The 72,089-nt window shown below is 38.6% G+C and overlaps 3 protein-coding genes across 10 annotated transcripts in view; 2 read left to right on the top strand and 1 right to left on the bottom strand.

The window, feature by feature from the left end:
• Positions 1 to 2,161: 2,161 nt before the first annotated feature.
• LOC109075294 (gastrula zinc finger protein XlCGF8.2DB-like) lies at positions 2,162 to 15,707 on the bottom strand. Of its 6 annotated transcripts, none has more exons than XM_042722933.1 (4): positions 14,974 to 15,033; positions 9,037 to 9,302; positions 8,429 to 8,504; positions 2,163 to 3,946 (listed from the first exon to the last, which is right to left on the bottom strand). In XM_042722933.1, exon 4 carries the CDS (start codon positions 3,939 to 3,941, stop codon positions 2,808 to 2,810), a length of 1,134 nt encoding a protein of 377 aa, XP_042578867.1. In that variant the 5' UTR covers positions 3,942 to 3,946; positions 8,429 to 8,504; positions 9,037 to 9,302; positions 14,974 to 15,033; the 3' UTR covers positions 2,163 to 2,807. The 6 variants fall into 6 exon arrangements, with proteins under 6 accessions (XP_042578864.1, XP_042578867.1, XP_042578866.1 ...); XM_042722932.1 differs by lacking the exon at positions 14,974 to 15,033 and adding an exon at positions 9,788 to 10,948 and having other exon boundaries at positions 9,037 to 9,630; XM_042722935.1 differs by lacking the exon at positions 14,974 to 15,033 and adding an exon at positions 9,788 to 10,952 and having other exon boundaries at positions 3,833 to 3,946; positions 9,037 to 9,630.
• Positions 15,708 to 34,815: 19,108 nt separating this feature from the next.
• Positions 34,816 to 57,428, top strand: LOC122134459 (gastrula zinc finger protein XlCGF8.2DB-like). The gene is made up of 2 exons (XM_042722947.1): positions 34,816 to 34,987; positions 54,992 to 57,428. The coding sequence occupies exons 1-2, from the start codon at positions 34,816 to 34,818 to the stop codon at positions 55,942 to 55,944; spliced, it is 1,125 nt and encodes a 374-aa protein (XP_042578881.1). The 3' UTR covers positions 55,945 to 57,428.
• Positions 57,429 to 66,018: 8,590 nt separating this feature from the next.
• The window catches only part of LOC122137194 (gastrula zinc finger protein XlCGF7.1-like), a 6,129-nt gene continuing 58 nt past the window's right edge, over positions 66,019 to 72,089 (top strand). Inside the window, exons 1-3 of one of the 3 annotated variants that reach the window (XM_042722963.1) lie at positions 66,019 to 66,033; positions 66,571 to 66,618; positions 70,680 to 72,089. The exon at positions 70,680 to 72,089 is cut by the window's right edge and continues 58 nt beyond it. In XM_042722963.1, coding sequence (XP_042578897.1) covers positions 70,685 to 71,455 — 771 coding nt within the window. In that variant the 5' untranslated portion in view covers positions 66,019 to 66,033; positions 66,571 to 66,618; positions 70,680 to 70,684 and the 3' untranslated portion in view covers positions 71,456 to 72,089. Of the gene's footprint in view, positions 66,034 to 66,570; positions 66,619 to 69,686; positions 69,958 to 70,679 lie in introns of those variants that run through there. The other 2 variants (XR_006154683.1, XM_042722964.1) reach the window with 2 other exon arrangements.

Raw genomic sequence — 72,089 nt, 5'->3', positions numbered from 1 at the left:
GGTGCAGCAGCTTCAGCTGTTTCTCCCACTCTGGAAGCTCTTCCTGTCCCTTTGCTTTTACTGGTGTCTGCACCTGTAGCTCTTCCACGTGATGCTTCCTGCCAGCTGCTCTAAGGAGGACTCCAGGTCTCATCAGCCTTTGACATGGAAAAGTCAAGTACAGAGCTATCTGTGTCTCCCTGTGCAACACAGTCAAATGTCATCAAAACAAATATAAACAATTGTATATACAGATATTACATTAAAGCTGACAATGCATAATTATATACAATTTAAAATATATCAAATGTTTTTAATAGTTTACATAACTATGTGAAGTGCATATTCTTAGGTCATAATGAAGTTGCAATTCATCATGCTTTATTTTATATATTAAAAATGTGTTTTCTTGAAGACTAAAGTTTATGTACGTAGGTGCAGTGTTATTGCATTTGGTTATTTACTGCTTTATTTACACTGCCTTATTTCACCTGACTAGTTAAACAATGTAAATAAATACAGTTAGTGTTATACAGAAATATGAATCAATCATTATTGCAAATGATATTGTTAAGTTCAAAATAATATATTTATTATTATTAATTTGAACACTTGAAACTGTGCTCTGTTATCACACCATCGATTTGGACAAATATTCTAACATCTATGACTAAAAAGTTAGTTGTAACCCTTCCATTACTCGGGTCTAATTCAATATAATAAAATTATGACATCAAACACAACATTTATAAAACTTTACCTCATCCGTTAAATCCATGATTTATCTTTCCGTCTGATTGATGCCCGTCAGTGGTTGGGTAGAAGACAACAAATCTCATCATTCCACGCTCCTTCTTAGCGTCATCAAACCACGCGATTGTTATTGTTTTGGTAGTGCGCCCTCTAGTGGCAGGTCCTAAAACCTGTACCTTTAAGGACAAAAAATGAACTAATGTCTTGAGGTGTGGTAACCATAGTACATGGGGAATAATTGACTCTGATCCATTGAATTATTAGAAAAGAATGCACCCCCAATGATAATGCACACTATGGTACTCCGCTTCACGTCAATGAGCCGTCTTCAATTATTCCTCACTTAAATCACTAGATGGCACATAAACCTGCCAGAGCACTTTCCAAACCATCAGATTTTCAAAGTGCACATTGATATTTGTCTCATCTTTGACATAATTGCACTAAGCAATACAAAGTTTATTTTATGTAATTTTTTTTTTTTTGAGACATGAACATTTAAAAATAACATTATTTTGTGTATTTGGTGTAATGCATTGTGTTTATGTGGTTTAAGGTTAAAAAAAACGCATTATTTTCCGCATACTGTACATTATTATTTCTCCTCTATGCCCCGCCTTCTGAGATGCGTCGATTTTTACAAAGCTCATTGTTCTGGAAAGCGAGGTGTGCTCTGATTGGCCTGCAATCCAGTGCGTTGTGATTGGCCGAATACCTCAAGCATGTGACGGAAATGTTACGCCCCTTAACATACTGTGATGCTGTGTGTCCCGACACGACAAGACCAAACCAATAAAACCCATTACAAACAAGGCATTTGTTGCAGCCAGTAATATAATTATGGATTATAATGACTTATACAGTGTTTTTTACACGTTGCATTGCGTATCGTGCTGCGTAAACATAAAACCATTGCTGCATTTGTGATCCGAGAAACGACAAACAAGCGCTACTCTACACTGCTTTAAACTTGCATTTGAATCATCAGTGACAAAACCTTTAAATATGAAAACATACTTACAGACTGTGAGTCAGAAGAGCCGGCATTGTAGTCTTCTTTCCAGGATGAGGAAACAGTCCTCCATAAAATGTGCTGCACACATCTGAATATTTGGGTTGATCTGTTCTGGAACAGTGTTGAAATACACCTTAACCACTGATTTCTAGTCGTGTCCTCTTTTGGAAGACCAAACAAAGTAGTTTTGCTTTCACAACGAAACACACAGCATCTCCACAACATGGCGCCGCCGGCAACAACAATACTACAATGAGAATAAAGGTTATGCCTTCTTTCTTTTCGCAAACATCTGGGCGGTGTATGCAAATCTTCCCACATAGTGATGTAGACATGTGGGGGCGTGTTAGAAAGAGGCGTTTTAGGAGGGCATGGTTGACTCTTAACTTTTATTAAGAATATCTCTTTGGTTTTGAGACTTTAGTCTTTGCAACTTTAGGGATCTAATCTATTCACAAACAGCTTGTAACACTCCAAAGAGAAAGGAAAACTTGAAATCGCATTATATGACCCCTTTAACTCCCAACCAACCATAGAATGTTCCAGGTTCCCACGTTTTCAGTGATACATGCTAGGGGGCGCTTTTTTACACATCTCCTGAAGCAAAAACACAGGTGAAGTCACAGAAATGAGCAATGTAAGCAGATGCTTTTGAAAAATAATGCAACCTCAGGCCTTGAGGTTGTGGTGGGATGCTGACATCGACCCACTAGACAAACTCCACCCAACATAGTTGAAATTGGAGTGAATCTTCCCTAACTGCTCAGTATTTGAAACTACAGCAAAGACGACAATCAGGTTTGGCCACAGGAGTACATGTGCATGAAATAAAATAAAAAACCTTATGATGAAGCATAAAGAGGTGAAGGATACAAGTAAAAGAAGTATACAAGGTGTCAAGCAGATAATTTTTAATCACACTCTATAACAAAGAATACAAACTTCTCACGTTAAGTGTGAATGCAAAAAATGTTTTTCTTCCACTGACTACAATTGAATTGTCTTTCAGAATGAATGTAGATCATTGTAGAAATCGCTCCTCCTTTTTCTAAACCTCTAGTCACTCTGAGGAAAATGGCAATTTCTTCCCAGAATGAGTTTGCAAATGACGATTCATTCTGCTTTTACATGTGAACCGCTTCTCAAACTGAAGACAGTTGTAAGGTTTCTCTCCAGTGTGAACTCTCATGTGAGTCTTAAGGTTTCCTATAATCGTGAAACTCCTTCCACACTGCTTGCAGGTGAAAGGTTTCTCTCCAGTGTGAACTCTTATGTGATTCTCAAGGTTTGTATTGCTTGTGAAACTCTTTTCACAGCGATGGCACCTGAAAGGCTTTTCTCTGTGGTGAATTTTAACATGATCCTGAAGGTGCTTCGTGTCTGCAAAACGCCTTTTGCACTGATGACATTTAAAACGGTTCTCTCTTGAATGAATCCTCATGTGCTTTTTAAGGCCATCTTTACATGTGACACTCTTTCCACACTGATCACACGTGAACAGATTCTCTCCAGTGTGAATCCTCATGTGAGCTTTAAAATTTTCTTTTCGTGTGAAGCCCTTCCCACACTGTTCGCAGCTGTAAGGTTTCTCTCCAGTGTGAACTCTCATGTGGGCATCAAGGAGTGCTTTCTGTGTAAAACACTTTCCACAATGATCACATACAAATGGCTTCTCTCCAGTGTGAGCTGTCATGTGAGCCTTAAGACCGTTATTTAATGAGAAACTTTTCCCACACTGTTTGCAGGTGTAAGGTTTCTCTCCAGTGTGAATCCTAATGTGAGCTTTTAAGTTTCCTTTAACCCTGAAACTCTTTCCACACTGAGGACAGGTGTAAGGTCTCTCTCCAGTGTGGATGATCATGTGGGTATTAAGGTGATTTCTCCTCTTAAAACTCTTTCCACACTGGGAGCATATTAATGGGTCCTTTTCAGTGTGAATTTTCATGTGGAGATTAAGGTGTCTTTTTTCACTAAAAACTTGTCCACACTGTTGGCAGGTGAAAGGTCCAGTATGAACTCTCAAGTGGGGATTAAGGTCTGTAGTTTGTGTTTTTTGAGCTTTTATTGGTGAGGAAGTCTGTTCAGTTTGTGAGCAACTAATCAAATTTTCTTCAGTTCTGAAATCATGATGTTTTTCATTTTGATCTTTATCTTCGGTTTCGTTCAGTTCTTGACTCTCCTCTTTCAGCGCCATCAGGTCTGTGGTGAAAAGAGACAAATACAAGTTAACCCCAGTTTAATGGCATGAAACAACAAACATCAAAACATGACATGAAAAGCATCAAATCCAAACACATGCATGCTAGATCCTATACCTACTAAACTTCTGAAAGATGTGTAAACTGTAATCTCAATCTCTTGTCAATATTTTTAACTCCTTGCTTTCTTTAGGACACTTCCCAAAATACAGCTACAATCAAAATTATTCAACCCCCTTGACCTGTGAGTCATTCTACTGCCAGGAACAAAATTTAATGAAAACAATTCTGCAAAGGCATCAGTATACTATTAGATAAAGGGCCAGATTTACTAAACGGGGAATTAGCGTTAGAGCGCATTGTCATAAAAGCACCAATGGGAGAGGAAAATTCTGCGAGTGATTTTCTGACAATGCACACATTAAAGAACACAACATCTTATTTCTGTAATGACCAGCGCAATCTACCAAGAGCAGCGCAAAGTCCTGCCTGCCTTAAGAAATGCTTTTTTTGAGCGTTAAATAATGGCGTAAATACCAGTAATTTGACAAGCGCAAACGTTAGTAAATTGTGTTGTTTGATTTATTTGAATACTCTCCTCCCATAAAATTTGCGTCCAAAATGGAAACCCCTACAAATGCATATTCAATAACGCAGGCGCAAAAATTACTGTCCACACCTTTTCAGCCGCGCATCAACTGCGCATCTTTAGTAAATCTTGACAGTACTATTTTAAAACCAAAAGAAGGTTTGCACTGGCAGAAGCTGTTATTAAATAAGTTTATTAATACACATTTGAGTTATTCTGAAAATGTTAAGTTGATGAATAATGAAAAAAATTGGCTCCAAACAATCCCTAACAAAATTATTTAACCCACAGTCAAATTTAGTGCAGTGTATTTTATTCTTTATAACTTCCAATAAATGCTGCTTGTAAGTACTTAAAAGCTTGTCAGCTCTCTACTGCAATCTTGACTATAAGGTTTCCAAATCACTGAAAATTTTTGGTTTTCGTAGCGCCACTGCCTTCTTCAGTCTAAATACTGACTGTATGCCAACCCCTCAGAGGACCTCAGATGATGCCAACCCTGAAACAACAGGGACTACCAAACTTTGCTATAGTTTGATTGCATCATATAATAATTGCTGTTAATGGTGCTCGTCGTCTGTTTGATTGTCTTTAATTGATTTTTCCATACATTTCTGCCATATGTACATTAAATGACAGTCACCACTGATAAGCTACTACTAAATATTGTAGAAACTTAATTTTCTGTAAAGTTGCAACAATTTGTATCATGAAAAGCACTATAGAGTTCCGGAGGATGACGTAGTTACGTGACAGGAAGCATTCGGCAGATTGGCAGACTGTTGTGGTGAAGGCGGCTAAACATGGTCGATAACTGTTGTGCACCAGGTTGCACAAATAAACGAGGGAAAAAGAAAGGTACGTTGTTTTACCGCATTCCTAAAGATGCGGAGAGGCGAGCTAAGTGGATCAGCGCCATTAAAAGAGCCAGAAGCAAGCAAAACAAGACTGAAAGATGGGACCCCCCAGCCGTTGGATTACGCTTGTGCACTGATCACTTCATATCAGGTAAGTTACCGAACATAAGTATCTTCATTATTTAATAGGCTATAATTGTGGTTTCTGAGCAATTTAATACTAGCTAAGTTGAATTATAGCATGCAATTCGTGGGGCTAACAATGTCATGTAAGCTAGCAAGTGCTAACGTAGTAAACAAAACCCAGTTCGATACTGAAATGTTTCTATTTATTTTGTAGGGAGAAAGAGTGATAATCCCTTGAGTCCGGACTTTGTTCCATCTATTTTCAACTACGTTCCATCTCCAGAGAAGAGGAAAAGAAAAATGAGACTGGAGGTTTTCAACAGACGACAGAAGATAGAGCAGACAAAGGTATCTGCGAAAGCCATCCCTCCCAGGTGAATATATCAAAGTTTCTTAACCTGTTCAACCCCACTTCTATGGACTTTAAAATTATAAACCAAAAAGTTTTCGCACAATTCATTGTAGGTTTAATAACACCCAATGAGCTAAAAACCATAACATCTGTGACTGGTTTGAAATCATCACACACCTCTACCGACTTGCATTTGGCAGCAACTGACTATGCATGTGATTGTCACTGTCATTGTCAATATTTATCTAGTAGGCTATCGATAATATATATTATTTTGTAAATGTGCTATACAAATAAAATTTACTTACTAATGAAAGCTAGTATATACTGCAGAAAACAGAGTGATTGTGTATACATATACTCTTAATCTACTACTTTTGTGTTTTCACCAGAGCATCAACCAATTGTCCCCAAGACAACAACAAGGAACCTCCTGCAGACCAAACTCCCACCACAGAGCCTTTGAAGGAATCTACCCATGAAGAACCTGGAAATGATGTCCAGCCTGTTCTCCATGAGGATGATCCAGCAACTCCACCATGCAGCACTGAAACCTGTGGAAAACACGTCCAATCTCTTGAGCAAGAATGCCAAGCTCTGAGGACTGAAAATATGTTGTTGAAGGAAAAAATGAATAGGACTACACTGAATGAAATGAGCTTGCATAACGATGATAAAAGGGTTAATACTCTCACTGGTTTATCAACATATTCATTTCTCATGACAATTTTTCATATTGTGGCTCCTTTTCTCAAACTTAAATCTTGTTTAACATGTTTTTAGCAGTACATGTTAACTTTAATGAAGTTTAGAATGAACTTGTCCTTTGAATTTTCGGCTTTTTATTTTGGCATTGACTCAACCACTGTTTCAAAGCTCTTCAAACACTGTATTAGTGTGATGCATTATAGACTGGTGTCAAGTCTAGTGTTGTGGCCTGACAGAGAATACTTAAGAAAATCTCTTCCATATGCATTTCGAAACAGTAGCTTTGAAAAGACAGTTTGCATTATAGATTGTTTTGAAATATTTCTAGAGAAACCCAGTAGATTGCTAGCCAGTGCTCAGTGTTTCTCATCATACAAATCACACCACACAATGAAATATTTAATTGCAATTTGCCCTCAAGGTTCCATTTGTTTCATTTCCACTGGATGGGGAGGTCGCACAAGTTATAAGTTCATCACAGAACACAGTAACTTTTTATCTCATTTGCTCCCAGGGGACGTAGTTTTAGCGGACAGAGGTTTCCTGGTTAAAGAGTCCATTCAGAGATGCCAAGCTGAATTAAAGATTCCAGCATTTACTCGTGGAAAGAAGCAGTTAGATCCTGTTGACTTGGAGAACACCAGATGTCTAGCCTCTCTTAGGATACATATAGAAAGAGTAATAGGAGTTCTCTGTCAAAAGTACACAGTCTTGCAAACACTGTCCCCATAAGTTTCACAGACATAGACAGAGAAAATGATGTTACCTACCTTGACAAGATTGTGAGCATATGTTGCGCACTTACAAATGTGTCCGAATCTGTGGTGCCCTTCCAGTGATGGGATGTATAGTAAATTGAACTGATGTGACTGGCTACAGATGTGCTCAACCAGGAAATAAACCTTTTTGACTCTCACTTCTTGCTTCCTTGTTGTGACATTACTTTTGATCATTTTGATCACTCGCTAGTCTGATGCGATCACATTCTGTTTACAGATCAAGCTGCACATCCACCCATTCTAACTGAGTTCCACTCAAGCAGATATTTGTTCTGGTGTGTTTGATATGAATGACCTACCCATGTTTCATATCCTTGATTGCTACAGATACTTAATACTAATGATGGGGAAGAGAACAACATTGGTTTAACAACTGTTTATTCATAAATAAGAGAGTACAGTATCAGCTACTACTATTAACTCATTCACAGTCTCCTCACTAAGGTTTTTTTCTTTTTTGGGCATTGATTACTTTTCGGCAGCTGGGACATACCCACTGTTTTGGGACCCTTTTCATGTGAAGGCAGGTTTGGTGAAACTTTTTAACTGAACAAAAACCTGATGCACATACCAACATGTTCCCTGCTTCTGGCTCACGGCAGTAGCACCACTGTTGTTGACTATGATCAGCAAATGCTGCTGGTTTTGGTGCAGAAAAATACTTGGCTAGCAGCTCTGGGATGATACATTTTTTAAAGAAGTCACAAGCACATTCCAATTCTTTGGCAAAGAATGCCACATCAGGAGTGACACGTTCAACAAAAGGTTAAGTACTTTCTCTTTCAGTCCACAGAATGAAATCACAATATTGTTTGTCAGTAACAAATAGCTGCATCTGCACTTGATAATAGTATGCATGGTCCCGCTTCAGTCTAATTTTTCCTTGCGCATCTTTTTCAAGGCAAAAGTGTGCAACAGAATTTGCTGCCTCATTAACAGAAAGGTTCTTTACAGAAAATGGGCACTTAATTTCTATGACACCTGAACCGCAGCAGCTGCAGGAAACAAAGCCATCAGGTGAGGCCCCGATAAATGGGTGCAGGGGTGAAATCCTGAATCCAGCTGTTCCTACCATGACATCCGTGTGTGAGAGGCGATGCTGCATTTCATAGTATTTTCTTGCCAATTCCTCGTGCTGACATCCCCATCTGAAGAAACAACAATAACATTAGTTTTGGAGCTTGATGGTGTTTTAAGTCCCCAATGGCTCCTTAGAGGCAGCTAACCCTACCCTCAACCTTAAACCTACCCATCCCCTCGCTGCCTGTATAAAATAATACTACCATTAAAAACACATTTGTTTTTCTTTTTTAATCAATGTAGAATGTGTAACTTAAAAATAAACAGATTAGTGCTGTTTTATTACAAGAAATGAAAACCAGTGCAATATGATGAATGTCCAAAAGATGAGATAATATTTGCTTTTGAACAGTGTATGTGTGTGTGTGTCTGTGTCTGTGATTTTGGTTGGTTGACAGTGGTAACAGTTTGACAAAAGCACAGTATTGTGTTTTACACAAATATAAGTAGGCTAAACACTTTGCAGTTTGAATAATGTCCTGTATGAACAAAATCACAGAGTATGTTTTTATGTTTCCACTGTTTGATCGTGCCCATGCCTCTCTCTCTCTGACACAGACACACACACATTCCAGCAATGATAGATAAAATTTCCTGTACCTGTTCTTTGGTCACAGTTATGTCTTCAAATAGTGCTTCTGCTCGATCTTGTAACTCTGCCAGGTTGAGGTCTCTTATCTGCTTGTTATACAGGTTGGTGAGGGGTTCTGGTACATCCAGCATGACAGCCTTTGGCACATAGGATGCTGCATACTCTTTGACAACAGACAGGACTACTGGTTTGATGATCTGTTCCTCTTGTGTGCGGCATTGGGAGAGGTTGTTGTAGAGTTGGGCTTGCTCAGCAGCGGTCAGAGGTGGGAAAGCTGGGGGGGCAGAATGACCTTTTGAAGATTTTCCTTTTTTATATTGTTGAGTGTTGTTAAAAATTATGTCCTTGCCCTGCTGATACTCCACTTTCTTTAAAGAGTCCTCACTTAGGGTGGCCCACTTGCACTTCTTAGATGTTACAGCTATCTCTTCTTTTCTTCCATTGTTATGCTGCCATATGCTGAACAACACAGCTGACACATGGGAGCAGCTCTCACCAAGTCCAGCTGTGCAATTGCAGTGGGCTCCCAAGACAACCCCATCATTCCTCACCACCATCCATGGCTTTAACTGAGGGTCATTAAGCCTTTGGGAATGATTAACCTATACATGAAATTAAAAATGTCAGCTAACTTGGTTGAGTACATTAAAGATACAAACTAGCTACAGATAGCCAGATGCGGTAGCTAGCCAAGCTAACATAAACAAACAACTAGCCATGCTAACGTTACACTACTACCTATTAAACTTGGACACTTACCCTTCCAGTGATGATGCAGCATTTTTTTGCTTGAAGATTCCACATCTGGATGTTCGTTACAAAGCCAGACTGGGTCCATTTGTAACCCTCCAGGCTTTTGTAGGCTTTTAGAGAGTCACCCGAGTAGGAAGATGGGAAGTTTATCAGGTAATTATATATATCCGGATACTGCAGATCTGGGACATCTTCTTCAGCGGAGATACTTGTGAAAAGCACCCCGGGGGCGTTGTATGGGTCGGTAATATTTAACTTATTTAATTTTTTTTATATAAAGCACAATGTCATGCGAATTAAAGTGAGATGAGTACTCCGATGGCTTGAAAGCTTCGGCGCTGGCGCTGGTCATTTTACTGCCAAAATGGTGGCCTGAACACTGGTGGTCACGTGGGGTCTGGAGCTCTATACAAATAAACTTGAATTGAATTCAGTCTCTGCACCGAAGGCATCACAATTCACAAGAATTTATCAACACATTTTAAGCTTTGGAATAAGGCTGCCAACTGTGTCTTTGGGAACTTTTAGTGTCTTGGAAATCATGTTGTCATAAGCCCTATTCGGACGGGACTAGTTTTCCAGGGGATCGTTAGAGAGATTTACAACCGCTGTAATAATCCTGAGTAAATTACTTAATGTTTTTCGAAAAACTCGGTGATCCTGAGAAAATCTAATTCCGTCCAAATGCAAATGTCTGTGATTGTAGACAATAATTTTTATTAACAACGAGTTTCCATGTGTTTTGGCCAACGTCAACTACCGTAGACACTCTTAAGCCGCGGTCACACTACACTTTGAGCTTGCGAAATTCGTTCGGATGCTGCAACGGTGGTGATATGACGTCATGCTCTGCAGCAACTTTTTCACACCTTAAATCCAACACATAAACAATAATAATACACCTAAAATGTAAAAACATACAATATACTCCACGTTCCTGCAGCGCTGCAGTTTTAAATTGATGTTCTTTTAATTCAGACAGCAGGTCACACGGTGTCACGTGAGCCGAATTCACAGGCCAGAGTTCACCAAACTTGAACTTTGGAATGCCGTGAAATGCGAAAACTTTTCACACGGGCTTGTGTTCCCGGTCTGACACATTCGCATGCGTATGAATGGAAGGCAATGGAATGAAAAGTCTAGTGTGACCGCGGGTTTAGTACTGCATGCATTTTCTGCTTGGTGCGTCTGTCATGATGGATGTTGATGAGCTTGCCTCCGGGCAAAGAAGCAACGCAACTGAAATGTTCCCAGAACATGCACAAAAAACATTCTCATAGCATGTTAATCCACTGATGTCACATGGACTTTTTACTGATGTCCTTACTATGCTTCTGGTTTCTGCCATTTTTTCTATTCGAGGCTTAGTGTATCCCATCATGCATCATGTTCAGGAAATAAATCACAAGACTTTTTGCCAAGATCACGATAGGTCACAGAAACTTTTCCAATGTAAGTTAAATATTAATAATAATTAGATATTACATATAATTTGGTAGTAAAACAAAGTGCTACATGTTTTATTGTTGCAAGGGTGAGTAGCCTATATTCATTTTGTGCATCATTTGCAACTGCTTTTTATCACTTAATTAGAAGCACCAGAAATTAAGTTGTGTTATCTGTTATAGGGACTACTGAACAGACATTTAGAAGTTTACTTTAAAATGCAAAGTATTGAAAATAAATATTTAAACTCTGTAAACACTTGCGTTTTTACAACACTATACAGGTGCTGGTCATATAATTAGAATATGATCAAAGAGTTAATTTATTTCACTAATTCCATTCAAAAAGTGAAACTTGTATATTATGTTCATTCATTACACACAGACAGATAAATTTCATATGTTTATTTCTTTTAATTTTGATGATTATAACTGACAACTAAGGAAAATCCCAAATTCAGTATTGTGAAAAGGTTCAATATTAAAGACACCTGGTGCCACACTCTGTAAGGGAAACAGGTCAATTTAGCTCAAAGGGAATCATTTAAGATTTTAAAGGGAATTTGAACAGAATTACTGTTTCACGGCTGATCACTGAAACGGCCAGCGATTCACTGAACGAGCCGTTTAACATCAAATCTGCACTGGATATTAATATCCAAAGTATAGTGAAAGCACTATTAATTAGCACAGTAACAAGATCGGCAGTTTAAGACATTAACTTGTGAGCACAAAACACAAGATACTTCTCTTTTCAATATAAATAAGGCTTTATTGGATAAATCTAAGACATATAAACTAATCTAACACATAAGCACACGCACTCACACATTCACACAAGTTGCAGTAGGATAGAACGTTAGGAAAGAGTGAGTTTAAGAGAATGAAAATGTGAAATCCCAAGTTTACAGCAATACGTGAAATTGCATAGACATGAACAACCATTTAATCACTTAATTAACCCTCGCACTGAGTTCCTCAATGAGGTTAAAATTATATTAGATAACACCAGTACAGATGTGAGTCTGGAGGTTACTTGCGTTGCCTGTTTAACGGGGTTCCCTTTTGTTGTAGCTGAAAAAGGGGGTTTCCCGAAGTTGCTGATTGGCTGGAAGTTCAGTAGTCGTTGAAGTGACGTCTTGGGAAGCCCGTGGTTGGGCGTTGGCTGAAGATGCGGAGTTGTGGGCTGGTTGAAGTTGAACGGGCACTCGAGGTCAGACTCGGAGACACGGCGTTACAAAACTTAACTCAGAACACGAAACTCTCAAACGGAAAAGAAAAGAAACTAAAGTAAAAGAACAGAAGTAAAGTTTGACGAGACTAGGTGGTGGTTTCTTCTCATCGTGGCTAAGTAGCAGCAGGCGTGCAGGCCGAAGCACGCTGGAACGGCGCTCGAAGAACGCTAGAAGTGATGACAAAGCATGACTAAAAGCTAAACTACAAGCAAAGCTAAAAGCCGGCATGACTGATAGCAAAAGCTTGACAAAAGCTAAAAGCTAAAAGCATAATTTGATGGTGTCCTGAGTATTTAAACTGGCCTTTTGGCCACACCTCAAATGTTGTCTTGACCAATTAGATATTGTCTTTTCTCGGTGTGTTGCAATGTTTGTCCCACCCATTCATAAATCATATGTTATCTTATCAAGCTCGTGGTCCGAATTTTCCCGCTCTTGCAGGGTATAATTTGGACATGATTCCAATAACAAGAATATGATACATTTGACAAATAACTGATGGTCAGAAACGTTTCAAGCAAGAATATTCGAACACACACATACTAAACATGAATATGATCCCTTAAGCTATTCAAGAGTTATTTAAAAAGACATACACAATAAGTGATTAGAAACATTATAATCAAATGTGTGGGTTACATGTATGTACATGTACATGTATGTACATATATATGGAGTTAAGCAATGGACTGATATCCATTTAGAAGTCTTTTTTTTTTAGTTCATTTTGGTGCATATATGCATTGGAAGGCATTCTCTGTGCCATTCTGGGGAGTAAGGATATGTCCTGTGAAGACCAGAGGGGTTAACAGGTCTCCATAGGAATTTCAGTCTAGTTCTGCTAGGTGGGGGGAAGTCAATCCAAAGATCTTGTTTACTCTCACGGCTTTACATGTGAGGGTCAGACTGTCCATCTCTTCGATTACTTGCCCCAAATTAGACAATCTCTTCTTCGAATTGAAATTGTCAATAATTGTTCTAATGGTGTTAATGTTGAAAGCTGTTCTGTGAAAGAGTTGGTTAGTTATCTTGCTTCAGACTGTGGTGCTAGGAGTTGATTTACAACATCCTGCCTTTCTGTGGAATTCGGCTCATGTTTCAACCAGGCTCCCGATCGAATCTTTAATTTGTCTGGTTCACGCTACAACTCTAATCAGCTAATTAACTCAAAACACCTGCAAAGGCCTTTAAATGGTCTCTCAGTCTAGTTCTGTAGGCTACACAATCATGGGGAAGAATGCTGACTTGACAGTTGTCCAAAAGACGACCATTGCCTCCTTGCACAAGGAGGGCAAGACACAAAAAGGTCACTGCAAAAGAGGCTGGCTGTTCACAGAGCTCTGTGTCCAAGCACATTAATAGAGAGGCGAAGGGAAGGAAAAGATGTGGTAGAAAAAAAGTGTACAAGCAATAGGGATAACCGCACCCTGGAGAGGATTGTGAAACAAAACCCATTCAAAAATGTGGGGGAGATTCACAAAGAGTGGACTGCAGCTGGAGTCAGTGCTTCAAGAACCACTATGCACAGACATATGCAAGACGTGGGTTTTAGCTGTCGGTGCCATGTCATCTGCTGGTGTTGGTCCACTGTGTTTTCTGAGGTCGAAGGTCAACGCAGCCGTATACCAGGAAGTTGTAGAGCACTTCATGATTCCTGCTGCTGACCAACTTTATGGAGATGCAGATTTCATTTTCCAACAGGACTTGGCACCTGCACACAGTGCCAAAGCTACCAGTACCTGGTTTAAGGACCATGGTATCCCTGTTCTTAATTGGCCTGCAAACTCGCCTGACCTTAACCCCATAGAAAATCTATGGGGTATTGTTAAGAGGAAGATGCGATATGCCAGACCCAACAATGCAGAAGAGCTGAAGGCCACTATCAGAGCATGGAATTAGTGAGATAAATCAACTTTTTGATGATATTCTAATTATATGACCAGCACCTGTAAGTGTGTCCCATCAGGTAATGAAAAGTTGTACACACACTTGTGGTCTTCATCCTCACTTGAACACTTGGACAAAATACAGGAAATACGTCACAGAAGTAGTCAAGTGATCAAGTGCAAAGACTGCAAGTGTGGATATTTGGACAAGGCTAAAGTACCATGATGTAAAGTACTTTGATGTCATACACCGGTCGGTATGCTCAGTGCTGCTTCAAGTCGAACACTAACATGTACATGTATTTGCATCGCTTTGACCGTTCTCTGTAGATCCCACCTTCTCGCGCACCACGATTGGTCGATTACGTACAATGTCTGCATGTTATTGGTCAAAATATCATTACCTTCATTATTATGTATGAAAACAGGAAACCAAAGCCAAAACCTTTAGGCAATATAGAAATCCTGGTCAGGACGTGTCCTGGGAAAATGGCACGTTTGGTCACCCTCAATTAGAAGTAGGCTGGTATTTCTGACACGTGACTATTTATTGCTTGTCATAATGAACATTTACTACTATCAGCAGGATTAAATGAGTGAGTTCAGCTTTGAGAATAAAAACCAACCTGTTTGTTCCTCAGTATCTTCATGTTTGACTCTGAATGTTTCTTCAGTCTTCATGTCTTCACTCTCCTCTTTAATAAACTCCATCTTTGTTTGTTTCTCAGTATCTTCATGTTTGACTCTGAATGTTTCTTCAATCTCTTCTTTAATAAACGCCATCTGTGCTATGTGGATCTCAGTCGCTTCAGCTTTTTTGTCTGTCCTGTTTAAGATTAGAATAATTAGCTGAAATAAAAATAATTGCAAACTAAATCTCTGGATGTGTTTCAATCAGATCCCTAATTTAGTAGTCAGTGCACTATTAAGGGAGTCAGAGTGATAGTTAATGGCCTTTATGAGACAAAAAAAACAACCAAAACTAGCATTGAATCAAATAGATAGACACAAAATACACAAAGGTTTACATTTGTATTAAGATTTAATTATATATAATGTATAAATCATTAGATTCCACTTTCATGAAAACATTTGCACGCGGTCTGTAAAAATTGTCATTACACAAGTTTGTGTTTGTTGTTCTCGTTGCATTTACACTGTTTCGAGCAGGGTCATTCTACAGAAACATCCATTTTTCTGTCCCTAGCCTTTACAGAAATATTACAATTAAAAAACACATTAGGGTAAAAAAAAAATTATATTTTAAAATAAAACTGTGTTATTTGAACAATTAGACGTTCTTGCGCCATAAATGTGGCGATATTTGTTTTTAATTAATTATAAAGAATTCCAAGTCCCCACAGCCATGTACACAGGGAAAGTGCTTTATTTTGCAGTCAAAATCATGGTTTTCTACCGTTTAAATTACAAAAATGTATTCATAACTATAAAATGTGTTTTTTAATTGGTATTAAAATTAAAGTGATTTGTGTTTTTTATAAAATGTGTTTTTCAATTCATTGTTAACTTGAGGTTGTCACTGGTGTTACCGTTTGACAAAAATCTGTCATTTTGTAATAAAAAGACACTTACCGTTACCTTACGGTTTTTTTTTTTTTTTTTTTTTTTTTTCAAATTAAATAAAACATAATCTCCTTATTTCTTGCATTTTCATTATTTTTATGTAACTCTGACTACATGTGCTTAAAAAAATATTTCATAATATCTTTTAATAATGATAAAGAAGGTAACACCAGTGACAAAAAATGGTTCATGTGGTCTTGAAATAATTGCACAAAAAAGCTAAAGAGAAAAATAAATAAGCTGTCATTTATGTATTCATAAAGTCAAAAGGTAATCTAATAATGTGGTCTAAATTTAAATGTTAGAAAAATAAATACATTTTAAGACATTTTGCCATACCAAAAGTGGACGTTTCTGTAGAATGAACCTAAAGCAGAAGTCGTCAGTTTGCGCTGATTCGAGCGATTCAAAACAGTGAATCATTTAACGATGCATTTGATTCAGTTGACTCGGAGTCTCACAAAGCTCCGTTTCTCATCACTACGCGCCAGCGACCGAAGGGAGCGAAATGAGACGCACTTTTTTGCATTAAAGTGTTACATTGGTTAATAATTCATTTCACAGTTTTATATACCCTTCTCTTAACATATTTTGTTGATTTAAACACTTTAAATTATTAAAAGCACTCACCGCTCTTCAGCCGAATCGCAGATGCGGGATGGAGCGCGGCGCAGCCTCATGACGTCACATCGTCACACCAAAATAAAAGTATTGGTCGATAAAAAGTGTTTTTCAATTCATAATAAACTACACGGCACTTGTGATGTTCTCGATCAAAGATAAACTCCAATATCTTCATATTACAGGTTTGGAAAGAACTTATAAGTATTTCAAAAACACACAAAGAATTACATTTCAAAATTAAATTTGTTGCAGAGATTTAACTATTAATTTATTCACTGAAACTGAATTCTCATGTCAATGTATTCATCTTGTTCCACCTCAGTTTCTCCCCAGAATGTAAATCAAATTTCAGCTTGATTTGTTTAAAAGTATTGTATTAAAGTATTCAATTGATGAAGGGTTAAAAAAAAGTTGATTTTGACCGTCTGAATGGAAAACTTCAATTTAAAAAATTCTTCTAAATGTTAATAAAATGTGATTTACATTTTCCCATGTTATTAAAAATGGCAGTACATAATCTGTGCTAAAATGTGATTATATAAGCCATAAAAATAAATAACTTATCAAGCTGCTAGATTTCAATTATTGGAAAAATAATTTACAAACATAGGCCCACTATGAATAACAGATACACATTGTGTGTTGTTGTTGTGTTTTGCAAAAAGTGTTTTTTGAAATTGAAAGGTGAATTAGTGTATGGTTTTCCAGAGTTTTAGGTTTCAGAAATTGAGACAAGTGAAGATTTTGTGTGTAAGCACTTAAAAAAACTGGAAGCACACAGTATAGTAGTATACTTAGCACAAAATAAATACTATTAGTATTATCTAGTATATTTTACGCTAGGGGAAACAAAATATTACTGAGTGCACCTTTAACTCTGTTATTGTTTCACACTGTTTTCAGGTGAAGATTGGCCCCAACATGTCCATCACTGCAGAACAGTTTAACCGTATAAGATGGAAAGATCCTAAGAAAGCCACAAAATTCCTCCTGATCGCAGTGTTTGGAAGAACAATGGTGGCTACACATTGCTATACTGCAAAAAGTTCCAATGCATTCAAGCACAAGACAGCAAAGCCTCAGCTGGAATGTCAAAAAGTGTCTGATATCCTTTAGTGAGCTATTTATTTTTCTAAATATTGCATTTTTCCATATTTTAAAACAATAAGATATTCTTAGCTATTAGAATGGTTTCTGAAGGATCGTGTGACACTGAAGACTGAAGTAATGATGCTGAAAATTTATCACAGGTGCAAATTGCAATTTAAGCCCTTTTTTGATGAGATAAACAATTTTGAACATGCAAAGCAGCATTAACATACTGTAGGAGCAACAACTTGCACCTCCCAGCTTAAACATCTCTCTCTCTTTATCTTTCTCTCACTCAATTTCTTTCACTTGCTCATTCACACATACAAACACCCATACACACATACACCTCAAAAAAGAAAAATTCTCCGATTGCTATGCTTGGAGCTGAAACGCCTGACAAATTCATCCAAATCTAATGACCTGGCCCGTCTGGATTCAAAGCTTAGGACACCCAGCAAAGCAAAGATAATATAAAGCCAAGACCTCTGCTTCTTCTCCCAAGTTGCATCAACACATTACTGCCGTGAGTGCCGCGAATTGTTTGGGGGTGGAATTGCATCTGTGATCGTTGTGAAGGATTCTCTGGTTGCTCTTCTCGTCAACGATTGATGGAACGGGGGCCAATCAGATTTCAGCAGGGGCCAGGGCCCCTGAACTATGTAAAGGTCTAAGAGTAGATTTTCCTGCTTGTGACCATGAAGTAATGCAATAAGAGAAGTGAGAAAAGATTAAAGAGTGCAGAAAGATTCTTGCAGCTTCTGCTGGAAGTTGACTCCGTATAAATGTAAAATTTCTAAGTTGGGGTGTAACTGTACAAACTATTTTTTTAACATGCTTTTCAAATGTTAAGAGAGTGTCTAAAATAACTCCAAGGTATTTAAAGTCCGATACAGTTTGTAATCTTTCACCGTTTACTAATATATCTGGTATAGCCTCCTCCATCTTTTTAATCTTAAAATACATACAAGCAGTTTTCTGGACGTTTAACGATAAACAATACTGATTAAACCAGTCTGAGATTTTGGTCATGGCAGCCGATAGTTTTTGTGATACCTGTTCATTTGTTTTAGCATGTACATAAATCACAGCATCGTCTGCGTACATTTGAATAAATGCATCAGGACAAACATCTGGAAGATCATTCAAGTACAAACTAAAAAGTAGAGGTCCTAGTATGGACCCCTGAGGTACCCCTGTTGAACAGTGTCTTGTTGAAGATATATGTGTTTTAATCCGGGTGCATTGTTTCCTTGATGTAAGATAAGACTCAATCCATTTCATTGTTTGCACAGAAAAATTAAAATGTGTTAATTTGGATAATAAAATATTATGGTTTAACGTGTCAAATGCTTTTTGCAAATCGAGAAACACCGCACCCACAACCCCACGCTTATCTAATTTTAATCGCACTTGCTCAATGAAATAACATACAGCAGTTTCCGTAGAGTGCTGTTTACGAAACCCAAATTGCATAGGGCACAATAAATTATTGTGCATGTCTAAAAATTTGCTCAGTTAGTACTTTTTCTGTTATTTTAGATAAAGCTGACAAAATTGAGATTGGCCTATAATTTGCTAGACCCTACAGTGGCATGTCAAGAAAGTGCACCCGAGGTAACTGTTAAACAGCTCCTTGTTTGTTCCATGTTATGATTATGTATATATGTTAATAGAAGCCTAAAGTTAATCAGTTCATCATACTGATTACTCTTATGATGACTTTTTGGAGCATGTAAGTTTTGGTCAGAGCTAATCATCACCTTCTGATTGCTCTGGTTCTTGAGAAACACCAGCTACAACAAACCCAGAGACCAACATTAACTCACCGTGACTTTAATAAAACGCTGACTGTTCTCTGAGGCTGTGCTTTGTCTGGTCTCACCTCTTTATAAGCGGCTGTGAGCTGCTTCTCCAGCATGCATCTGTTGAGCGTCACCTGCAGACGCTCTCTCATCTGATCAAAACAAACACGCCACACATAAAGCACATCCCAAACGAGCCAGCAACACACATGTGAGCTTCCTGATCCATAAATATATATAAAAGATATTGTTAGTTGTAATGAGGACTGACTCGGTTGTGGGTTTGAATCCATGTGCAGAGTTTTATTAAGCACCATAGCACAAACAGAGGCAAACGGAGAGCAGATATTGTGGTCCATAAGCAGGCAAAGGGTCGCAAACAATAGCGGCAGTCCAGATAGCAAACACATCCAAATCAGTAATCTAAAAGACGAGGTCAAAGGCAGGCAAAAGACATAGACAAGCAAACAATCCGTGACTATGAAATACGCTTGGTAGAGACAGGGTAAACTGGCAATACTTCGCAACATAATGCACAAACAACATGGCTTATAACAGGTGGAGGCAGGAAGTGATGAGAGAAGAAGCAGCAGTGTTCAGTATTCAGGGAGACGGCTCCCTCTGGCGGTTGGATGAATGAATGGTGGATGCAGATGTTACAGAATCCCTCCCCCTGTGAACACCTCCAGGTGTTCCTGATCAAATAGGCCACGGACTTCAGGGGGCATTTCTTTCAAAGCATGCACAGCATCTGCAGTTGTGCTGACCTTTTATTTCTTATTTCTAACATGGCTAATTGGATTTTCAAGTCTTCCTCACTCAGTTCAGGATATTTTTGAACTGCTGCATCATTTATAATGGGAGTCAGGAGTGAGTTTTCCAGTTCTTTTAAAGTTTGAATGCCTGGTTGCATAAACCTCTCAGTAATTTGTCCATCTACTGTGTCAAGGACACGGTAGAACTCTACTCTGTAAAAATCCACAGCTGATCCAGGTGTGTATGCAGGAGCCTGTCCAGAATATCTCTTAGGGGGCCTATGTGTGCGTGGTGAAACAATGGGCTCTAGAGACAGATTGTCACACCTGTCTCCTGCCTCCTTAAAAATTCAGTTCAGTTCAGTTTTTCTTTTGGATTTCAAGCTGTCTTGGACTAAAGAGACTGCAGAGAGCATGCCCTCCACTGTCTGAGTGTTTTTCTGGAGAGATGCGTTTAGAACCTCTAGTTCACTGATCACATCTAAAGCAGGCAGAAGTCCGGGTACAACATTACCCCGTTGCAGTCGAACACATAAGCCCTCTGCCCGGCTTGCAGATTCAGAATTACTTGCAGCCATCTCATCTAGTGCATTTAGTCCCATCCCATATTGGCTGAGAACAGCAGGGATAGCAGGTGAGCGTATAGTCCACCTAGTGGGACATAAAGGCCTGATGGACAGGGTTGGCCCTTCCCCTTCAGCTGCAACAATGGCTTTAAACTTGTCTTTCAGCTTACCAGACTGCCCAAAAAATGTGCCAAGCTCATGTATCCAGTCAAGTGCATTTTGCACGACACTGGAGGCTGAGCAAACCTGTTGTGTAATTAAACATAGTGTGCCCCACAATGTATATATGGTGCTAGTGGCTGTGCTCGCTGAATAACAGCCTGGACACCTGAGTACTTTCCAGCCATATTTGAAGCCCCATCATATGCCTGACCTCTGAGGCCAGATATTGGCAAATTTAGTCTCAACAGAAAATGATGCTGGCAAGGTTTTCACCTGTTGTAGAAGTTGTTTCATGCAACCCTATAAAGACTTTGTGCACCAGCAAATCAGTGTCAGTATAACATAGGCACAGTGCCTCTTGCTCAACACCAGAGATATCCCTTGTCCCATCCATAATAATCGAATACTGCAACACTGGTAGGGACCGGATCTCAGCTGCAATTGTCCTGATAATTGATGAACTCATCAAATGTATACGCTCATTTTGACTATCCCAAGATGTGTGCACCCCTCTCTTTGCAGATAACCACCTAGTAAATGATTGATCATCTTTTTTAAATCCAGTACTGACAAAAGCTGGGTCTATACTCTTGGCTTGTGCTGGTTTCCCTGTCTTAAAGTATTTAGAGCAGTGAAAACACAAAACACCATCAGTACTCATAATAACGTGCAGCCAGGGATACTTCTCATACCATGATTTTTGGAATGTTAGTGTCCGGTCTTTCATCACTTGTTTTTGCAAAACTTTAGGGTCAGGTTGATTTGGCTTTGTATATGTCATTATCATGTCAACATCCTCTCCCTCTGTGTTGCCTCCTGTCCCTCCTTGTTGTTCTGTCCCTGCTTCTTCTGTCTGTAATCCTACTGTCTCTCCTTCCTTATGCTGTCTTTTTCTACTGTGGCTGCCCTCCACCAGATCCTCATTTGACTGACTAGGGCCTGCCTTACTGTCAGGAATTGCCTGCAGGCCAGGAGGACAGTGTTAAAATTTTAAATCTTATCATTTCAGTTTACCCTCTATACCCCACTTGAATTTTACAACAATATGAAATACAACATATTCCTGAGAATTCCGGCTAAAACTACTAAAGTTGGTCATTATTTCAAATGTCTAAGAATAACTAAAAAACTATTTAAGAGTTAATTACAAGCAATTTATGGTTTAGAAATAGCTCTTTCATACAGAGCCCCACACATGACATGCAAGAAAAAATAAATAAATTGTGCGCACGATTTACTAATTCGTTCCCTCAATGTACTAAAACGTGCACACGATTACTATTGCGTTCCCTCGATTTGCTAAATTGTGCGCACGATTTAGCAAATCGAGGGAACGAATTAGTAAATCGTGCGCACAATTTATAAATTGAGTGAACGAAATAGTAAGTCGAGGGAATGCAATAGTAATCGTGTGCACGTTTTAGTACATTGAGGGAATGAAGTAATAAATAGTGCACACGATTTAGCCTACTATTTTTTCCTGCATGTCATGTACGGGGCTCCGTACTTTCAAATGATGTGTGACTCATAAAGAACTAAACATCCATGTATTTACCATAGCCCATAATTTAAGACCATAAAAAGGAATAAACATGATTTTGTAAACATGATCTATATCCTCCATACAAATAAAAAAAAACATGATTTCACAGCTATAAGAGGATGACAAAAAGGCTATGTATGCCTTTATTTTTTGTTTGCATAAACCTTGCACTGCACAAATTTACTTATATAATAATTATTATAATTATATTATATATTATAATTATTTTTATAGTGGCTTACACGTTATTATATTTATTTTTGTAGTGTTTTACACGTTAGTGTGATTTGGGTTAGTTGATTATGTTTTGCATCAATTTAGTCTTGCAAGTCCAAGAAAAATAGTCATGGTCTCCACATTTTCCTGTGTTTGCTAAGTGAAAAAGCCTTCTTGTCATTATTGTCAGACTAGCTATTCCCATAACAAAACTAATCTGCCACATCTTGGAAAGTCAACAGGCATAGGATACTTACACTTTTTGGCTTTTGAAAAAAGGAGGTGATTGTTTTTTGTCTCTTCATTGCCTTTATGTGGCAGTTATGCTGTCCAATTTTTCAGTCCAGAAAAATCACCAGCTCAGTCATAGATGATGATATATGATCACTATGGTTACCGCTACAGGCACAATTGAGGCAGCTAAAGGCTCCTCACAGGACCCCTGCATCAGGAGTCGTAATTATAATTAATCATCAATAATTAAGGAGCAGTGGACAGGAACATAGCGGAAAACTTGATTAATCCTCTGTTTTACGGATGTGTGTCACCTTTCGTAGCGACAGTGAGGTGGACAGATCATGTCACTATGAAACTGGAGGGGTCATGTCCCCCCCCCCGTCCCTAGTGTCATCTGCGCGCCTGGACATAATGACGGTCAGGGGGACAATCTGGTGGCGTGGGTTCTGTTTACCTTTCACGTTGCAGTTCTTCCATTATATCCCAGCGAATGGGTGCCACAATCACTGAAGGAGGTAGAATAGGCCCTTGGCAGCAAGAAGTTTCATTCGAATCAAATCTTCGTGAAAGAGCGTCAGCCTTGCCGTTCTTGCTTCCTGGACGGTAAGTGACTGTGAACTGAAACCTAGTGAAAAATAATGACCAACGGGTTTGTCTAGGGTTGAGACGTTTAGCACACTTGATGTACTCCAAATTCTTATGGTCAGTAATAACCTGGAAAGGATGGCGAGCTCCCTCCAACCAGTGTCTCCACTCTGCCAGTGCTGCTTTAATTGACAACATTTCCTTATTACCTACATCATAGTTCTTTTCTGTGGTTGTTAGCTTTCTGGAAAAAAAAGCACAGGGAAATACTTTTCCAGGGTTTCCATGTCTCTGCGACAGAACTGCTCCAATGGCGAAGTCAGAAGCATCTACTTCTACAATGAATGGCAAGTCAGGATCCGGATGATTCAAAATTGGGGCTGTAATAAAACTGGTTTTCAGAGTCTCAAAGGCTGTCTGGGCAGACTGAGTCCAAGATAATTTCTTTGGTTTGCCCTTAAGCAATGAGGTTAGAGGGGCTGCAATGGAACTGTAGTTACGGATAAACCTCCTATAGAAGTTAGCAAATCCCAAGAATCTCTATAGCTCCTTTAGCGTGGTGGCCACCCTGTGACTGCCTCAACCTTTCCAGTGTCCATCTCTACTCCTTTATGACTTATCTTATAACCCAGAAAGGTGGTACTAGAGACGTGAAACTCACACTTCTCTGCCTTGACATATAGATTGTTAGCCAGCAGTCTGGACAGAACACTTCTTACATGATGGATGTGCTGCTCATGTGTCTTTGAATAGATCAGAATATCATCAATGTAAGCAATAACATAGTGATTCAGAATGTCACGGAAAATCTCATTAATGAATGATTGGAACACAGACGGAGCATTGGCCAGGCCATACGGCATAACGGAGTATTCATAGTGCCCCCTGGTGGTGATAAAGGTGGTCTTCCACTCATCACCTTCTCTGATTCTGATTAAATTATAGGCACTGCGCAGATCCAATTTAGTGAAAATAGTGGCTTCACGTAACTGTTCTAATGCAGGAGGAACTAATGGAAGTGGATACCTGTTTTTGATAGTCACTGTGTTGAGACCACGGTAATCTATGCAGGGACGTGGACCTCCATCCTTTTTTTCAACAAAGAAGAAACCTGATGCTGCGGGTGCCTTGGAAGAATGGATGAAACCGGATGCTAGAGCCTCCTCAATCTATTTTTCCATGGCCTGCGTTTCAGGAATGGTTAATGGATATACCTTGCTCTTGGGGGGTCTAGTGTTCGGTAACAGTTTAATTGTGCAGTCCCAGGGGTGGTGCGGAGGTAACTGGGTGGCCTTGGTTTTGCTGAAGACCTCGTTGTAGTCAGAATACTCTGGGGGAATAAAAACTGATTTGTTAGATGCAGGGCTTTCAATGCTGCTGGTTAAACAGGGAAGTCGTAACGGGAGTTGAAGGCAATGGCTGTTACAATATGGCGACCATTTAGTAAGCTCCTTGGAGCTCCCCCAAGACTACCGGATGTTGTGGTGTAGATGTGACATACAAAGAAATGGTTTCTGAGTGGAACAGGCCAATCTTGACAGTAATGGGCACAGTTTGATGGGAAATACTCCACCTATAGGTTGGCTATTGATAGCAGTGATGTTAATAGGTGGTATGCACTGGATAACAGGTATGTTGAGTTTATGGACCAATTCATGATGAATCAAATTTAATGCAGAACCGGAGTCAATTAGCGCTGGTCACAATGAGCAGAATTAGCATGGTTGAGTGTGAGGAGAAGAGTAAAACAACTGGTCAGCATAGTAGTTAAGGAAGTACTCATTTTGATCTGGGAGGGCTTGTTAGGGCATGAACGACATTGATGACCTGGTTGACCACAGTAGAAACACAGATCGTTAACTCAGCATCGTTCCTTTTCTTCCACAGAAACCTTAGTGAAACCAATCTGCATGCGCTCAGCGGTTTCCTGATAATTAGTGGCTGGGGTGGACATTGAAGTAGCAAGCAAACTCGGAGGGTTATTACGTAGAAGATTATCAATCTTGATAGCCATTGAAATCAGTTGGTGGAGATCCGAGCCAAGATCCTTGCAGGCCAGTTCAGCCTGTAGTGTCTGATTGAGGCCCTACTTAAACACTGGTTTCAATGCTACCTCATTCCAACCACTCTGTGCCGCTAGGGTGCGAAATTCAACTGCATAATCAGCAGTGGTGCGATTCCCTTGACGTAACTGTAGTAGCTGCACTGAAACGTCTCTCCCACCCGCTGGATATTCAAATACTTCACGTATTTGTTTGGCGAAGTAATCAAATTAGGTTCTTATACAATCATTCTGGTCCCAAACAGCTGATGCCGACTCGAGAGCTCTTCCCGTTAACAATGACATCATAAACGAGCACTTAGTCGAGTCTCTAAGAAATGCCTCAGGCTGGCTACCAAAATAGATTGTGCACTGATGCAAAAATCCCCTGCATTTTTCAGGTGTACCATCAAACTTATCTGGTAGAGAAAATCTTACCGGATCAGGCCTGGTTGGTGGGAGGGATTGAATGTAGCGTGTTAGGTGTTCGTTTGCAGCTTGCAGAGAAGAGAGTTGGCCTTGGAACTCCTTTATCATCTCTCTCTGATAAGCGAACGCGGCCTGTAGTTGCGTCAACTCTGCTGGATTCTGGTCAGGCAAAGTATTCTGTAACGAGGACTGACTCGGTTGTGGGTTTGAATCCATGTGCAGAGTTTTATTAAGCACCACAGCACAAACAGAGGCAAACGGAGAGCAGATATCGTGGTCAATAAGCGGGCAAAGGGTCGCAAACAATAGCGGCAGTCCAGATAGCAAACACATCCAAATAAGTAATCCAAAAGACGAGGTCAAAGGCAGGTAAAAGACATACACAAGCAAACAATCCGTGACTATGAAATACGCTTGGTAGAGACAGAGTAAACTGGCAATACTTCGCAACATAATGCACAAACAACATGGCTTATAACAGGCAGGAAGTGATGAGAGAAGAAGCGGCAGTGTTCAGTATTCGGGAGACGGCTCCCTCTGGCGGTTGGATGAATGAATGGCGGATGCAGATGTTACATTAGTATAAAAAGTAAAAATAAACAAATCTGTACATGTAAGTAAATGTCTGTGATAACTCATGCCTGTGTTGTTTCTTTCGGCTCTGAGCTGAGCAATCTCTTCCTTTTGCTCCAGCAGCTTTTCTTGGCACATAGCGCACAATAGACACGTGCTATGAGTGACAAGCAGACAGACCAGTCTTGAGATCAGAGATGCAGTGGAATGGAATAAAACCCACACAAATTCTCGAGACAAAAGTTGAACCTCTTTTAACTTTCTATACATCTCTTGTGTGGGACGAGAGTGAAACAGTCACTGTGGTCGGTCTCAAATCATGTCTGTCACAGGGCACAAGTGTGAAACAAGCCTGAGAAGCTACTGGGCACCTTCAGCAAAAGAAAGAAAACAATGGCGCCTGATCCTCACAGGAAAAAAAAAGTTCAAACCCATCAGAAAATCAAGCCCAGGATCAACAGGAAAAGACTATCTCTGCTAACACACAGCCCCCTGTGCTTCATCAGCCGTTTTCAATGTCTAATTTTACAATTAATGGAAAGGTGCAGTTTAATTTCAATAGATAAAACATGCAGGTGTAGATAAAATGTAGCATATGAATCAAGAATTAAACATAATATACCGGTAGGCCTACTGTGTGATTTTTTTTTTCCTTATTATTGTAGGTACAAGAAATAATACTTATAATAATACTGATATGCCTAAGGACTTGTGTTTCATTTATTATTGCAAATAATAGAAAAATGCAACGAACAAACAAATAAATAAATGAATAAATATACACACAAGTTTTCTGCCTCATTACTGCAATGACACATGCTCACACGCACCCTGTGGTCACACACTCGCGTATGTTGTCAGCGCTGCCCTGACGATTTTATCTGTTAAATAGTGTGGCAACTTTTCTCACTAGCGAGGCAATAACAGCGCTTCATCTTAAAGCAAATAAACATACAGTTTCGGTGTTAGTAGAGATGCTGCTGCTGAACTCTGTTGTGTTGTACAGACTCAGAGGTAATTCACACACGCTTAATCTCCCGTCTCTGTTTATGTCGCTCTCGCTCGCTCTCTTTCTAATTACTATTTAATTATTAACTGCATTAGGGGCCGTTCACATATCGCGTCTTTTGCGCACCCAAGTTGATTATTTCAAATGATTTATCTTGCACCGCAGCAAGATAAAAACATGCCAAGATGGAGGAACAGCTGATCATACAGGGATTGCCATTTTTAAATAAATTTGGTAGTAGAGCTACTGCAAGCAATTTTCAGTGCTGGGAATCCATTTATCCTTTGCTGAAACTCCCACGCCGTCATAGAGAGTGCAGGTCATGGTTGCTTAGCAACGGTAGTGCAAGCTCCTGAACGTTTTGGAAACGTCTGTTTTACTGTTGGCTGTCGCTCCTGAAAGTCGCTCTTCATTTGCATAAAGTTGAAGGATTCTGAACTTTGTCGCGTCGCTGGACACGCCCCATCCACCGCAAAAGGCCGCTGTCGCACTCGTCGCCGGAAATCGCCAGCTCTCCATTGGAATGAATGGGATCGTGACGCTTTGTCGCTTGTGGTGTGAACGGGGATTTACTCTGCTTCGCGTCGTAGCCGCATCACCACCTCGGGTGTGTATTAATTTTCGAATAATTCAACGGCCCATCATCAATTATTCCTTACTTAATGCACAGGTAGTTCCAAGTTTAATCACCATTTAATAGCCGATTAATGCGCTGCTTTAATTGATGCACACAAACCCACACTCATCATTCGCAGGGTGATTATATGAATAAAAGGACACTATATAAACCACACTACCCAGGCGGGATCACCACTCATCTCGACCAATCACGTGAATGAATGCATGTCAGGGGAGGCCTGCATAGTAGAATAATAATTCATTATTAATTACTAATTTGAATCAATACTTTATAATGAAAATAATGTTAAAATGAAAAGAAGCAGGCTTTTGCGATCACATCATTTTAAACCAGTAAACTCCTGGAAAGTCCAAGGATCCAGTAAACGAATTTAAACAGTAAGTTCAAAACAGCGCTAATGCAGAGAAAACACGGCTGATTTCATCAGCGATTGCGGAGAGAATAGTGACTTACGTCTAGATGTCAGTAAAATGATTCTTTTATGCTTGTTTTATAATGAATGCTGATTATGTGGTGGTCAGAGATTTAGTGATTCTGAATGGATCCGTAAAGGCAGGCGATTTAGTGATCTTTGGGGTCTCCCTGTGGTCCTGTTTGTTATCACAACTTGACTTGTGCTAATTTGTATTGACAACTTTTATTTAATTATTGATTGATTGATTGTGGCACTATGCATACATTGTATTATTAAAAATACTTATTTAGTTAATATACATAAATAAATAAATAAATAAATGGTTGAGTACCGGCACTTCTTAAACTGCGCGCACACATAAATTATTGTCAACGCTTCCTCGCAATTTTTATGAATAAAATAGCCCAGATACTAGATCACTACATTATATCCCTCAGCAACGAGGTGTAAAATTGCTGTTTTTTAAGTAATTAATTGTAGAGAGATGCGCAGATGCAAGATCAAGACGATCAATAATTAATGCTATAAATAAATGCTATAATTCATTCAAATAAATGTGATCTTTCATCTCTGTGAAAATAGCAAAAGAAAAGAAAATATCAATGATAGCGTTTCAATGAATTTCCAAAAGAGGAAGGAAATAAATACATACATACATAAAATAACAAGAGATTGATTATGATAATCAGAAGAGTGAAAGATGACAAATTTGCCATAACACCCCTTTATATTAGTGACAATTATGCAGCAGCGTTAACTAGTTATGTAATTTAATGGCAAGGTAAGAAAACATTAAATACAGTGTTATAAATGTACATCAATAAAAAAAAAATGAACTAAGAACTGTCGTGGAAATTCTAATTCAATAACAATTTGTAGAGACTGAGAATGTAAAAAACCAAACAGAGTTTTGTCTTTGTATTGCTTTAATTATCTGCAGAAAATGATCTGGTACACACAGCTTGAGTCTGTGTGCAAAGAGGTAACACACAGACTCACAGCACACTTTTTATAGTATGTAAAAAGATACATTGAAGGACAGATTAGGACCTTTGAGCCAATCATGTTGCTCAGTGCACATCACCCCATAACACATGCACATCTCATGGACATTTTATGGTATTTGTGTGGTTAATGTTGATAATTGCAGTTCATGGTACACAGTTTCCCCTTAAGTGTTTTTCAACCTAAAGCAGAAGTGCACAAGTTACATAAAAAACTCAATGTCCCTATGGACTATATACTACCTTCAGGGTTTCTACAGACATGAACCAGTTAAATTTAAGACTTTTTAAGACCTTTTTAATACCACCTTATATGAAATTTAAGACCTAAACCTGTAATGTAAATACACATTTTTAATACATTCATATGTAATATTTAATGTGTTTAAATTAAAAAGAAAACAAAATATCATTGCTGTAATAAATGATATTTATTACTACAATACACAGTAAACTTTTAATGTCAGCAGACAATATTTCATAGAAAATATTCCTGCAAAATAACTGCATTACTGAGATTTTTGGTGGAGTAAACAATTTATTCTGAAGCAATATTTTCATCAGTGTTCTGTTCTATCAGCTTTTACATACTTAAATCTGCATATTTTTTATTTACCTGTACAAAGGCTTATGTTTAATCTTTTTAGATGTATGCATCATCTTTCATGTCAAATTATTACAATTTATCAATAAATTCAATGTACACTATAGGGCTGCTACAAGGCAGATTAAATAATTTACACTGCAAATAAAAATAATTACAACTGCAATAAATAATGTTATTAGATTAATGTTTTAAATGCATTTATGAATATACAAATAAGAGAGGTTGTGGGGAAAAATGCATACTTTCCAACATACTTCTCAACTAAACGACCAGTAAGTGCAGGCGGTAAGTCACTTAATGAGTAAGTCACTGAATCATTTATTCAACTGATTGAGTGTGTTATCATGCTGGTATCTTAAGGACTTTTGTGGACAGCTGACTCCTAAAGTTTTTGATATTCTTCATATTCTGTGGTGGTCAAATAGAAATTAATCTTTTCTAATAAGTTTAAATTGATTTTTACCATGTATGGGCATTTTACCTTTATAAAGCCATTTTTTCCATAACTGTGCATTATCTTTTGAGTCAAAATTTTACATTTAATCAGTGAATTAGAATAATAAGACATCTGGGCTGTTATTAAGCAAATGAAATCAGTATCAACAAAATTCCTCTTTAAAATCCAGACATAAGCTGCACCTGAAGTGGCATTTAGAAGTATTTACTTACGGTTTAATGCAAAACATGTATGCATTTAACCTGCAGTTACAAATGCATAAATAATTTGATATATTAAACATAAAAACGTTAAATACTGATATTTGAAATTATTAAAAAGATGAAAAGATTCTTTAAATGTGAAATTAAAACCGCCAGCAGGTGTCAGAAAGTCACTGTTAATAAGTGAGTCATTGCGATTGAACTGAATCATTTAAAAGGGTGATTCATTCAGGAACAAAGTGACAACGCTGTAATGTTTCTCAAAGACGCAAAACAGCGCTGTGGATTTGTTTGGAATTATTTTTGTTGGCGAAATAGAGCATAAATAGGCGACATGGTGTCTAAAACGTAAGTCTCTTAATAAAACCTGTAGTTTATTGAACTGTTGTAAAAAAAAAAAAAAAATGCAATATTACATTTGTACTGTATATGGTAATCATGCAGTAAAAGAGTGCAGTGTAAATGCGCAAGCGCACGAGACTTAACGAATATTGAGCTAAATAGCTCACTTGTCCTGGTATTACTAAACTATATCATGTTATGAATAAACTAAACAATTTTAATTTTTACCTCAGTGTGTTTCTTCTGAGTTTATGTGTGCCGTCACTATCTTTTGTTCTGAAGTCTCTCACGAAGAGACAAACAGACAAACAGAGTGAGCCTCAGTGCGAACTTGTATTCTGTATTCTGCTAATTTACTGCAATTCTCTGATGACATAGTAATTTACCGCGGGCAAGAAAAAATCTTCGGTCTGTCCAATGATTGTAAACCATCATTAGGTCCGTCAGACTTAATATATTAGCGGTAATGTGAGCAAAAATATTTAAGACCCATCGAATACGAATTTAAGACATTTTAAGGCTTTTTAAGGCCTTATATTAGGAAAACGTTATTTAAGACATTTTAAGGACCCGCGGACACCCTGTACCTTGATCATTGTATGTTTAAGAAGATACTTAAATGAGATGAATGCAATCAATGCAAGATTAACTAAATTAAAAGTTTCCATAACAGAACTATCTAAATTTATGATGATTCTGACTGTGGAAATGCATCATCATATGCATATACTGTATTAGACCTTAGTGCGTAAACGGGACTTTTATTTTGCTCTGGTGATGTGACGTCATAAAGTGGCGCCGCGCTCCTGCATCTGTTGTGATTCTTCTGAAGACAGGTTTGTGGTTTTAAGTGTTTAAATCGATGAAAACGTTCCTGTCGATTTAAACGTTTTTACAAGCCAAGTAAACTTAAGAAATAATTCTTAAATACAACGTTGTAATGTTTTATTTAACGCTATTTTGTGAGTAAAGTGCATCCTCGTATTAATAACAGAAAAGGTGTGTCTCATTTCGCTCCCGATATCGTGTATAAGTCCATCGTTCAAGTACGACGAGAAAGAAGTGATGGGAGAAACAGATTTAAAAAAAAAAACACCTCAAAGTCAACTGAACCAAATCACTGGTAAAATGATTCACTCTTTTGAATCGCTTGACTCAATAAATGATTTATTAATTTGAATCAGCAAACAAACACATGATCAAAGACCGCTTTTACAAACCAGCCGCGAATGTTTTCATGAAACGACTTCAGAAAAGGAAATTAAGGACTCTTGAAATATTAGTTCTGTACCGCAGAGTACATATCATTTTCATGTCTTGGTTTTATAAAAGGACAAACTGTGTTGCATACAGCTTTCATGCAGAATGCGTCTCTGATGCAGGGCTCTCCAGTCTCACGCATTTCAACGCGTTCACACGCTCTCACGCCACACCTTGTATTTCTCACGCTGAGAAATAAGGGTGAATAACTTTTCCTGCTATAAATAATGGACGAATACCGGGGAAGCTCTCTGCCGAGTTCATTATTGTCTTGTACAGAGTTAAATGCCATCTACCAGCCAACCAGAAACTAGAATGTTGTTGTTTCCGCAAAAATTACGTGATCCTGCTGCAAGCGCGTTTGTTAAGCAACGTGGATGCGCGCGCAGTGTAAGTTGAAAGAGCGAGATCCGATACATGCTTTTTTTTTTTAGCATTTTGATTTTATGATTCCTGTACAAAATCACTTGCCTGTGATCAAAGATAGTGAGAGCTGATGTTGTGGAATATAGCCAAATTCGTGCTGAATTATCTTTGATGCAGTCAACTCTCCAGCTGCTTTGCACCAGGATCTTTTACTTAGCTTTTGCTACCAGAAACTAAAGAAAGTACTGTTATAATACAACGATGAGTAAATCTGATAAAAGACAGACAAGTTCATCCAAATAAAATGCATGGTTTTGTATATTTCAAAAATAAAATAAAATAAGTTTGGCTCCAAACGAGCCAACTGAACTTCAGTGCTCAATGTACATACTGTACACATACAGTAGGATTGCAGAACTTGCCCTGAGCATGTATGTTAAGCTGTGTGTGTGTGTGTGTGTGTGTGTGTGTGAGAGACAGAGAGAGATACACATTTCAAATACAATTTCTCAAATATTGATAAAAATGTATATTCTTGCATCAAACTTTTTCCCTGCAATTCTTGTAAAATATTTAAATTTGAAAGAATTTCTCAATTTTTTAATTAATAAAAAGTGGTTAAACGGGGCTCTACGCTTTCTTTTTAAAATGTAAAAAAATGTAGGAGCACAGTCAAAAATTTCAGGAGCACCTTCTAATCAATAATCAAAAATTCTGATTATATTAGCCTTGAGAGATGATATTTGACTCCTTAAAGTGATTTACATGGAATTTAGTTTTTACACCTTTGTAATGGCATTTTTCTAACTTCATTAAAGGTATGTCATCTTTTGTCAAATTCAAAAACATTATATTTATAAGCTTATTAAAATTACTAATTAAAACAACAGAATAAAATCAAGTAGAATAAGTTACCAATCAAATGAAATCAGTATTAAAAAAATAATTTGTACTACAGAGGTGGCACAGAAGAACACAAAAGGGGCTTGTTAGGTGTATTTTCAGACGTGAGGCTCAGAGGTGGCATTAGCGCAATTAAATTCATAAATTCATGTTGAAGTTAGTTTTAAATATAAAATTTTGAATATAAAAATGTTACAAAAATTAAATAACAGAAAAGATCCTTTAAAAATTAAATTTAAAAGTTTGAGTATGTGGATGTTATTAATTTTGTTTATCAGTGAATCATTCATTCAATTGATTAGTTCAAATGACTAATTCATTCAGGAATGAAGGAAGTGACTGGCTTTATGAATGGGTAATTGATTCAGATTACTTTAAAAACGGGGAACCCTGGTTATCATTCGTATTTGATCAGGTCAATTATGATCAATAGGTTAAATTGAACTGCTAGCAAAAACTTGAGAGAATTTTGTGCTTCAAATATTTGAATGGCCCCTCCCCTTTTGTGGCCCCTCCCCTTTGAGTGGCCCGTCCCCTAATCTCACTCCAAACTTTTGCTATAACTTGAGAGCCCTGCTGATCCCTTAAAGATGGAATGATTCTGTATTATTGCCAACCCTACTTACCAGTGCACTGACCACTGAAATAGCTGTTTAGGGAGCTTAGGGAGCTGTTTAAGACTTACCCAGAGATTTAGTTTGCTTTTATTTTTCTTTATTAATTATTTGCATCTTAAACTCATAGAAAAACTCCTGCTGAAGCAACTGAGATCCACGACGCACGATTATAAAGATGGCATTTATTAAAGAGGAGAGTGAAGACGTGAAGATTGAAGAAACATTCAGAGACAAACATGAAGATACTGAGGAACGAACAAAGATGGAGTTTATTAAAGAGGAGAGTGAAGACATGAAGATTGAAGAAACATTCAGAGTCAGACATGAAGATACTGAGGAACAAACAAAGATGGAGTTTATTAAAGAAGAGAGTGAAGACATGAAGAGTGAAGAAACATTCAGAGTCAAACATGAAGATACTGAGGAACGAACAAAGATGGAGTTTATTAAAGAAGAGAGTGAAGACATGAAGATTGAAGAAACATTCAGAGTCAGACATGAAGATACTGAGGAACAAACAAAGATGGAGTTTATTAAAGAGGAGAGTGAAGACATGAAGATTGAAGAAACATTCAGAGTCAGACATGAAGATACTGAGGAACAAACAGGTTGGTTTTCATTCTCAAAGCTGAACTCACTCATCTGATTCTTAATAAAATGTCCAGCTCTACAGACAGAGATATGAAAACAACGCACAAGCAGCCTAAACAAACATTTAATTCAAAAACGTACAAAAAATCCCCTACGAAAACCTTACTTTTCCATCACTTAATTATACAACAATATCTAACAAAAACTTTATTTAGCTTAACGTTACATGTGAGTGACTACATACTAGCCTTAACATACCTGAACATAAATACACACCAAAAAAAAAAGTTATGCCGGATTTACTTCACTTTATGTCAGTTGGATAACTTTGCATACTTACATTCCTATGGGATGATTTTAGATTCAAAATAATTAATGCAAGCACAATTATCCATGTAATATGTACATTTTATGGATTTATCTTAGTAACCACAAACAAGTGCCTTTAAATTCGAGTGCGTGGAATTCGGCAGTAAATGATTGTGCAGCGATTGATGTTTGCAAATAAAAATGTTCTGTTCTGCATTAATATATCAAATTGAAAAGTTTGCAAATGTGCGTCACTACACTGAAACAAATGCTTTTCAACCAGTGTCTGCAGAGTTAAGAATTACATTAATGTGCAGCATTTTGTTCAAATAGAGACATATTTGTGGTATTCCTTCCATGTATTATTATTAGGCTATTATTATTATTATTAAAGGGATGTTATAGACACTCATTTAAGCCATTAGTAATTGCACGTTTATATTAAATTAAATTAATTACTTAAACTATACTATACTAAACCAGTAAGCCTTTTATAGGTTATAGCCTATTCTGCTCTCAAGCGGACACATAAAGCTTGCTGGCCTGTTTTCCCCAGATTCTCCACAGTTTTAATGTTTTTCACTGGATGTCTCTTTGACTAGTCTATCTTTGAGCCCATATTTAGTATTTACATTTATTCATTTAGCAGACGCTTTTATCCAAAGCGACTTAAAGTGGCAAACAGACACAAGAAGTGATTGTAATACCAAGTTTCAAGCATTAATCAAATAAGTACAAGTTAGACTGGGGATTAAGTAAAGAAGAAGAAGAAGAAGCAAAGTGTTTTCTTTTTTTAATGAAGTCAGATTGTGATGAAAAATGAGTTTTGAGTTGTTGCTTTAAAACTGTCAGGGATTCCGCATTCCGGATAAGGGTGGGAAGATCATTCCACCAGCCAGGAACTGTGAATGAAAATGTTCTGGAAAGTGATTTTGAGCCTCTCTGTGATGGTACCACGAGGCGTCGCTCACTAGTGGATATCATACCTCTGGAGGGGATGTAGATTTGTAGTAATGAGAGGAAGTAGGTGGGTGCTGAGCCTGTGCCTGTTCTATATGTAAGCATCAATGTCTTGAACTTGATGTGAGCTGCAACTGGTAGCCAGTGCAGGGACATAAAGGCAGGTGTGACATGGGCCCGTTTGGGCTCGTTGAAGACCAATTGTGTTACTGCATTCTGAATCATTTGCAGAGGTTTGATTATGCTTGATGGAAGTCCAGCCTAGAAATGACAAGGGCCTGGACAAGACGTTTTGCAGCATGCACCGTTAGGAAGGGTCTGCTCTTTCTGGTGTTGTGCAATGCACACCTGCAAGAATGAGCAGTTTTTGCAAAGTGGTCTTGGTAAGTCAGCTTGGGGGTATTCCAGAAAGTGGGGTTAATTTACTATCTGGTAAACCCTGAACTCTCGGTTGATTAACCCAAACATTGCTTTACTTGAGGTATGTTGCTTCCAAAAACACATCTGGGAGTGAGTTAATTCAACACAGAGTATGTTCCTGGTTAACATTCTCAACAGAGCAATGAATCAACAAGTCACTATGGAAATGGATGCTAAGAAAAAGCATGCCATGCTTCTTTCTTCTTTTGTTCAATGGTCATGTACATGCTTAGTGCATACCGCCACCTAATTGATGGTTGTACCAACATTTGTCTTTTTTTTCATTTAATCTTTTAATCACTGAGAATAGAACAATATTGTTTGTTTGAAAGGGCTCCAAACAAATAAACGAGACACGAGACATTTCAGTACGTTGTGCTGTTGGCTCTCTTATAAAATAGTCTACCTTTTGATGTTAATATGTTTATTATGTACTATAGTAGTAAAGAGAAAGATTAAATGGGTTACTTGCAGCTAGAACTGAAAGCGATCGTGCCTGCTGCATTAAAGTGCACCAAAAAAACCAAACAGTTTAGCCTATTGTTTGTATTTTATGAATTTTGAATAATTGAAAGCTAGTACTTTGTTTATTAAAAGTAACAAAGCACAAAGCTTTTTGCGAGCACCAAAAAAACCTGTATTTATTGTTTGTATTTCGTTATGAATTCTGAATAATTTTAAAGCTGATACTTTGGTTATTAAAAAGTAACAAAGTACAAAGCTTTTTGCGATTACTGGACAGCAAGTGTGTTTCAAATAATGAAGTTCACGCATTAACAGAACACAGCATAGACCAAAGATCTTGTAAAGTAGAAGCCATATTATTAATGATTATAAACGAGAAATGTTAATGATATTGCCAATATACACACAGTTGACAGCTTTACCTGTTGTAGTTTGTTCAAGTTGTGCACGAAAAAGACTGCTTTTCCTCGCTTTCACTTCACACGTCGCTTTCATTTCTCTCTCTCTCTCACGCTGCACAGCCAAGCTGCATTTAGCAGGTGTGTATCAGCTCTGCAGAGATGAGTAGAGTTTTAATCGCTTTTTTTCCACAAAAACTTTGATGCGCATCGTCTCAGTTATTAACACGTGAACATAGCTTATGATGCGATCGCAAAACAATCAGGAAAAAAGGCATTACATGCAAATTATTAAGTTATAACATGTAAATACATAGGCCTAGTCGCCAGTGGCGACCTCAGCAAAAACTTTACTTGCAGTTTAATATTTTTGGTTGCAAATGTGACAGTTTAAGTCACAGTTTGGAGCCCTGTTTGATGCTAATTATTAGGGCTGCACGATTAATCGAATGCGATTGTCATCTTGTCTGTAAAGCTGGTTCTGTGATTAGTAGTCAATCTCCATCACCTGCTTTCAGATGGAGCAGTATTTACTACACAGAGCTGTAGTTCTCTGACAAGCTACGCAAAAAAATCACAGACAACGTAATCGTACGATTATGGAATTGAAGAAATCGTTCGCAATAATGACAGCTATTTGCGTAGCTTCTCAGTGAACTATGGCTCTGTGTAGTAAATGCTGCTCCATTTGAAAGCATGTGAAAATTTAATAACATGTTTTTACTCCAAACTCACTTCATAACATCAGCCACGTGTTTGAAATAAATCTTTCTGTGAGATGATGTGGCCTCTTACACAGAATAAGGCACACAACATATTTCATAGTATTCTAAGCAGTGATATTCTGGCCTTTGGATGGAGATTAACTGCTGATCACAGAACCATGCTTCACTGAAAGATATGCATGACAATCGCAGCTATTGTCAGCAAATAGCTCGCAGCAAAAATTCGCCCTTGGTTTGTTGGTGTTTTGTGTGTTTTTGAGAGAGAGAAAAACAATGTGTGTGTAGTGTTTTGTTGTTGTGAGATGTGTTTTTTTTATTGAAATATGGTTGCTAAGGTGCTCTAAATGGTTGCTAAGGTGTGGCTATACAGTTACTATTTTGATATTTGCAGACTGGTTTCTCACCTGCAACAAAAGAGCACACCTGGAAATCCATTTATCCTTTCCTGAAACTTAAGCGCCATCATGATCTTGAACTGAAGCAACAATCACTGATTTTACTGGGAAAAAACTATCACTTTATAAGGTCCATTAGTTCAAATTTAATGTATTAACTAACATTTACTAACCATGAGCAATACATTACTGTATTTAGTAATCTTTGTTAACGTTAGTTCATGAAAATGCAGTTGTTCATTGTTTGTTCAACTAATGTTAACACGGTTTTAATAATGTATTAGTAAATGTGGAAATTAACATGAACAAATATTAATTAATTCTGTAGAAGTGCAGTTTATTATTAGTTCATGTTAACTAATGTAGTAACTAATGTCAACTAATGAAACTTATTGTAAAGTGTTAGAAAAAATGCTATACAAGGGTGGTTTTCGAAGCCTGAACCTCTTACATGCCAAACACAATTGCTTACCCAATTGCTTTAATTCACTCATGTGAAGAATCGCGAGCCTAATACTACATTAATATTGTATTATTATAGAACTTTATTATATTAAAGTCATACAATTTCTTATAATTGTTTGTGATATAAATGTGTCATATGTTAAAAAAAAACCCATTATGTAACGTGAGGAGACTTGAAGAAAAATGTGCTTAATTTGAATTAATGGGTGGCTCTTAAAAGAGCCATTGCTGCCCTTAAAAGGACATTTGACGGCTTCATCTTCGGAGTTCTACCTGCAGAGCTTCTCTTAGGTTACTCAGAAAACGCTCATTCCCCTCTGGGCTCAGGTGGACTCCGTCCCTGGACAGATGCGACAGGTCGATGTTTGAATGACGAACGCAGCGCATCTGTCTCTCTGCCAAGAAGCCTGCAATCGCACTGTTGAGCCACCGCCGGCTCCGTTCGATGCCGTATGCAGACCTAGCAGTCTGCCCTCGCCAATTCAGTCGGGGCAGAATGAACGAAAAAAGAAGCCTGGTTCTGGGGAGCATCCTGAAGACATCAGCCAGGTCCGTCTTCATTTCCCGAAGGAAATCCAGGCAGTTGCGGCCCTCCCGACACAAGCTGTTTCCACCGAGGTGAATAATCAAGATGTCGGGAGCTGGAGCTTTTGCCCTAAGAGACCGCAGCACTGGAAGCAACTGCTCCCAGAGTCTGCCTCCTCTGCCCTCCCAAGTAATCCTGCAGCGAAGGCCAAGGCTCCTGTCGAGCCCCTGCTCACCGATGTGAGCATACAGCTTTCGAATAATTGAACTTTCAACAATCCATACACGAGGTACTCGGTCATCCGCCATCTCGAAGAAGAATGAGGGTGATTTGGCACCAGTATTTAAGATGAGCGATGCGTTTCATTGTCAAAAGGTGGTGCTGTTGCGCATTCTACAGGCAGCGACCACTTTAGAGCACTTCACAATCAATGAATATCCCACATTTATGCCAAGTGATTGCTGTTCATAATTTATGAAAATGTTTATGTTGCAGTGTATATATGGGGTATTTTATCTCCCTAATCTGAAATCGAATGAGAAAAAATAATATTTTAAATAAAAAAATTAAATGGAAAAAATACAATGACGATAAAAACGAAAAACTGTTTCGTTTCTAAAGAGAGCAATTACTGACAATACTGTGAAGAGCATCACTTGATACTACCCTTTTGTTTGTTGAACTGTTGTATAAAATCAATATCACATTTGCAATCCAGTGGATATTTGGATTTGCTTTCTTGGATTGTCGATTTTGTCCCCACCACTTTTTGAAACATCTCGCGGCAAAGATGAACATAATAAAAATTAAAGTCAATCTCCTGTTGACTTGCAGTGCATTCATACCATTCGTTTGTTAGATAAAGTTTATCTGTTGTTTCTGAAATCATGCCGAGTCTTCCTTTCTTGAAATTTCCGCTTTGTCATGGAGAGCGCAGCTGGTGGTTGCTTAGCAATGACAGACGCCACTTGAGCACTCTCTACTTGTTCTGGTGAAATCACAAAATAAAATGTACACAAACATGATCATACTCTTGATATACAATCACAGATTTTAAATGGAAAACATACTATACAGTACTTCGAATGAACCTCTTGCATGATACCCACAGCCCATTTGAGAATGGTGGTTTATGTGGCAAATTTATGTGTATTCACTCCCGTAAAGAATCACGAGCTTAATAGTACTACTATTATAGATTAATAAATAAAATCAATGATTTCTGGACACCATAAGGTTATTTAATTTTTTGCAATCCTTAGTCATGACATTAAATATTTTAATTAAAAATGAAAAATATGTAAACTGTGAAAATATGCAGAGACAGATTGTGGCCTTGATTAAAAAAAAAAGTATAAAATCATTTTTGGAACCAGCATACCGCGAGCAAGCAAGGTTTGGGTTAATCAACAGAGTATATGTGACCTAAATTAACCTTGCTTTCTGGAATACCCCCTGGACCTTCTGTGAAGTTCACAAGAACACATATTTTTAATGTGCCATTGAAGAAGATTCAATAAAGACAAAAACACTTGATGTGCCAAATCCCACCCTATAATGTCGTACTAGCTGACATATAAATATTATTTAAACTTCATATTAAAATGATCTAATATCTGCATTAACAAGATTATAAAAATAAAAAACTAATACCTTACTGTTGCAATAATAAAATTGTACTACGAGAAAATTATATATCCTAACTTGTTTTACACAATACTAATTTTTGTTTGAAATCCTTTCAAACTTCAAATTTCTATTTTGGCAGAATACTGGTGAAAGTATTTGAATTATTGTATAAATAAAGTGAACCTTGTCCATGTTGCATTCAAAGCCATTGTAAAATACTCAATTATTGTCCATGATTCCATCTATTACTGCACAAGTATTTATAAAAGGCATAAGCCCATAAGCTCTGTGATTTCAGAAAACCAGAGGGGCTTTTAACAACGTCCCTTAGCAGTTCTGAAAGCACTGTAAATCATGGCTTCACAGGGTTTACTGCTTTATCGTAAGTGACTAAGCCATAACATGATTTCACTTTTATTTCAAAATAATTGTGGAGCCTTGTCTATTAAAATTTCTATGATTTAATTAATAATATTCATAAAATAAATATTCATAGACTCGCAAACTGTTGTTTTGGAAACCCTGGTCGGCAGGGACCCGAGAGGGATACAGGATTTGACACAACACCCCCAGTGAGCAAGCCAGTGGCAACGGTGGCAAGGAAAAAACTCTAAAGGAGACTGCATCACATACAGGAATGCTACTGTAATGGAAATCACAACATGGGCTCAGGAATACTTCCAGAAAACATTGTCGGTGAACACAATCCACCGTGCCATTCGCCGTTGCCAGCTTAAACTCTATAGGTCAAAAAAGAAGCCATATCTAAACATGATCCAGAAGCGCAGGTGTTTTCTGTGGGCCAAGGCTCATTTAAAATGGACTGTGGCAAAGTGGAAAACTGTTCTGTGGTCGGACGAATCAAATTTGAAGTTCTTTTTGGAAAACTGGGATGCCATGTCATCCGGACTAAAGAGGACAAGGACAACCCAAGTTGTTATCAGCGCTCAGTTCAGAAGCCTGCATCTCTGATGGTATGGGGTTGCATGATTGCGTGTGGCATGAGCAGCTTACACTTCTGGAAAGGCACAATCAATGCTGAAAGGTATATCCAAGTTCTAGAACAACACATGCTCCCATCCAGACGTCTTTCAGGGAAGACCTCACATTTTCCAACATGACAATGCCAGACCACATACTGCATCAATTACAACATCATGGCTGCGTAGAAGAAGGATCCGGGTACTGAAATGGCCAGCCTGCAGTCCAGATCTTTCACACATAGAAAACATTTGGTGCATCATAAAGAGGAAGATGCGACAAAGAAGACCTTAGACAGTTAAGCAACTAGAAGCCTGTATTAGACAAGAATGGGACAACATTCCTATTCCTAAACTTGAGCAACTTGTCTCCTCAGTCCCCAGACGTTTGCAGACTGTTATAAAAAGAAGAGGGGATGCCACACAGTGGTAAACATGGCTTTGTCCTAACTTTTTTGAGATGTGTTGATGCCATGAAATTTAAAATCAACTTATTTTTCCCTTAAAATGATACATTTTCTTAGTTTAAACATTTGATATGTCATCTATGTTGTATTCTGAATAAAATATTGAAATTTGAAACTTCCACATCATTGCATTCTGTTTTTATTCACAATTTGTACAGTGTCCCAACTTTTTGAAATCGGGTTTGTATGATAATAAGATAATTTATAAATATATTAAAATTAATTAATTGATCATCCAATGATTAAATGACATCAGGGGTATAATGAAGCATCTCCCGCCATCTAGTCGCTGGGTCTGACATGGCAAACAGGCTGGACACCCTGAGGTAGAGGAGGTAAAACCGATATGATCATGTTAGTGAATTGAATTGAATTGTTTTCATTCTCCAAGACTTATAGAGCATAAACTTTCAGGTCAGATGTATGTCTTGCAAGAGACATTTCTGCTCTCTCACTTCTGAGAAAGTGACGTGACGTGAGTGACGTGACATTCAGCTAAGTATGGTGACCCATACTCAGAATTCGTGCTCTGCATTTAACCCATCCGAAGTGCACAAACACAGAGCAGTGAACACACACACACTGTGAACACACACCCGGAGCAGTGGGCAGCCATTTTATGCTGCGGCACCCGGGGAGCAGTTGGGGGTTCGATGCCTTGCTCAAGGGCACCTAAGTCATGGTATTGAATGTGGAGAGAGAACTGTACATCTGTACATCCTGTACACCCCCCCCACCCACAATTCCTGCCGGACCGAGACTCGAACTCACAACCCTTCGATTGGGAGTCCGACTCTCTAACCATTAGGCCACGACTTCCCCATCATAAACTTTAAAATCTAAGCTTTCACATCAAAGCACATGCCTCTGAACAAGCACATTGTATGATAAAATGCACTGAAACACAAGACCTTACCAGTATTATTGACAATCTTTACCTCAGTGCTTTAATGTGCTTCTTTCTTTGCTTCTTTAGTCTTCAGCATTGTCCTCAACTCCAAACACATCTGGTCCCGTCCTCTGGCAATGAAATTAATAAATGAATAACGGGATCACTACATACACATTTACTAATAAACTAAAAATAATAATAATAAAAAAAGTAAACTAAAACTTGCTGAAAGAAATTAGCACATAAGCTGGTATCCAGCTCATCACCATCAGTGTTGTAGCACACTTGATCTTCTCAGACATTCTGACTTGCCGGTTCCTGAAAAACATCAAAATCAAAATTAGATTACAATATTCCTTTAAATGTGGTTATCGTGTGCAGTAGTACAGTGACTGAAGTGACATCTTTTAACACTTAGCTTTAGATGGTATATTGCACACTCATATCCGGTGTTGGAGAGGACTGCTATTGTCTCCAAAATCTGCAACTTTACAGAAGAGCACATATCAATATTAGAATAGCAGAGGACTGCAAATAATACATCCAGTACACATTGTACAGATTGAACACAAAATCATTTAAAACAAATGTTATGTTAAGGTCAAAATCAAATACATCACAACAGTGTCTTACTACTTCTTACTTTACATTACTGTCTTTTATGACTTACTGCTGCTGTTGCTCTCACGGTCTGTGTCCTCCCTGGAGTTGCCACACTAATCCTCACTGCATCCTGTATGCTGCTGCTGCGTCCTTTACTTCCTAGTGTCCTCCTTGGAGCTGCCACACTACTCCTTCGTCCTTCCTGCTGCTGTAATCTCTAGGTAGCTCAGTGGCATAACACCTTTATATGACCATAGACACCACAATCTAACCGCAACATGGCCATACGCGCCAACCTGTTGGCTAAGGCTGTCAACGAGCCCCCACTGTCATCCTTAATGCAGGTTCAGTGGCCCCTGGTTTCCGTATGGCAACAACGCAACACACAATTACCGCAACACACAACAATACCCATCCACCATAAAAACTACAGTACAGAACGCGACTAATCATTTACGCAAAATACAGTACACAGGATTGTGATAACTATGTAACACACCCGATTGAAGACAAAAATCCGGATGAGAGATGTAAATGTGATCCAGTAGAGTGTGCTTTTTAGTCGTTGCTGTGGTGATCAGTTGTGTGTATCGTTTGGATCGAAATAATTCCAGAACAGTTTTTCCCCTGCACTTAAGAGATCCGATGACCTGTTCATCCACAATGTCCAAATAATCCAACAGACTCTTCAAGTTCTTCATGAAGTCTTCGAAACCGTAGTGTGGTGCCCTATACACAGCAGCGATGGTTGCTTTGATTGGACTATCTATTTTGATGATGACAAACTCATGATCGGTTATTTTCTGTATAAATTGCCTAGCCTGAGCTGAAATATGCTCTTTAAAATATATCGCGACTCCACCTCCACCTTTATATGCGATCTCTTGATTTGTCGAGTAGGAGACATGTCTGTTGCGCATGAACAAGTTGTATCCGTCCAATTGCAGATGGGGTGTAATGGATGATCCGGTCAAGTGAGTTTCCGTTATGCAAAAAACATCTGATAGTGGCAGCTCATGATGGCATCTAATGTCTTCAATGTGGGCTGCCAATCCTTCTGTGTTATGATGAATTATTTAAAATGTTTGATCTATGTCGGTTTCCCTAATGTGCTGAAAAAGTGGCATGATTCCTGTCAATGTCGCTCTTGTCATGTTTCGTAATGAGGCGTTGACTGCAGGATCAGCATACATCTTTTCACTGAAGTCAGTAATATGTAACCCACAAAGTGATGTTGTTCTGCTAAGTGCAACATAGGCCATTCCTGGCTCGAAAATCTTCTTCAGTGACACTACGGCATTCTGCATTGTCATGCCTTGCACTTTGTGAGCTGTGCAGGCATAAGCTAACTTAATAGGAAATTGACGACGAACTGCTCCTTTCCTTAGACTTTCTTCAGATCTCTTGATATAAACTAAGTTGTCTTCTTCACCTTGCACCTTTCTGCGGTGTTTCTTACCCGCATTTGGATTATCGAGCTGAAGCCCTAGCATTTGTACGGTGTCTATTCCATCTACTGTTTTAGTGACGATATGTGCAATTTTCCCAAAATATCCATTAACAACTCCATCCTCAACATCCAGATTCCTAGTTATCACTACACAAACTCCCACTGCAATTTCTATGGAGTCAAGCAAGTCGTCATTTTTTCTGATGATAGGCTTCTTTTGTTTCTTCATCCCTCCTGTTCTTGGGTTTTTACTGTAGTCTTCAGCATCAGTGGTTATGATGTCAGTGTGAAGAGCGTGGATTGTCTTGGTGTTGTGTCCATGAACTTCCTTGTTGGTGGCAAATATGTGCAGTGCATCACACGGGCAGTCTTTGGGATCCTTCACAGCCTGGAGTAACAAAGCTCTATCTTCTTCGCCAAGATCTTCGGTCTTCATCACTCATAGTCTGTTCAAAAGCTGGGCAAAAGCAAGGTCTTCTTTCTAACGCATGATCTCTGAGAGGGTAATCATTTGGAAATTTTCTTTCCAGAAGTCCAAAACATCTTCTTCGTAGACACAGAGTGGTTTGGCTTTACCGGTAGGTGGCAGTTGGTGTAAAAGTCACCAACGGCGAAGACAGAGATGCCCCCGAAAGGTTTCTTGCTGCCTTTGATTTACTGAAACCTCCAGTTGATGTAAGCAAAAAGATCCTTCGAAATCATGGACACTTCATCAATGATAAGAATCTCAACATTGCGTAATCTTGCTTGCAGTTCATCCAGGGCTTTTCCAAGTCCTTGATATGGTGGCTTCAGATTCCTTGGAAGTTTTAAAATGGAGTGAAGAGTTTTACCGGAAATATTGAATGATACTGAGCTGCGGTGCCTCTACTTGTGGAATGACTCCATCTCCATGTTCAAGAATCTGATACTCTGGGACATCATCTTGTACATCCTCATCATCTGGATTGATGTCTTCTCATTCTGCAGTGCACTCCAAACGATCCACTTCAATTTCAGGTGCAAAAGCCGTCCAAGCGTTTTCAGGTGGTCCTTGCTGTTGCAGCTGATCTAATGCCTTATCCACTTTGTCACTGTGTTTTTCGAACTTCTGCTTGTGTGCTTGCACTACAGCACGAACAGGTATCAGGATACCAGGGTGTGTAGGAAGTTCCACAGATGCACATTTGTAAAACTGCTCATACGTTGGAAATTTAGGAGGTTTTAGCTGTGCATTGAAGCGATGTGGCATGTAAAGCTTAAGTAATCTACAGCAAAACTTTTCAGGTTGTTTTTCTTCCGAATACCGTGCATATCTAATAACTGCAGCCTTCCCAACAGTTCGTTTCTGAAAAAAATCCCATACCGTTGAGCAGCTGGTGAACATTTTTACCTTTTGCTTGCTGACCATACACAATACGGTATTTCGAAGCAAAATCTGCCAGACATATCTTTTCAAACGCGGGTGTTTGTGGCCTTGCTCTACAGGTGCTGGTCATATAATTAGAATATCATCAAAAAGTTGATTTATTTCACTAATTCCATTCAAAAAGTGAAACTTGTATATTATATTCATTCATTACACACAGACTGATATATTTCAATTATTATGTTTATTTCTTTTCATTTTGATGATTATAACTGACAACTAAGGAAAATCTCAAATTCAGTATCTCAGAAAATTTGAATATTACAAAGAAAGGATTTTTAGAAATCTTGGCCAACTGAAAAGTATGAACATGAAAAGTATGAGCATGTACAGCACTCAATACTTAGTTGGGGCTCCTTTTGCCTGAATTACTACAGCAATGCGGCGTGGCATGGAGTCGATCAGTCTGTGGCACTGCTCAGGTGTTATGAGAGCCCAGGTTGCTCTGATAGTGGCCTTCAGCTATTCTGCATTCTTGGGTCTGGCATATCACATCTTCCTCTTCACAATACACCATAGATTTTCTATGGAGTTAAGGTCAGGCGAGTTTGTTGGCCAATTAAGAACAGGGATACCATGGTCCTTAAACCAGGTACTGGTAGCTTTGGCACTGTGTGCAGGTGCCAAGTCCTGTTGGAAAATGAGATCTGCATCTCCATAAAGTTAGTCAGCAGCAGGAAGCATGAAGTGCTCTAAAACTTCCTGGTATACAGCTGCATTGACCTTGGACCTCAGAAAACACAGTGGACCAACACCAGCAGATGACATGGCACCCCAAACCATCACTGACTGTGGAAACTTTACACTGGACCTCAAGCAACGTGCATTGTGTGCCTCTCCTCTCTTCCTCCAGACTCTGGGACCCTGATTTCCAAAGGAAATGCAAAATTTACTTTCATCAGAGAACATAACTTTGGACCACTCAGCAGCAGTCCAGTCCTTTTCGTCTTTAGCCCAGGTGAGATGGTTCTGACGCTGTCTGTTGTTCAAGAGTGGCTTGACACAAGGAATGCGACAGCTGAAACCCATGTCTTGCATACGTCTGTGCGTAGTGGTTCTTGAAGCACTGACTCCAGCTGCAGTTCACTCTTTGTGAATCTCAAACATGCGCATGACAGTGACTGGGTTGGTTCAGAGGATTTCACATTTCATCATCCAGTCAGGCTTTGAAAAGTCAATCTGTTCACCTTGCTGGGCCTTGATTGCGGTTATTATTTCAGGCCATTGCATTTCGGCTGCACTGAATGTACAAAGAAACGTAGGGGTTCCTAACTGTCTAATCATAGCCAGTAGATCTCTCAACGTTTTCTCCCAGTAAGACGGAGAACCTCTCAGTGGTTGCATAAAACCTGTGGCGTCCCTGTTGTGTACCAATTGTTCAATCTCGCGGTTATCCTGAAGCAGCTTGTTGGAAATTCTTCTGCCATCTCTTGTAATAGGCTTGCCCTTGCGCAACTGGATACTCATGCTATTTCTAACGAGTTGAGTCTCTGTCACAAACTGGGCAAAGAAAAGGTAACTCTGATCACTTGCAAAACGAGTGTTTTGCAAGTGATCAGACATACTGGTAGATATTGCTATTTGTCTTGCCTCGTCAATTGTATTCTGTCCGGTGGGGAATTGAACAGGGAACACCATGGCTTTCAGCTTTGGGATTTTGAAAAATCCAACAGGCTTTTGTCCTTGAGCAGGTGCAATGCTAAATATTCCCTCGCCGTACGACAAGATCTCCTGTCCGATGTCAGGTGGCTGCATGCATGTGTCTAATGTGAGACCAGGTCTAAGTTCATCCGTTTCCTCAACACTAACCTTTTGTTTATCGTGCTCAGCAACATCGACGACTTGTTGCTCCTCTGTGTCATCAGCTTCCTCATCTAGGTGACTTTCAAATATCTGTTTCCCTTATGGAGATATCCCTGTATTTGGAATGCACTGCTTTCATCTTTGATAAGGCTGCAAACACGTTATGCATATTCACGGTATGGAAGTGCTGGTATCCTTTAAACTTTACGTGTCTCTTTAGTTTCACCTGCAGCAGCTGGGAATCACTACTTGGTTTTGGCAGACTGTTGACCGTCGACTCCACCTCAGAGGGAACACAAACAACAGCACCATGACCTGCTCTTTGCTGTCCTTTAGGCAACATAACTATTTTTGCAAATGGTATGATTTTGGAAATAAGCTGACGTTCAAGCACATTCAATTCAACCAGTTCTGCAGGGATGGGTGGCAACTCGAGTTTGTTAGCTGCTGCAATTGAAGACATGTTTCCTCTCTTAAGATGGTTGTCACGTGTGTGGCAAATCCACTCTGTCTTCTCTCCTCCGGAACTACACATGAACCTGAGCAGGCACTATCACAAGCATGAACATATTTCCCGGTTAAGCAAGATGCTGAAACATTAGCGTTTTTATCGTAGCTCGTTCTATTACAGACCTTGACTTTATCAGGAAACAGGGCTCTGTGACAGACCGTGCAGACATGTGTAGGGCCTTGACGAATTTTACAACGGAATGCATCTATGGCGGTTTCCATCGCTTTGCTAACCAAACGCTGGGGTGTCTCCTGGTTATAACGGATGAACAATTTGTATTTATTTTTGTTCCTGAGTGCGCATTGCAACCGATGAAGAACATGATACCTAGCATCACCAACACATTTCTGTGTTTTGCGCAGGGTACATCTCAGGATGTGATGTGCTCTGAAGTCTGCGTCACCTGCATATCTCCTTAGCATGTACTCTTCTTTAACTAGACAAAAGCATCTGTGATATACCTCCTAACCATGTACTCTTTCTTCTTTGACTGCACAAGGGCATCTGTGTTGTACCTCCTCATCATGTTTTCTTTCTTTTTCTGAACAACCTCATCTTTTTTGTACCATCTGGCCATATAGTCTTTCTTTTTGTTTCTGAAGTGAGAACCCTGATTGTATTTTTCCTTAATTACTTGAATTTTTATTTGTCCGGTATTGCAAACATCTAACATACCTCTTTCTCTCATAGTCCCTTTTTTTCTATTTTCTTATGACAGGTGTGTGCTTAGGTCCTCCGCATTGCTTTAAAATGTCTTTTGTTTTACGCATTAATTTTCTTCTCCTGTGCTTATTCATTTTATCTATCCTATCATGAATTTATATCTGGCCTCAGGAGAATAATTCTGGAAGAGCTTGAGAAATCTGTCTGTCATGTCACTGAGATGGGTGAAAGTTAACATTACAGCAGTTCCACCGGGAGTAGCCAAGCCTTCGACAGTCCTTGAGTGTGAATCAAAGTATCCATATCTTCCAGATCTGTCTCTGAAAACAGCAATACACTCTGGAGCAACAGTGAGCAGTGCATTGCTTACATCTGTTGAGAGACACTGCAGTCTTTCAGTGAGAGAATTCCACCACCCTTCCATGTCAGGGGTCCCTTTGGCTCTTAGGTATCCATTCCTCACGTCAGACTTTCGCACACTGAGTGTTTGGTTAAACGTTGAAACACTCAGCGGTACTTCCTCCATAGTGAGCTGGTTCCGATGAAATCTTTTCTCAGCAATAAGCTGCATTTTAATCTCGACATACAAAACATTGCCCTAAAACTCTATCTAGGTCAGGCATTTTGAACTTAATCCCTTCACTCTGGTTGGCCAAAAATGTCAATGCTACACATCTGCACTGATGACTTCTCGAGAATTTATCATACCTTACATCATTCTGACAATGAGATGCCTGCACAGACAAAACACCCTCTTCATACACTCTATCTGAAAACTGAGCTACATCAGCACTGGTGCTTACCTGTTCAACCTGTAAATAATCATTCATGGTATTAGGTTGCTGTTTAAAATTAGTGTTATAAAATCTGTGTTAAATTGCACTCCATAGTGTTTGGGACATTTTGCTTAACAATTTTAAGATAAGAATTGGGGTGGAGGAACTAGAGAATGAATGCATTTGTACACATTAAGTACAAGTACAAATACAAATGATTAATATTTTCAGAACATTAATTTAGTAATGTACTTAAAATTGTAATTGGCATTGGCAGCTGCCAATGATGATACTCCAAAGGCTGCTTGCCAATATAAACCAACCCCCATGGTTCTATGTCTTTCAGAAGTTAAGATATCCCTCTTTGGATTTAGGTTGCTAGGTAGCTCTTAATGGTTGCTAGGGTGTGGCTATGAAGTGTTGAGGATGATTTGTGATTGGCAGTTTGCTGCCCCGAGTCAAACGAGCCCACCCTCATGTTCCTTTGACACTTCTATCTAAAGATATTCCATTGATCTTTTTCAGTGGAAGTCTATGGAACTTGTTGCTATGGTGCTCTATATGGTTGCTAGGGCGTGGCTTGATAGCTTCACAAAGAACCATGAGAGTCTGATTGGTTGCCTGATTAAAATGAGCCCACCCCCTTGTCTCTATGACATTGTGATCCAGGGTTATGTTCAATACAAAATCCCTATGTAATTTCCCATAGTAGGAAAAACACACTGTTTCATGGGCACGGCTTCACCATAGTATGTCTAAGGGGGAACTTTGGGTAGCTCTTGCGCCCCAGGGGTACAACTTACACCCCATTTTGAGATATGGTCTGACAGGGACTGTCAGCTTCTTCAAATGTGGTAACCCACGTTTCTACAAAATTCTCATTAGGAGATTTGACTCATCAAAGTTCGTCGCAATGTTAAGTCTATGGGATTTTTCGGCTACTTTTTCGCCCGCTGGGCGAACATCATACACCCTATCGCTTATAAAAGTCATAGCACACCATTTCTCAATAATCCGCACGATTTGACACCTCATTCGTGGGTCTATGACAAAAGCTGTGGGACGAGTTACGTGCCAAAATTTTGTCCAGAAGAAGAATAAGTATGCAGGAGAACAATAATGATGCTTTGTCTTTGGCAAGCACCATTAATTAATCTCATACAACAGTTTAGTAAGTTAGAAGTTAATATTGTGTTAATTTATACACAATGTTGTCTGTTTTGCTCAAAATTGTCAACAAAAATATAAATACAAGGCAGAACTGTTAGTCTCCGAGCAACACACAATGGCATATAATTTCTTAATGTTGTGAACGAACTGCGTGAACAATTTGGTGGGTTGAACCACTGGCCATAGGCGCGTTGTATTTGAAGCGGCACTGCACAGATCGATCAGTGTAAGACAAAATACTGCGAAAGCGGTTCAAAAGCACAAGGAGCCGTCTGCTCTCTATAGCTCTTGTGGTACTTTGCTGTCACACACAGATCGATGTGATAGTGATGATCCTCTTCAAGTCGAACAAGCCTAATGATTCAATGGACCATTCATAAAGAACCATTTACTTCACTCCTGAATGAATAAGCCATTTAAACAAATTGAATGAATAAATGACTCAATGATTTGATCATTAAGACATGTACCACCACCTACTGGCAGTTTTAGTTTATTATTTAGAGTATCATTTCTTTAAAGAAATAATTTCATATGTCCATAGTAATGATAATAAAATTAATAAATTATTAAAGGTATAGTTCACCCACCCAAAAATGACAATTGTGCCATCATTTACTCCCCCTCATAACCAGTACCCCCATTATGGGACTCACAGCTGAAATTGACCTACCTAACTTAAAATTGTAATAGTTCCTGACTTCAGTGTGCTACACACACAATTTTGGTGTCTTTGGAAAGAAGACCCTTTGGGCTTTACTATCCATCATCCAGAGTTGATAATGCTCAAAAAGATTAACTTATAGACACTGAAGTGCCATGCAAAAAATTGTACCACACTCAATTTTTTTATTTATTTCATATAAAAATACATGAAATCAGTCCTGGAGCAATCCAGAAAAGTAATGGGTTGCAAGTCACATTTCACACGTTTCTATTTCAAATCTGAAAAAGATACCATACCCCGCTGCTTGTCGCTTGTGGCTGGCAATTGAGGTCGCTACTGGGCGTTCCCACTACTGGTTGCATAGTTACCCCACTACAGCAGATGAATCATGTGCTCTCCACTGACTTCACTCCCATTGGTTGTCGCTCGCGAAATTCACTGCTTATTTGCATAAAGTTGACTTGCGACATTAGTGGAGTGGAAGAGGGCCTGTGGTGGAACAAGTGACCAGGATGGATCAGGCAGAGTGGGTGATCAGGATGGAGTAAGCAGTGCAGGAGACCAGAGTAAACAAGCAGATCTTGGTGGTGTGGGTGAAACAGAAGACCAGGGTGGAGCAGGTGGAGCCAGAGACCACCAAGGCTATTGCAGAAATGACAGTGCTGGAAGAGAGTATTTCCAGGTGGGATATAAACTCAGCCAGTATTTTAGGTCTGTGAAACAGTCTTTTGGTCATGGTGAACAACGCACTACTAATGCAACTCAACCAGGCCCTGGACAGGGATATTGTGGACGTGTATGTTCCCAGAAGAAAATTCAGGACGACAATTGAGACAGTTGAGGGAGTTCAGAAACAGTGCTTACTGAAATAAAGAATAACTTGTTTTGGAGTGATTTCTGCTTTATAAGTTCTGTGATCTTTTTAATGCTTAAACAGTAACATTACACACCAAAGAACGTTGAAGGTATAAAAAGCAAAAAAAAACATATAACATAAATGGTATTACATATGTTAGTGATTTGTATTCATGTTTTGTTCTGCTGTTCTCTCTTGCTTCTGTGAATGTGTTGCTTTCAGATTTGGATGACTGAGGAACTGTACCTCCAGCTGTCAGTGTTGTTTGAACCACAGTGATGTGTCACTTAAAAGTTATAATAAACATCAGCTGCTTCTTCCCTGAATATTGCCAGTTTTCTTTTAAAATAAATTATTATATGAATTTCTGTGTGATGAGTTTTGGGTCTAATGGATAAGTGGGGCGTTTGTCCTTGTTTCTTTTCCCCCATGTTTCTTTATTTTTTTTTACACCTTAATCCCTAAACCTTAACCTTAATCCCTAAGATTTAGTAAATTGGTGATTGATATCTTTTTTTTTAAAGGATTAGTTCACTTACAGAATAAAAATTTCCTGATAATTTACTCACCCCCATGTCATCCAAGATGTTTGTGTCTTTCGTTCTTCAGTCGCAAAGATATTAAGGTTATTGAGGAAAACATTCCAAGATTTTTCTCCATATAGTGGACTTCAATTTTACGAAAATGTTGAAGGTCCAAATTGCAGTTTCAATCCATATTCAAAGGGTTCTACACAATCCCAGCTAAGGAATAAGGGTCTTATCTAGTGAAAGATCGGTCATTTTCTAAAATAAATAAAAAATTGTATACTTGTCAACCACAAATGCTCGTCTTGCACTAGCTCAACCTTATGCATTACGTAATCACGTATATGTGACATAGGCGTATGTACCAACCAATGTTGGTAAAACAATGATGACGATGTTGAAGTTGGTGGAGAAAATTAAATTTTGCACCATACTTTATCTTTTTGAACCAAAGTACACAGACGAAAAACTAACGGCGCATGACTTTTCCAACATGATTACATAATGCTTGAAGAAATATGTAACGTAGAGCTAGTGCAGGACGAGCATTTGAAACTGAATTTTGGAACGTCAACCCGCTGACCGTCATTGAGGTCCATTATATGGAGAAAATTCTTGGAACGTTTTCCTCCAAAACCTTAATTTCTTTGTGACTGAAGAAAGAAAGACATGAACATCTTGGGTGACATGGGTGTGAGTAAATTATAAGGAAATTTTTATTCTGTAAGTGAACTAATCCTTTAAACAGAAGGTTTCATTGCCAGCTTTATAGTTTTTGAGACATTTTTGGGAAGCGATTCTCAGATTACACGCAATGGCTCACTTCAGTTGCTTAGTTGGGCAAAGGATCTGGTTTTATGTTGGTTTTGACACCTTGCGTGTCTAAATATTTTGACATCTGTTGCTTCGTGCCATTAAATTGGGGTTAATTTTTATTTGTCTTTTTTTCGCCTTAGACCTGATGGTGCTGAAAGAGGAGAAACAAGAACTCAATGAAATGGAAGAGGAAGATCAACGTGATTTTGTAACTGGAGAAAAATCTTTTAGTTCACAGCCCGAAAAGACAGGAAGTAGTAGTTATTTCACCTGCCAACAGTGTGGAAAGTGTTTTAGACAAAAACAAGGTGTTAAAAGACACATGAGAATTCACACAGGAGAAAAGCCTTACGTCTGCCAGCAGTGTGGAAAGCATTTCAATCGAGAAATAACTCTTAAAAGACACGTTAGAATTCACACTGGAGAGAAGCCATTCACATGCCAGCAGTGTGGAAAGAGTTTCACTCAACTTGGAAACCTTGGAGTCCACATGAGTGTTCACACTGGAGAGAAGCCTTACAAATGCAAACAGTGTGGAAAAAGTTTCAACCGGAAAGGAAACCTTTATTCCCACATGTCAGTTCACACTGGAGAGAGCCTTTTCACCTGCCAACAGTGTGGAATGAGTTTCACTCAGAAAGAAAGCATTAACAGACACATGAGAATTCACAATGGAGAGAAGCCTTACACCTGCCAGCAATGTGGAAAGTGTTTTGATCAACATGAAAACCTTAAAGTCCATATGAAAATTCATGGAGGAAAACCCTACACATGCTCTCAGTGTGCAAGGAGTTTCCGTCAAAAACGACACTTTGAAGGCCACATGAGAATTCACACTGGAGAGCAACCCTACACATGCCCTCAGTGCGGAAAGAGTTTTAATTATAAACAACACTTGGAAGACCATATAAGAACTCACACTGGAGAGAAGCCTTTCACCTGCCAACAATGTGGAAAAAGTTTCAACCGAAAAGATACCCTTAACAGGCACATAAGAGTTCACACTGGAGAGAAGCCGTTTATATGTGGTCACTGCGGAAAGAGTTTCAGACATAAAGCAGCCCTAAAGTCCCACATGAGTTTTCACGTATGAAAGAATGTTTTTTTTGTCACCAGTGTGGAATTGTGGAAAGTTTCACAGACAAGAAACATCTTGGATATCATGTAACAACACCAGACAGAAGCCTTTCATGTGCCATCACTGTGGAAAGACTTGCAGAAACAAGGCAATCATTAGGTTTACAGAAGCGCCCCCCGATATAGCAATGGATTTGGGCCTTGTTTACACCTCGGTTTAAAATGTTTTGGTTGATCGTATCTCAAATAGACTGGCTAATGCATGGGTTTTTCAGATCAGATCAGATTTTGATCAAATGGATAAAACACATTCACACCATTTACATATAAACGTGAAATGAGACAATGGAAAAAGATAAGGAGACCAGCAGCTTTCGTTTCTGCTCTGATTAGCTGCAAAATCACACCGAATGAGTGAGGATTGGCAGAGAACATTGTGCTTAGTACATTTTGCATCTTTAAACCAAACTTGCAACATAAGCTGCCAGATTTTATATCCTACCAGGAAAGATGCTTCAGATCAGTAGGTGGAGAGAAGGCGGTCTTTTGTGGCTATTTCAGTAATTTTTACAACATGCATGTTTACACAACAAAAGAAATCCAGTCAAATGATTTTTTGACTACTACTGGAAGTGGTTGAATTTAGAGGTTTACTGATGATCGGAACATTGAAAACATCTTAATGCCTCATGTAAACTTGATTAATATGTAAATATGTGCTGCAAGTTTTCCTTTCATTAACAAAGTAAATGTGGTGACAAAACAGCATTTATTAAAGCATCATAGCGATGTGGATATTGTAACAGTGTTAACTGTGTTACCTTGATTTTTTTTCATTAGCTATTTTTACTACTCACCTCTAGGGGGCACTTGTGTGTCTTATTCCCAGGTATAATGTCAGCTAGATTCATACAAGAAATGAGACAATAATGCACATTTATTAAGAAAAACATTTGGAAGGTATTAAAAAAGCATATGGTATGGCATGGAGAGAAGGATGCTTAAGAAAAGCTGGTATGATGAGAGAAATGAGTAAAATGTGTAATTGGTTGTTACAATTTTTATTTCAAAGGACATTTATAGTGCAGGTAGGATCGAGTCAGTCATCTGCATTTAATGCAGAAAATGGTATACCACAGGGAAGTGTAATCAGTCCTATACCAGTGTAGGCCCTGGTATAGGATGTGCATTACACGTAGATGATTGCGCCATATGGAATAGGGTTCAAAACTGTTTGAAATTGCTGTAACGCCGTTTGGACAACATTGTAAGCTGTCTGCTGATCCATTTCTAATTCAGTTCAGAAAGATACAGTTTATTTAAATTATGTAGATTTTCTCAAATATCCAAGATTATGGGTCGCATTTATATAATGTGCGTATGCACAGATTTCCACACATTTTTGATGTGGAGAAGTGCTTAGTGTACTGCAGGTTTTTGAAAATGTAAGCTGTATTTGAAGCTCGCTGTTATAAATAAAAGGATTTGGATGATGACTGGTGATCACAGTCGTGGCCAAAAGTTTTGAGAATTACATAAATATTAGTTTTCAAAAGGTTTGCTGCTAAACTGCTTTTAGATCTTTGTTTCAGTTGTTTCTGTGATGTACTGAAATATAATTACAAGCACTTCATACGTTTCAAAGGCTTTTATCGACAATTACATGACATTTTTGCAGAGTCGGTATTTGCAGTGTTGGCCCTTCTTTTTCAGGACCTCTGCAATTCGACTGGGCATGCTCTCAATCAACTTCTGGGCCAAATCCTGACTGATAGCAACCCATTCTTTCATAATAACTTCTTGGAGTTTGTCAGAATTAGTGGGTTTTTGTTTGTCCACCCGCCTCTTGAGGATTGACCACAAGTTCTCAATGGGATTAAGATCTGGGGAGTTTCCAGGCCATGGACCCAAATTTCAACATTCTGGTCCCCGAGCCACTTAGTTATCACTTTTGCCTTATTGCACGGTGCTCCATCGTGCTGGAAAATGCATTGTTCTTCACCAAACTATTGTTGGGTTGTTGGAAGAAGTTGCTGTTGGAGGGTGTTTTGTTACCATTCTTTATTCATGGCTGTGTTTTTGGGCAGAATTGTGAGTGAGCCCACTCCCTTGGATGAGAAGCAACCCCACACATGAATGGTGTCAGGATGCTTTACTGTTGGCATGACACAGGACTGATGGTAGCGCTCACCTTTTCTTCTCCAGACAAGCCTTTTTCCAGATGCCCCCAAACAATCGGAAAGGGGCTTCATCGGAGAATATGACTTTGCCCCAGTCCTCAGCAGTCCATTCACTATACTTCTTCTGCAGAAGATCAATCTGTCCCTGATGTTTTTTTTTTGGAGAGAAGTGGCTTCTTTGCTGCCCTTCTTGACACCAGGCCATCTTCCAAAAGTCTTCGCCTCACTGTGCGTGCAGATGCGCTCACACCTGCCTGCTGCCATTCCTGAGCAAGCTCTGCACTGGTGGCACTCCGATCCCGCAGCTGAATCCTTTTTAGGAGACGATCCTGGCGCTTGCTGGACTTTCTTGGACGTCCTGAAGCCTTCTTTACAAGAATTGAACCTCTTTCCTTGAAGTTCTTGACGAACCTATAAATTGTTGATTTAGGTGCAATCTTAGTAGGCCACAATATCCTTGCCTGTGAAGCCATTTTTATGCAACGCAATGATGGCTGCACGCGTTTCTTTGTAGGTCACCATGGTTAACAATGGAAGAACAATGATTTCATGCATCACCCTCCTTTTAACATGTCAAGTCTGCCATTCTAACCCAATCAGCCTGACATAATGATCTCCAGCCTTGTGCTCGTCAACATTCTCACCTGAGTTAACAAGATGATTACTGAAATGATCTCAGCAGGTCCTTTAATGACAGCAATGAAATGCAGTGGAAAGGTTTTTTGGGATTAAGTTAATTTTCATGGCAAAGGAGGACTATGCAATTCATCTGATCACTCTTCATAACATTCTGGAGTATATGCAGATTGCTATTATAAAAACTTAAGCAGCAACTTTTCCAATTTCCAATATTTATGTAATTCTCAAAACTTTTGGCCACGACTGTACATCTGAAACAGAGGTGTACATGCGTTTTCTGTGCGTACGCTCATTCTAGGAATCACACGTATGCATAGTTAAGAGTTGATCGTAAGATCAAATTTAGGATGGTTTCTACACAGCATTTTATAAATGAGCCCCTATTATCATTGCATCACTGTAAAATTTAATGGTTAATTTAACTCTTTCCCCACCATTGATGTTTGCCTAGAAAACCTCTAGAAGCTTGCATTCCGCAAGTGAACGTCACTTTATTGTTCATCCCAAAGAGGCACAAAATCACTTTCAAAGACTTTTTCATTAAATGTTCCCTCCTGGTGGAATGACCTGCCCAACTCAATCCAAGTCCTTAGCCATCTTCAAGAATTGGCTAAAAAAACATCTCTTCCATTTTATTTGACTCAGACTCAATCCAAGTCCTTAGCCATCTTCAACTGAAGCACCACACGCTCCAACGCAGGTCACCTTTCGACGGAACCTACGCTCACTCTCTTCAACTCGCCTATCCTCTGTGGTTTCATCCTCAATTCCTTCAATCTCTCAGTTTTCAGCTCTGGACACGAACAGTGCTACGGACACTTTTTGCTCCACTCTAACCTCTTGCTTGGACAACTTTTGCCCACTGTCGTCTAGACCAGGACACACCACCCCATCTGCCCCCTGGCTGTCCGATGTTCTCCATGAACATCGCTCTAAACTCAGGGCTGCAGAGAGGAAATGGCATAAATCAAGAAACTCTACCGACCTCAGTGTGTATCAGTCTCTCCTCTCTTCCTTCTCTGCAAACGTCTTCACTGCTAAAACATCATACTACCACGACAAAATTAACAACTGTTGTGACGCTCGGACACTCTTCAAAACCTTCTCTTCTCTTCTTAATCCGCCTCCTCCTCCTCCATCTACTCTTACAGCTGACGACTTTGCAGTTTTCTTCACAAATAAGACAAGAACCATCAGTGACCAATTCTCCACACCGCAGACTGAGGATAACTTCACAACGACTAAAGCACACTCTCTCTCCTCCTTCTCTCCACTCTCAGAGACGGACGTTTCCAAACTTATCCTGTCCAGTCATCCTACTACTTGCCCACTTGATCCGATCCCCACTCACCTCCTTCAAGCGGTTTCTTCTTCAGTCATACCTTCACTTACTCACATTATCAACTCCTCTCTTCACTCTGGAACATTTCCCTCAGCATTTAAGCAGGCTCGGGTAAGCCCACTGCTGAAGAAACCATCTCTAAATCCAGCACTTCTAGAAAACTACAGACCGGTATCCCTTCTTCCATTCATTGCAAAGACACCCGAACGAGCTGTGTTCAACCAGCTCTCTATGTTTCTTGTACAGAACAACCTCCTGGACAGCAACCAATCTGGCTTCAAAAGTGGCCACTCAACTGAGACTGCCCTGCTCTCGGTTACTGAAGCACTGCGACTGGCAAGAGCAGCTTCAAAATCCTCAGTACTCATTTTGCTGAACCTGTCTGCTGCTTTTGACATCGTTAATCACCAGATTCTCCTGTCCACCCTCAGAAAGATGGGCATCTCTGGAACCGCACTCCAGTGGCATTAGGATCTGTCATTCAGAAGCATGGCTTTTCCTATCACTGCTACGCTGATGACACTCAACTCTACTTCTCATTCCAACCAGATGACCCGACGGTAGTTGCGCGCATTTCAGCCTGTCTGAGTGACATTTCTAGCTGGATGAATGAGCATGACCTTCAGCTCAACCTTACTAAGACTGAACTGCTGGTGGTTCCAGCTAACCCATCGTTTCATCACAACTTCTCTATACAGCTGGGTTCGTCAACCATAACTCCTTCCAGGACAGCCAGAAACCTAGGAGTTGTGATGGATCATCAGTTAAGCTTAACAGACCATATTGCTACAACGACCCGGTCCTGCAGATTTGCCTCATACAACATTAGGAAGAATAGACCCTTCCTGTCAGAGCAAGCCACCCAACTTCTTGTCCAAGCTCTTGTTCTTTCCAGACTGGACTATTGTAATGCTCTCCTGGCGGGCCTTCCTGCATGTACTATCAAGCCTCTACAACTGATCCAGAATGCAGCAGCGAGGGTTGTCTTCAATGAGCCAAAAACAGCTCATGTTACTCCTCTCCTCATCAGGCTACACTGGCTACCAGTAGCCGCTCGCATCAAATTCAAGGTACTGATGCTTGCCTACAAAACGGCCACTGGCACGGCGCCAACATACCTAAGCTCATTAGTTCAATCTTATGCGCCCTCCAGAAGTTTGCGCTCTGCAAGTGAACGACGCCTTGTGGTGCCATCCCAAAGAGGTTCAAAATCACTCTCACGGACTTTTTTCCTGGACTGCGCCCAGCTGGTGGAATGACCTCCCGATCTCAATTCGAACAGCTGAGTCTTTACTCATTTTCAAAAAACATCTAAAGACTCTAATACCAACTAATACTAGTAGTTACCTTTTCTTTTTCTTTATCATATTCAAAAAAATAAAAAATTAAAAAATCCCTGGCTATGTGTTCTGTACTAGACTAACTGAGACTTGTCATAGCACTTGTATACCGTTGTTGTTCTCTCGTTGATCTGATCGTTTCTACTGTTCTCATTTGTAAGTCGCTTTGGATAAAAGTGTCTGCTAAATGATTAAATGTAAATGTAACATATTTTGGCATTATTTAAATAAAAAACATTCACTGTACATACTGTGGATCTTGATGTCCTCTTTAGTGTCCCGAAGGAGGATGTCCAGTTTGTCCAATGTTTTTTTTAGATGTTGATAATGTTGAGTCATCTCCTTTACAATTATTATCTTCTCCTCCTCCATGCGCCTGACCAGCATGACTTGGTCAAACAGTTGCCTCTTTAAGTGGAGACTCACCACTATTTTCTAGCACTTTTGGTGCACAACAGGGTTCGATTGATGTCAGAGTTCGGTTCATTTGGATGATGTGAATGCTGTCTTCTGAACTCGGGTGTGCACCCGCAAACCGTACCCAAGTCCGCTTAAAAAGGGTGGTCTGGGGTACGGTTTGCTACTGATGTGAATGCAGTCATACCAAATTGCGGAAGTGAACCGCTATTAACGACGTATTATTTGATAAAAATGTGTGTTTGTGTGTATGTTTCACTCACTTTCCTGACGAGTGCAACTGATGCGCTGCAAACAGAGAGCTGTATATTTCATTTCTGTTCGCCTTCAGTGTTCTTCAGATCATCTGCAGTACACTCTTGATTGGTTTCAGTGAAAGAAAATAAAGCTGCTAGAATGGCCAGCCAATCACCTGACTTGAATCCAATAGAAAATAAGAACTAAAGATCAGAAATCATAGAAGATCTGAAGACTCTGTGGAAGAATGGGCCAAAATCACACCTGAGCCAAAACATGCCACTAGTTTCTCCATACAGGAGGCCTCTTGAAGCTGTCGGTAGCAACAAAGGCTTTTGTACGAAGTATTAAATACATTTCAGTAGTTCAATATTTTTCCCTGGGTCATTCCATTTTATTACACAGAACTCTGAATTTATTTGTTTTGTTTTCTTTGTATGTATGGATTACTTGGGTTGTTACTGACATCTGGTGAAAATTTTATGTCAACAGTACCTTTAGAAATATATTTATGAGAAAAATGGTGACGTGTTCAATACTTATTTTACCCGCTGTGTGTGTGTGTGTGTGTGTGTATATATAAAAGGAAGGGCTGTCAGTCGATTAAAATTTTTAGTCTAATTACTTACATGATGTGTTGCTTAATTAATCGCAAATTACATTTGGCTATGAAGATACCCAAAAAAGGTTATTTAATGCTATTTTTGTGTTAAATGAGAAACTATTAAGTACATATTATAAATAGTAGCTTTAGAAAGGAATATTTAATTTGATTCAACATAAACTATGAAACATAAAAGAAGATAATTTGTTCAGGCAGTGGAAGTCATTGGTTACCAAAACAGCTTTGTTGCCAACAGTCTTCAAAACACGTTCTATGTTCCACAAAGGTAAGTCATTCATGTTTGAGTAAATGATGGCATAATTAAAGTTTTTTGGGTGAACTATTCCTTTAAAGAAAAATTCTCTATTTTGTTTTTTTTTTTTTTATGTTTTGTTACTTTTTTTTATGAAACTGTTACTATAAGTAGGTGGCTGTAATTGATTTTTATGTGTTTGTAATTGTCTTTATGAATCTTTCATTTGATTGGTTAATATCAGCACAATATTAATGCGCATCCCGTCAGTAAAGCTGGTTGTGTAATCAGCTGTAAATCTCTACACGTGTGTGCTTTCACATGGAGCAGCATTTACTACACAGAGCCTGAGCCGTTGTTCACGTTGTAGCACAATTGCAAATGTGACAAGCTGCACAAAATAGGATCGTGGTTTTGCGCAGCTTGTCACATTTGCAATTGTGCTATTCGGGACAAACAGCACTCGTGTGATATTACTCTCGCTGCTCATGTGATATTGCATTTATGGAGTTATTTGTCAACAGTCAATGTCAAGATGAAGTACTTGTCTGGGGGCGGGTGAACTAACCCTAACACTGTTTACATTCATGCATCCAAAGCAACCTGCAATGTAATCAGCAATTACCCCATCAAGTTCGGTCAGAAATCTTGGTGTAATCTTTGATGGCCAGCTGACTTTCAAAGACTGCATTGCAAAGACTGCTCGATCTTGGAGGTTTTCATTGTACAACTTCAGAAAGATCAGTAAATGTAATCAGGGTTTGAGCATTTGCATTCTCTGGTAATTGACCTTGTATAACTTGTCTGCCATTGTCTGTAATTATCAGTTTGCCAATGAGGTCCATCCTAACACTCAAATTGCTATTTAACTTAGAAATAAATTTAAAAAAAAGGAGAGAGGTAATAAAATTGTGACTACCAGTAAATTTAGCAGAGCTTTTCTGGGACAAATGTTATATATATATTATCTGGAAAGAGTTACATAATGTCTGCCTAACTGAAAAATGTCTGCATACTTTAGTTTTTATAATTATGAATAATTACATTTTGTGGAAAGGGGGTTGTCATCTTGGCTGCTGTGTATTTTCTTAACTGAGTTTCCACTGATGCTACCTTGAAGTGTCAGTTCACCTGCAAATGAAAATAGCTCATATTTACTCGTTCTCATGCCGTTCCAAACCCAGGCTTTTGTTAGTTTATTTAACCCTCATGCTTTGTTCTGGTCATTTTGACCCAGAGAGTAAACTTACCGACTTTGCTCATACAAAGCATAACAACTTTTCAAAATACTTTGATAATTTTTGTACTTGTAAATTAACATTTAATGTAAAGGATTAAAAATATTTCCACATGCAACTTAAGGATTCAATAGACACTATTGCCTTTTTCATAAAACTTTCAGGTCTAAATAAATTCAAAGTAGTTTGCTGATTCAAAAATGATTTTTTAAACATGTAATTTAATTAATTTAATTTAACTGTACATATTTTAGAACTGTCTCAATCCTCCAGTTAAATCAGAGTACTCAATTTAAGAATTTACCCATTTTGATGCTCAATAAAGTACCATAAGCAATACACATCTCATGAACAAGAATCACACACCTAACAGCAATATAATATGGTAAAATTATTATATTTTTTTATTTCTTGGTGGACTCCGGTTTCTAATAAACTGTTTTTTGCATCTGGTACTTATTAACTGAACTGTTGACTCTTAATAAAGGTATATGAGGAGTAACAACGGTCAATATATTGTCATATTTTTGCTGTTAGAAGGACTGAAAATTTACCACTGAAATTAATTTGATCAAAGACTAACCATATTATCTTTTCCATTCAAGACAGATTTGTTCATTTTCAGTGTGTATCTGTTATTCATAGATATTTGTTATGAGACTTTTATAATCACATTTTAGCACAGATTATGTACTGCCATTTTTTTTAAAGATAACCTTGAAAAATAAAAATTATTTTAACATTTTAATCAAAAATTTTTATTCAGAGAGTCAAAATCAACTGTTTTAATCCCAATTTTTTAATATAATGCACTTCAGCTAAATAAAGCTTGAATTTGACTTTATGTTATGGGGAGAAACTGAGATGAAATAAGACATGCAAAGTCAGTTTCAGCTAATCGATTAAATAGTTAAATCTTTTTGCTAGCTCTGAAATTCATCATTGCCATTAAACCTGTATCATGCTATGTTTATTTTCTAATGTAGAATAATGATTTCAGCGAAAAGACTTTTATTTTGGTCTGGCGGTCTGACGTCACAAGGGTGCGCCGCGCTCCAGCGTCTGTGGTTCAGCTGAAGAAAGGTGAGTGATTTTAATAATTTAAAGTGTTTCAAACGACTAAACTCGTTTAGTGAATTGTATATAAAACGTATACGTAATTATTATTAGTTATTGTCATGTAAACGTAATTACTAACCAGTTTAACATTGTGCTTTGTCTAGTGACATTAATGAAGAGTATTTTTGCGTGTATGAGGAACAAAAACGGTGCGTCTCGTTTTGCTCATTATATAGTGATTCAGTTTATTTGAAACACGATGGAGAAACAGAGCTTTTTGAAACTGAATCAACTGCATTGTAAAATGATTTTTGAATTACTCTAATCAGCGCGCATTTATGACTCCTGCTGATCAAAACAGTGTAAATAAAACGACAAACACCTGTAATGTAACTTTTACAAACAAACTGAAAATGTTTTCATGAAAGTGGAATCTATTACATTTAACCATTAAGTTTCAGATGTATAACTAAACATTAAATATATGTATAATTTGTGTTTGTAGTTCTAGTTGTAATTTGTGTCCTTTTCATTTTGAATGCTAGTGTTTTTTTCATTAATTTATATCAAGCTATTTAAGTCCATTAGCGTTCTCTCTGACTGACTCCCTTACCAGTGTGCTGACTACTGGACTAGACACCCAGAGATTTAGTGCATTTCTTTCTGCATTTAAGCAATGCAGTTTGAATTTGTTTGTTTTTTTATTTTGTTAATTGTTCTCCTCTTAAAACGCAGATAAATTAAATTGTGACCCATGATTATAAAGATGGTGTTTATTAAAGAGGAGAGTGAAGACGTGAAGATTGAAGAAACATTCAGAGACAAACATGAAGAAACTGAGGAACAAACAAAGATGGAGTTTATTAAAGAGGAAAGTGAAGACATGATTGAAGAAACATTCAGAGTCAAACATGAAGATACTGAGAAACAAACAAAATTTTAGGGGGAAGTCGTGGCCTAATGGTTTAGAGAGTCGGACTCCCAATCGAAGGGTTGTGAGTTCGAGTCTCGGGCCGGCAGGAATTGTGGGTGGGGGGGAGTGCATGTACAGTCTCTCTCTCCACAAACATTGTATCCATCATAGCATCCTTGAGCAAGGCATCGAACCCCCAACTGCTCCCCGGGCGCCGCAGCATAAAAATGGCTGCCCACTGCTCCGGGTGTGTGTTCACAGTGTGTGTGTGTGTTCACTGCTCTGTGTGTGTGCACTTCGGATGGGTTAAATGCAGAGCACGAATTCTGAGTATGGGTCACCATACTTGGCTGAATGTCACGTCACTTTCACTTTCACTTTCACTTTCATTTGTTTCTTTGTGTATTTGGGATTGGGAAGATGTGAAGATTGAAGAAACATTCAGAGTCAAACATGAGGAACAAACAGGTTGGTTTTCATTCACAAAGCTGAACTTTAATAAAATGTCCAGCTCCACAGAATACTGAAAAATCTAGAGTTAATTTTTTCGATTAAAGTGACAAAGTGACGTGACATACGGCCATTTTCACGCAATGCTGAAATGTTGGCTATCGTGAAAAGTGTGTGAATGATGGCAATACCGGCATATTTAGAAGAATAGTGCAAGCAGCACTACACACCAACATGAAAACAGCAGTGCAACCAGCGTTTATCATAGCAAAGGCGATATATCAGATGAATTCCGTGAGCGGAGGACGAGAGCGCCAGAGTTTATGTCTTAACATCTAGTCCAGTTAAGTTACCTTTATTTATATATTGCTTTTAACAATACAGATTGTGTCAAAGCACATTACAGCATTAAATATGAAAATATTGTCAATAATGCAAAATGACAATAGTAAACACTCAATTTTCAGTTAAAGGCAGTGAAGGCAATGTCTTCAGTGTGCTATAAAACAAACATGGTTACATAAACAAGGAAAACAGTTCAAAATTATATATATATTCGTTTTGTTTTTTTTACAAAGGTGTACAAAACTTTTTTTTTTTTTTTTTTTTTTGGAGCAAAAGACAAACTTCGAGAAATATTCCATGTTCAAAGTAGGGATGGGCGATATATCACATGTGATTGTCACGCGCATTTTGTCAGTAAAGCCAGTTCCTCGATTACAGCTAAATCACCATCACCTGCTTTCAAATGGAGCGGCATGACAAGCTACACAATATTGCGTTCATTATCGCAGATGAATCACCTTTGATAATGAACGTGATATTGCATAGCTTGTCAGTGAACTACGGCTCTGTCTATTAAATGCCGCTCCATTTGAAAGCAGGTGATGGCGATTTAGTGGTAATCAGGGAACCGGCTTTACTGACAAATGCGCGTGACAATCGCATGCGATATACCCAGCCTTAGTTCAAAGGTATAAGCTCATTCAAATGTAGGCTCTTTGTAGCAATATTGTTTTACAAAATAATACTAACAACACAACTATAACTATCTTTAGTGAGGCACATAAATTGTAAGTGAATAGGATATAATTTTGGAGGCCATAGGGTCAGAAAAAATTTTAGTTGCCACAAAGTCAGATTGTGCAGAAGAATCATCTGTTTCCTAGGGTCTTGTCCCGGTGGTCGTCTGAGACAAGGTCTTTATTGGGGATCTGTATCTGGGGCTCATCTAGTCCTGGGCTCCGCTGACATTCAGGGCTGTAGATGTTCTTTCTAGGTGCTGATCCACCATCTGGTCTGCATATGTACTGGATCTGGGTGACTGCAGTGACCATCTGATCTGGATACAGACTGGATCTGGTGGCTACGTTGACCTCGGAATAAGAGAGAAACAGACTAATATTAGCGTAGATGCCATTCTTCTAACGATGTAGCAAGTACATCGTGTTTTTGGGAAGTGTTCCCGGTTCCGGTTGTCCTAATTAATGCAGCCTAAAAATCCTTTAACGGATTTGAATATTAGAAATGTGTTAGTGTGTTATATGTAAGACATGTTAAAGAGATGGGTTGTAGTGGAAGTAATGGAAATTAGAGGTTCCAGAAATGAGACCTAAATTTAGCGGAAACAGGGAAGTAAATTACTCCAAGCAGACAGCGGGTAAACAAACAGTGATTGTATAGCGGCAGTGGGTTGGTGCAGACTAAAAAAAACAGTCCTGCGCAGACCTCTAAAGCCGAGTTTAGACTGCATGATTTTCAAAGTAGTTGGGTCACTGTTCTTTTTACACTGCATTACTGTCTTGGCCAGCATTCAGTCGCTGCTGTGTTCACACTGCACGATGGATCAGCGACAGAAGGTTTCACACTGCATGACTTTACAATAGGAAGAATAACAACTCTGTCTGGCACGCAAACTACGTTTCACAACCAAACACACGCGAGATGTGACATCAAAACAATGCGATATCACACGTGCAAAACCAGAGTTCTCACGTGAGACTGGGATTATTATTAAAAATGGTAGCCCGCAAGAAGCTTGCAATACGAAACGTCAAACAGACACGGGTGCTCCTGCCAAATTTCTACTAATTTTTCTTCCATTTCTTGGGTCCAAATAGACAGAGAAGAAAGCCTTTTTCTGAAACGAAGCCATGCTTGCTGATATTGTGGTTTATAATTCCTCCCCAAACTCCCTGCTGCTCTGTATCTTGTTCTCTCATTGGCTGTCGGCCATCGCATATGTAGTTTTCAGTCAGAACACTTTTCACACAGCAGGATTTTTAGTTGCCAACAAGTCCAGATATTTAGAATGCCAAATATCTCACGGACATCTGTGACTTGTCGGCGATTCTCTCAGATCGCGTCTTTGCTCATTCACACTGCGTGATTGTCACTCACGTGAACGAGCACCAATTTGCCTGTGATTTCAAGCATTTGTCAGCGATTTCTCAAAACCTGTCGGCGAGCCAAAAACTGGGCTAAAATCGTGCAGTCTGAACTCTGCTTAAATCATATCCAAAAACCTTGGAGTTGTTTTTGAAGTAGTTATGGTTGATGGATGGTGAAATTGTGATGAAATGATGGGTTTCAAACCACTGGAGTGCGGTTCCTGAGATGCCCTTTGCCAAAAGGGTTGACAGGAGGATCTGGTGGTTAACCATGTCAAAAGAAGTGGACAGATCAAGCAAGATAATTATTGATGATTTGGAATCCACTTTTGCCAGTCTTAGGGCTTCAACAACTGAGAGCAAGGTAGTCTCGGTTGAATGTCCACTTCTGAATCCAGATTGGTTGCTGTCGAGGAGTTTGTTCTGTGTGAGAAAGGCAGACTTGTTTGAACACAGCTTGTTCAAGAGTTTTTGCAATGATAGGAAGAAGGGAAACCAAATAATATTATTCATTAATTAATAATGGGCAATGACTTACTATGTGGATGTACAAAATATATATTGTGTTGATGTTTGGGGGAAGGCAGCAGTTTCTTAGCACTCTATTTTGTTGTTATGAATATGAGCATACTGATGTTGTGAATTGTGATAAGAAGCATTGTTTGTTATAATATATCTTTATTTCATTTGTTGCAGACCACACACTTGCATAGCTGACACTTGTAAGGACATGAAGTACGAGACGATACTGCTCTGCACCAGTACTCATGCTCACCTCCTATATGCAACAAAGAACACAGATTAATGCACCTCGCTACAACTTGGCTACCCCTCCATTGCAAATGATATACCAATAAACTGTTGAACTTGATTTTTTTTTTTCTCAGCTCTGGTGATGTAACCCAGGGGTTCTCAAACCTGTCCTGGAGGACCCGTGGCCCTGCATATTTTGTATGTCTCCCTTATCAGACACACACAATTCATGTCTTGCAAGTCTCTACTAATGAGCTGATAAGTTGAATCAGGTGTGTTAGATAAGGGAGACATACAAAATGTGCAGGACTAGGGGTCCTTCAGGGCAGGTTTGAGAACCACTGTTCTAACCTGTTCTAAGGTTTAAAAGAGACAGCACCGCTTTTAAAAGAAAACCTGCTGCAGTCCATGACATTAATGTAAATCAAAGAACAAAAGAAAAAGAGAAATCCCTCACCATTATGATTGACTTTTAATGAAGATGCATATATATATATATATATATATATATATATATATATATATATATATATATATATATATTTAATTAAAAGTTTATGCATATACAATTTATGTAAAGATTGTTTTAAGTTCATTGTTTCAAAAACATATTAAATGTTACAAATAGTTTTTTTTTTTAATTATACAGCAATAATGTCTATAATTTATACCTAAAATTGGGAGTAAAATGCTTTTAATAGAGACATCAGTAGCAGTATTTGTATCAATGAGACTGGTCTGATGCCATTAAACCACATATTTTAAATACACAATCTGGTTTAGAGACTACACTAATTTGGAGATTAAATGTAAAATTGTTTATTATCACGTAGTTCTTTTTTTTTTATTGATTGACAGCACTAGTCTACATGTTTGATGTATGTTGCTTTGTGCCATTAAACTGGTGTTAACTTCTTTTTTTTTTTTTCACCTCAGACCTGATGGCACTGAAAGAGGAGAGTCAAGAACAGAATGAAACGAAAGATATATATCAAAATGAGGAACATCATGATTTCAAAACTGAAGAAGAATCGATTAGCTGCTCAGAGACTGAGAAGACTTTCTCACCAAAAAAAGCTCAAAAAACACAAACTACAAACCTTAATTCCAACATGAGAATTCATACTGGAGAGAGACCTTTCACCTGCCAACAGTGTGGAGAAATTTTCAATCATAAAGAGAGCCTTAAATTCCACATGAAAATTCACACTGAAAAGAAACCGTTCATATGCTCTGAGTGTGGAAAGATTTTTTCACAGAAATGTCACCTTAATGCCCACATGATCATTCACACTGGAGAGAGACCTTACACCTGTAAACTGTGTGGGAAGAGTTTTACACGAAATCGAGATCTTAGGACTCACATGAGAGTGCACACTGGAGAGAAACCTTACATATGTAATCAGTGTGGAAAGAGTTTTACACAAAATAGTCACCTTAATGTCCACATGAGAATTCACACCGGAGAGAAGCCTTACACCTGCGAACAGTGTGGAAAGAGTTTCACACGAAAAGCAGCACTTAAGACTCACATGATAATTCACACTGGAGAGAAACCTTACATATGTAATCAGTGTGGAAAGAGTTGTACACAGAATAGTCCCCTTACTATCCACATGACAGTTCTCACTGGAGAGAAGCCTTTCACCTGCAAACTGTGTGGGAAGAGATATAAAGAAAGTCTTAATTATCACATGAGGATTTATTCATGAGGAAACAGTTTTTAATGTCATCATTGTGGAAAATGCTAAATTAAGATTCACATTAGAGTTCACTGGAGAGAAGCCAGTGTTTTCAGTCTGAGAAGAGTTTCAGAAGTCAAAACCGCATGAAACGTCATTTGAAAACTTATTCTGTGAAGAAATGTCCATATTCCTCAGAGTGACAAGGCTTAGAAAAGGGGGCTTTTTCTACAATCATCAATTTGTTCTGAAAGACATTCAATTGTGGTCAGAATAATAACATTTTCTCCCATCGCACTTACAGATACATGTAAAAAAGTCATGCAAATGTAAGACTGTTTGTGTTATTTGTTAAAGAGTATGATAAGAAAAATGCTGTTTGAAATCAAGGCTACAAAGCTGAATGTGGGCTAATTTAATGAAAGTCAACTCAATGAGTACCTTTTTTAAAAAACTTCTTTTATTTGCATATTTCACCTCTTTAATGCTTCACCGTAAGTTTTTTATTTTGTGCATTTGTACTTCAGTGACCATACCAGAGCATATTCTTTGCTGTAGTTTCAAATATTGTGTGGTTGCAGTAGATTCCCTGTAATTTCAATTATAGGGTGTCACTCAATTTCATTTATTTATTCCTCTGAATCAAAATATTAGTCAAAATTCG

The sequence above is a fragment of the Cyprinus carpio genome, chromosome B4, assembly GCF_018340385.1.
Source record: "Cyprinus carpio isolate SPL01 chromosome B4, ASM1834038v1, whole genome shotgun sequence".
NCBI lineage: Eukaryota > Metazoa > Chordata > Actinopteri > Cypriniformes > Cyprinidae > Cyprinus > Cyprinus carpio.
Note: the sequence above shows the minus strand (reverse complement) of the source record. Positions and strands in the feature narration are given on the sequence as shown.

Excerpts from the sequence above, each read along its gene's own strand:
- LOC122134459 (XM_042722947.1), top strand. The coding sequence starts at position 34,816 with ATGGAGTTTATTAAAGAAGAGAGTGAAGACATGAAGATTGAAGAAACA. Across the intron at positions 34,988-54,991 it reads AGATACTGAGGAACAAACAG|ACCTGATGGTGCTGAAAGAG; the intron begins GTTGGTTTTCAT and ends TTTTCGCCTTAG.
- LOC109075294 (XM_042722930.1), bottom strand. The coding sequence starts at position 15,130 with ATGGCGTTTATTAAAGAAGAGATTGAAGAAACATTCAGAGTCAAACAT. Across the intron at positions 3,947-14,973 it reads AGATACTGAGGAACAAACAG|ACCTGATGGCGCTGAAAGAG; the intron begins GTTGGTTTTTAT and ends TTTTCACCACAG.